Source organism: Impatiens glandulifera, chromosome 1 (genome assembly GCF_907164915.1).
Source record: "Impatiens glandulifera chromosome 1, dImpGla2.1, whole genome shotgun sequence".
Classification (NCBI taxonomy): domain Eukaryota; kingdom Viridiplantae; phylum Streptophyta; class Magnoliopsida; order Ericales; family Balsaminaceae; genus Impatiens; species Impatiens glandulifera.
Window position 1 is genome coordinate 140,437,694 of NC_061862.1, and position 72,089 is coordinate 140,509,782.

Here is a 72,089-nt window from a genome sequence, read left to right on the forward strand (position 1 = left end):
GTTTTCTTCTAGATTGATCACCTTTAAAAATGGAAAAATGGATTATGTATGTAGCCCGCAAACATAGTTAACCATTTTACCAGGCGCAGTACTTGTCGCTGACGGGCTCAAACTAGGACCTTAGGTGAGTATCCACAACTTATTGATGTTAGGCTAGATTGATCACCTTTATTCTTCCCTTCACGAGTCTTTTATTAAAAGACATCAATAAATCACTACTAATATAGAAACCAAAAAATTTGTCGATAAAAGAACTAGGGTTTGTACGCATAACCTTTAATTTAATTTCATGTTCTTCGATTTGGTTGTCGATTATTGAAATATTTTATGGGGCTAGTATATGGTTTGACAAGTTAATTACTGGCTCAATTATAAAGATATCAATCATTATATTTTGTTTCCTTTTAAATGTTTGTTATATCTGTGAATCCTTGTGACCTAGATCAATTTATCTAAAGTTTCCTTACAATAAAATTTCATAGAAATTTAATTGAATTTCCAATCTTTGCTTACATGTGAGGCTTAAGTTGATTAAAATGATTATTTACTTTACATAATTTTGTAGCTAAATTAATATAGATTATCTTCAAGATAATTTTTTCCTTGATTTTGTCATAGATCATTGACATCCTTTATGAGACTAGTATAAAGATTGAACGAGGGTAAGACAATTAAAATTATTGGTTCAATTAAAAGGATATAAATCATTTTACTTTTGTTTCCTTTTAAATGTTTGTTCTGTTTTTGTTTACTTTGATCCGGTTATCTAAAGTCTCTCTACATAGAAATTGTATAAAAACAAATTTTAAATGCTTCTTTGCTTGTTTGTGAGGCAAAAATGCATTAAATTTATTAATAGTATCATTTTATTTTATTTTATTTTATAAATTTCTTTAGATTGTCTTCAAGATTGTTTGTTACTTAATTTGGTAATAGATCATTGAAATCCTTTCCGAGACTAGTGTAAGAAACTTGAAATTATTGGTTCAATTATAAGGATATAAATTCTTCCATTTTGTTTCCTATTAAATACTTGTTCTATCCTTGTATATTTGTGCAACTAAATCTAGTTATATGAAGTCTCTCCACATAGAAATTGTATAGAAATTAACTTATTTTGAATTTGTAAATGTTTCTTTTCTTTATGTGAGGAAAGAATACATTAAGTTGATTAAATTGATCGATGACTTTATATTAAATTGTTGCTAAGTTTCTTTAGTCTATTTTTATATACTTATAATGTGAAGATTTAATTTAATTTCAATCACCCTAACCTCAACATCTTTACTCTATTTTTTTACAATTATTATGTTATTTCATTTTATTACTTTTTTTTGTATATATATATGTGTAAAACCCATCTCAGATAGCCCATTTGGTATATATATATATATATGTATATATATATATATATATATATATATATATATATATATATATATATATGTATATATATATATATATATATATATACCCCTTATTTCTTGACAAACTATAAGTTATCCAAATTATTTTTATTTAACAATTCAACCACCAAGTGAGATTGAATGGTTTTATTTAATTTAGTTATTGAAAATTAGACTATCTTGCATGCTAACTTGTTGATTTTGATTGACTAAATAGTAAATATCTGCTTATAATTTAATTAGGCTTGGCCACCAATTGTATTATTTAGTTATTTAATGATTATTTTAAGATTTATTTGTTTTCTTACCACTATTTTGGGTAGTGATGTATGCATTCTTTATGAATTTAGTAATAATCAATCTATACTTCTCATTATGATTTGATCTTATACTTTCAGGATTTGAACTTCATCTATTTCTTTAAGAAAGTAAAATGGTTCTTACAAGCAATCAAAAGGAAATATTGATGGTGAAAGAGGTTGATCGGCTAAGCGCATTGCCGGATGGTCTTATTTACCATATATTTTCATTTATTGATACAAAACATATGGTAAAAACTTGTGTGTTGTCCAAACGGTAACAGTATCTTTGGCATTCCCTAACCAATTTTCGATTCAGCGAGAAAAAATATCCCAACTACAACTTTTTTGCAAACTTTATCCGTCAAATGCTATTACGCCTTGATGGATCAAAAATCATTTCATTGAGGATTAAATTTATTGAATCTGTTCCACATAAATTTCTGAAACGTATTTTAAAGTATGTGTTGTCAAGTAATCTACAACATGTAATGATCAAGGTTGTTCCCGAGATTGTTCTCATCCCCTGCTATTTGTTGGAGCTTATTTTTAATACCCAATCATTGAAAACCCTCCATTCTCCATGTCCAAATGGATTATTCTCTTTTAATTTCCCCCTCCTTACTACACTATACCTAGAGAATCCCACATTTGATCCTCTTAGTAGATTTGCTGAACCTTTTTCTGGGTGTCCTAATTTGAAAGATCTGACTTTACACGATACTGAGATTTCTCATTTACGAGCCCTTACAATTATGGGTGACCAACTTGAAAATTTGGATATTTCAATTCTGTTATGCTCCAGGGACTTAGAAATTATAATTCAAGGGCCAAAACTCCATTCATTCAAATTTGAGGGAACCTATTTTATCAAATTTAAGACCAAAACTCCATCTATAGAAAAGGTTGATCTTTCTTGCATCCTTTATCATGATGAAAACTGGGAAGACAAGATATTGAATGTTACTGAGATGCTTCAAGAATTCCAGAATGCAAAATATTTAAAAGTTGACTCAGACATTATACAGGTATGTGTCTAACTTAAATTTTTTTTTTGACTTTTTATCACCCAAATCTTACTGCATTTGATGGTTGAAAACAATTCTTGAAATGTAAAACATTTCAAAACAAGTCCTGGAATTAATTCATATTTCTACTAATAGCACAAAAATATTGTGAAACTGTAAAAAGTCTAATGCAAAACAAGTTAGGACTTGATTATAGATATGTTAATATTGGATAAAGATAAATGAAATTTTTTCAAGCAAAATCAGATCTAAGGCCTAAATAAAGTTCAGGGAGAAAATATCAATTATCCTTAAATAAACCATCAACTACAACAAAATCAAGCAATAATATCTAAGGCCTTCTAGACAATTGAAACCCAAATATTGAATTATTATAAAATTGATTACCCAAAATTTTTAAATAGTCTAGCCTCTTATTTGGTTATTCTGCAATAACCCTAATTAGTGTTCTCATTATTTTTTACAGGTTTTGATTTTGGATGCTGTTTCCATGGAGCGACCATTTCCAGCCTTTCATTTCAGTAATTTACAGCTTTTGGAGTTGAATTTTTCTACAGGATTTCATGGGATAATTTATTATATTATCAAGGTTCTGAAGGATTCTCCCATTTCACATCTTTTACGGAAGAACATGTGGAAGGTAACACTCTTCCTATCAATTTGTTGTTGTTGTTATAATTTCTTCATCTTGTCTACAAAAGTTGAAATTCGGTATCTGCTTCCATTGTTTTATTTACTATTCAGCCTCCTTAAAGGAGTGTTTTAAAAAAATAAAGTATAACTCAACATATTTTCCTTACTTATTTGAGGGTGGAAATTGTGTTGATGTTTATGTTGTTCAAACCATATGTACAATGTTGCTAAAATAAATAAATCTAATTGGATGGTGTAATTTATATTCTTGAAATGTAATAAATATGGTTTTCTGGAATTATATTTTCATTTGGAACTATTCAAATGCAGAAGATAATAAAGTCAAGAGGAAAACGAATGAAAACTCATTATATCGACCATCATCCTCATAGACTAAAAGTGGTATCAAAAGGCATACAACATATCCAGGTTAAATTCAATTATCAACTTGAGTTAGGATGGAACTCTATGTTCAAAACATTCTAAACAATGTTGTAAGAGAACTCCTCGCATAGGAAGGGAATCCCATGAGTTCAAAATATGTTTAAGGGTTGTATAAGGACCAACTAATTATGTTTGTTGAAATTATTTGTATTTCATGTTAACTTATGTTGAACTTTTGTATGTCCTATCAAAATCTGATATTTTCCTACATTATGCCTCCTTTTTTAACAATGATTTAATTTCTTTACTATATTTGTATATGAGATGGTGATTTGTTGGATTGAGGTGGGTTCATCTAGTTCATTGGGATTGAACTTTTTTTATGTTATATACATCATATAATTAAATACTCAAGCTATTTAGAAAAAGATTAAAGAATATCTAGTTCATTTAAAATGATTAATAAATCTTGTGCACTTTTTGTAGTCTTTGCTTTCGCACTGGGGTTGAGGAAATTTTCTCAATTCTATTTTCTTCAAACTACTCTATGAATTATTTTATGAAAAAAAATAATTTATATAAAAATACTTAAAAGGACAGGATGAGATGGAAAGCAGAAATGGCTATGTTATCTTTTAATCCAAAGCTAAACACTAACTGGCACATTTTGGAAATTATGGTGTGAAAATTAGATACTTTGTTGATCAGGTGGAGGTGGAGGTGGAGGTGGAGGTGGAGGTGGAGGTGGAGGTGGAGGTGGAGGTGGAGGTGGAGGTGGAGGTGGAGGTGGAGGTGGAGGTGGAGGTGGAGGTGGAGGTGGAGGTGGAGGTGGAGGTGGAGGTGGAGGTGGAGGTGGAGGTGGAAGTGGAGGTGAAAATGGATCATCAAAGTTAGAGATCCTCTAGCGTTCGAGAGTCGTCTTCTTCATGCGCAACAGATCCCTCTTTTCTCGGAAAATTTGAAAAGGTAATAAATTTTGATGGTGCCACCAAATCGACCCCGAAATACTCCACATGACCCGGCAATATGAGGAGCTTAAATATGTGAGCCATTACATAATTGTGAGCCACATAAATTGAATTTTTCTCTACAAGTTTGGGATTTCGATAAGGGACTCTAAAATTATCTAGGTTGTACTTTTAATTGGTTCAAAATATCTTACTATTAGTCTATTTATATACTCTTTAATAGTTTAGAATAGATATACACTACAAGAACCCCTTAAACAAAATGTGACATTATTAAGGTCATAGCTCCAAAGTTTTCACTCTTTTTGTTTGAGTGCATTAAAAGCTAGAAGTTGACCTAGGAGTTCTTACTAAGAATCCCTAGAAGAACGGTAAGTGTGCGCGATAAAAAAATCGCCAAGTTTGAGCTTTTGGAAGCTTATACCATTTATATATGTTTTTTGTTTTAATTTTGTGAGAGAAATTAATTTTATTTTATATCCCAAATTTAAGCGTTAAAAGAAAGACTTTATATATAACCCTATAACTTTTCTTCCCATCGAATCTGTGAGAGATTATAATTTTAATGGGAAGTTACCATAGATCTATTTAGATGACCGGGACAATATGAGGAGCTTAAATATGTGAGCCGTTTGTGGAAGTGTGAGCCACATAAATTGAATTTTGCTCCATAAGTTTTGGCTTTCAAAAAGGGAATCCAAAATTATCAAGGTTATTCTTTTAATTGGTTCAAAATATCTTACTATTAGTCCATTTATATACTCTAGAATAGTTTAGAATACAGATACACCGCAAGAACCCATGAACAAAAATTGACATTCTTAAGTTCATAGCTCCTAAGTTTTCACTATTTTTAATAAAGATACACTGCAAGAACCCCTTGAACAAAAATCGACATTGTGTATTTCATAGCTTCATTGTTTTCACTCTTTTTTGTTCGAGTGCATTAACTATAAGCTTGAAGTTGGCTTAGGAGTTCGAGCGTCAATTATATAAAAAGCCACAAAATGGCAAAGGAGTTACATGAGTTCAAAGGAAATCGAAGTAAAACAAATTAAATGATGAACAATAAAAGGAAAAAATGAGAGATAACAAATGACAAATGATAATTAAACTGCAATGAAATTAGTGGTGAGAGTGACTTTCTCGTAAACAATGTTTCAGTTTTGATAGATTAATCAATTCTTCTCACATGTGGGAATATGCCTCTACGTTTGAATGAGAAAGTTGTCATCGATGATAATATTGTTCCATATTGTGTCTGAATTGTTGCGGACTCCTGAGAAGACTCTAGCGTTCCTCTCCATCCAAATGTGATAAATAATGTTGGCGAAGAAACTCTTGAAGGTATTGGAGCAGAAGTCATTACCCTTGGTCTTTTTTATGGAGAGTTCCTTGATGTCGGTCCATTCATTTGGGAAGCTGAGGAGACTCATTGATACAGAGAATATGCGCCAAAGCAAGGAGGCGAAAGGGAAGTTCCTAAGGAAGTGTTCAAAGCTCTCCTCATTTCTCAAGAAAATGAGGCAATTAGGATCCGGGATGCTCATGTTATTTTTGATCCAATCACGGTTATAGACTCTCTCGCAGAAGGCGAGCCATAAAATGAATTGGTGTATTGGAATCACTTTGGTAGACCACGCTAAGTGGGACCATGGGACAAGGTTCCTATGATCACGAACAAAATCCCAAGCAGACCTTGAGTCGAACTTGCCATTGTTTTTGACACTCCAAATACGAGCATCCTCATGGTTATTCAGTTGATAGGATGAGAGTGCGTCAAGAATTCTCGCACCTTCTGGAATAGTCCTAAGAAGGTCGTTCCAATCTGCGCTCTTAACTTGTAGAATTGTGGTCAATTGACATATCCGCTTGATTTGAGTGATGGTAAAGAAACATTTATGAATTATGGGTCTATTTTCGAACTATGGGTCATGCCAGAACAGAGTACCGTTACTGTTTTTAATTTGAATGTTGATTATCTTGCCTGCGCAGTGTCTAAGCTTCAAAATCTTTTTAAGGGACCACGTCATCTCCATTCTGATCTTGGCATGTCTAGATGTTGATTTCTTTTTTGATGAACCTCGAGGGTACTCATCTGACCCATAGCTGTTCCTAATGTTATGGTTTATCTTAAGTCTACCAATTTTAAAATTTTAGGTGAGTGTTTATACAAAATAAAATATTTATACATAATTCAGTAATGTGTTTAGATTTTAGAGTTTAGGCAAACTCTTCGAGAAATTTTAGGTGAGTGTAAATGTAAACATAAGATGATATAAAAGGAATAAATAAGCCTAATATTAAGGATTAAAAATGCTATAAAAAATAATAAAATACTTATAAATTGTAATATAGAGAGAAAAAATAGTGTATTATTATATTATATATAATATGGAGTGAGAAAAAATAATATATTATTATATAATATGGAGAGAGAAAAAAATAATATATTATTATTTATAATTTGGAGAGAGAGAAAATTAACCTATTATATAAAATAAATATAAAAATATGATATTATACATATTTTAATTTTTGGTGATTTCGGTGTAGGATTTACTGTGATGAAATCGGATTACTATGGTGATTGATTGAGGACTTGTCGTTGGGCCTACGCTTTCTTCAATTCAAAGTTGACTGTATAGCTGCTATAAAGGAATACAATCCGTTGTTATTTTCATTCCAAGATGTAAACTATATATACAAGATTATAATATTGAAATCCACTCATATAGGGATCTCCAATATATTAAACTGATTATATTTATTATATTGAGATCGACCAATTTTGGGATCTCCAATATATTAAATTCATTACATTACATTTATTACACCTCGCAATCGAACCAGGTGGGCGATGTATGCTAAGATTGGATCGAAATTCTTCAAAAATAACTCTCAAAAGTCCCTTCGTGAAGATATCCACAAGTTGAAAGAAAGACGGGACACGAAGAACTCGAACCTGACCGCGTGAGACCTTCTCACGAACAAAGTGAATGTCCATCTTAATGTGCTTAGTCCGCTGGTGCTGAACGGAATTACTGAAGAAGTAGATTGTACTCATATTATCACAGTAAACTAGAGTAGCGGTGAGAACCGGGCAATGATGTTCTATGAGTAAATGTTGTAGCCAACATGTTTCCAAAACCACATTCGCTACCTCCCGATACTTCGCTATGACAATAAAACAGAACAAAGTGGTTTGACGCTTAACTGACCAAGAGATTAGATTATCTCCCAAGAAGACACAATAGCTAGACGTCGAACGCCATATATTCAGGAACCCACCCCAGTCAGCATCAGTGTAATCCAAAAGGGATGTAACAAAGGATGGAGAGAAATGAAGGCCAAAATCAACAATTATCTGAATATATCCAATAATTCTCTTTAAAGCCGCCATGTGTACCTCCCGAGGATTATTCATGAAGAGACAAACATGTTGCATCGCATACGTTATATCAAGACTAGAAAACGTCAAATATTGCGGTATAAAGAAGAATCTGACACAAGAGAATAGACTAAAGCCCCATGTTTCGCTGTGGTATCAACCAACGTAGTCGATGACTAACAAGATGACATACACGCACGGTCTATAATCTTAGATGCATACTTTCGTTGAGAGAGGAACATACCATTTGCATGAGGCCTTACCATTTCGTTGAGAGAGGAACATACCATTTGCATGAGGCCTTACCAAAACGCCCAAAAATAATACAAAGGACCCAAATTGTTCATAGAAAATTCTACACTCAAGCTGTAGATGAAGAATCTGTGTAGAGAGTCAGAGGATATCAACAATATTATATTATCAACATATAATAATAAGTGTGTCATGTGCTCACCCTAGAGAAGCACATACAATAAGTGATATAAAATAGTCCGGGATAAACCAATTGTGGATACAATATCCGATCGTGTAATCGGTCATGAAGGTTATGAAATTTTAGTCTTTACTTCGCTCCCAAGTTCCAATTTCGAGGAGCATGTTTCAAACCATACAATAATTTTTTCAATCGATAGACATGTTGAGGAAATGAGGAATCTCTTAACCCAAGAGGCTGATGCATGTATAGAACATCATCAAAAATACCATGGAGAAATCATTATTTACATCAAGTTTGAAGACAAGACTCAAACTCTCCCCACAATCAACACCAACCTATTGAGTTTTTCTATCACCTACAAGACGGGCTTTATGCCTCTGAATAGAGCCATCAACACGGTCTTTATGAGTAAATACCCATAAAGAACGAATAATATTAACATCACTTGGACGGGGAACCAACTCCCACGTCTTTCTAGCATGGATAACTTCTAGTTCATATCCTATAAGGAAGCTACATAGTTAAGTGGTAAAAGTATGTTTGGGCCGAAACACCTCGTTGACTTTGAGTGACTAGTCGAAGAGAAAAGGGGGAGGGGGAGGAGGATGGTTTAGAGATGAAAGTGTATACTGATGATGAATCACATATGGTGATGGAGGATCGTCAAAAAAGTCATATGAGAGTAGATGGGACTGAATTTTAAAAAAAGGAAAACGAGACTCATCAAAGATGATGTGACGATAAATAATGATTTTATCATTTGATATATCAAAACATTTATAGCCCTGGTGATTCGGTCGATATCCAAGAAAGACACATGGGGTAGAACGTGGAAGAAATTTATGAATCATCGTGGATGAAAATAGAGGGTAACACAAACACCCAAACATACGTAAATGGTCATACATTTTTCTCTCTTCTCTCTTCCATTGTGCCCTAGCCTAATGGTCCATTTTCTACTATTTTCTCTTTAATCACTCTTCTATGTTCATCTTCTATTTATCTTCTCTTCAATCACTTTTCTTTTTCAATGAAGAGTAACAACAAGGATTCTACCCGACCCTTTTCGTTTCCAATATCAAGAATCATGTCTCTATTGTTCTTGAGTTGGAAAACGTTCAATACACGAAATGGGCTCAATTATTCAAGATCCATGTCCGTTCTCATCGAGTCCTTCTTCACATCATCCCGTTGGAACTTGTTCTACCGTTGCCATCGACGAATGAAGAGAAAGATACGTGCCTAACTCTTGATGTCATTGTCCTTTATTTGATATATGCCATAATCTCACATGATCTTGGAACTAGACTCTACCGTCGAGCAAGCCTAGACACAGATACGTGATATTTTTCAAGATAACTGTGATTCTCGTGCAATTTCCTTCGAGAAAGATTTTTCCACCAGCATCATGGCAGATTTTCCTAGGGTATTGACTTATTGTCAACGTCTCAAAGTCTCGACCAATTAGTTGAAGGGCATCGGTAGCCTAGTCTCGAACGACTGCCTTGTATTGTAGTTGGTCGCGGGCCTAGTGGAGGCATACAATAGGGTGGAAATGTTACTCTGACAGAGTGATCATTTGCCTTAGTTCTACCAAGCGCAATCCATGTTGATTTTGGAGGAATCTGGCTTGGAGAAATGGGTGGCTTTTGGTTCAGCACCGGCGTCGGGTGTTGCTCTTGTCTCTGACGCGTCTGGGACAAATGGGTCACAATGTATATCATTGTGGGGATCTCGGCAGAAACCAAATAAGAAGGGCTCATGTAATGGGGGTCGATAGGGGCAGTCACAATACCAAGTCCAAAGCCATCCTCCTTCTCCTGGCCTCAACAAAGCACCAAGTCCAAAGTCAACCTCCTTTTCCCTGGCCTCAATAATGGGCTGGTCATTCAGGCCGACCATTATTGTCTTGACAATGGCCATGGACTTCTCCTCCATTCCCGTATCCAACGGCTCAAAGGAAGAGAACTCCTTCCATCTCTCGTCTGTTGACGCCACAATAGTAGTCAGCTATCTTTGGCCCGCGTTCGTAATCATAAATGGCTCAGTCTCTACCAACTCCGATGGACATTGAAGCGGCTATGTATACCATTGTTATTACATCCCCTAATCCGATATGATACATGGACACTAGTGCGACGTCCCACATGATATCTAAATAATGTACTCTCTCGTTTTATTTCAATTCAAGCATTAAACATGATATTCTTGTAAGTAATGGTAATACGATTCCATTTTTGGGTATTGGGCATACCACTATTTCTTCTTCGAATCATAAACTTACCTTGAATTATGTTTTCCCTTCTCATACTCTTGTTAAAATTTTAGTTTATGTTTATAAATTTACTATGGATAATTCTGTGTCTGTTGAGTTTGATCCTTTTAGGTTTTCTGTTAAGTATTTTTAGCCGGGGATGTCTAATGAGATGTGATTCTCGGGGAGATCTATATCCTGTCACAACTGGGAGTCAAGTGTCATCTTCTGCTTTTGCTGCTTTGTTGCCATCCTTGTGGCATAGTCACCTAGGTTATCTCAACAACTCTAGTTTTGAATCTGTTAGATTAAATACATTAATTCACTGTAATAAACAACATGTTTCTCATATTTGTCCTTCGTGTTCAATGGGAAAATATGTTCGTTTTCCGTTTTAGGTTTCTACTTCGATTTCTTTGTTACAATTTGACATTATTCATAGTGATGTATGTACCTCTCATGTGTTAAGTTCTATGGGCCATAAATATTTTGTTTCTCGATGACTTTTCATCTTTTTTGTGGACTTTCCCTTTATCTCATAAATCCCAAGTGTTTAATGCTTTCTTGCAATTCCAGACACTTGTAAAACCCAATTTGAGAGGGATATAAAATATTTTCAATGTGATAATGGGAGGGAATTCGATAATTATTCATTTAGGGAATTTGTGTCCACGCATGGGATGACCTTTCGCTTCTCATTTCCTCACACTTCGTCTTAGAACAACAAGGATGAGAGACAGTTTCGTACTATGAATAATGTGATTCATACATTACTCACTCATACTTAGATACCTACCTCATTTTGGCATCATGCTCTCCAAATGGCCACATACATCCTAATTATTCTTCAGCGAAAAAACATGGCATACGTTACTCCTTTACAACATTTGTACCGCTCTGATATCATAAAGGAATACAATAAGTTGTTCTTTTGATTTCAAGATGTAAACTATATATAAAAGATATAGGGATCTCCTAATACATTAATTTAATTATATTTATTATATTGATATCCACTAATATAGGGATCTCCATATATTAAATTGATTACATTACGTTTAATAGACTTTAATGAAATTTTTGTGTGGAGGTGGTCATTTTGCTTTTTATTGTTTGTGAGATGGTGTCTTTAATCAAAAGTTGGAAATTTAAGAAAATATTAATTTCATTGTATTCGCAGCCTTCTCATTCGTCGATTATCTAGAGAAGAGGAAAGGCGCATATAAAGACGATGGACTGGATGTTGTGTTAGAGATTCACGTCTAGCATTCCCGTGGATCATTCGACTTTGGAAATCTGTATTATGTTGTGGTGGGTGTTTCGCATATCACTTTTTCCTGGGCCTGGTCTTGGGTTCCACACTTGGGTCCGGTCCTTGCATTTATTGACTCGAATTTTTTTTCTTGGGAAAACGACTTAGCGTCATTTCATTAAAAATTTTCAAAAATGAAAAAAAAACCCAAGAGTTTAAGAGATCATTCTAGAGACACCTAGAATAATATTGAAGTCGTATCATTTTGAATAAAACAAAAAAACGTAAATAAACTATCTGATTACAATGTTTTCATTTCTAATGAATTTAGTAAACGGTAAATTCCAATTCCTGCTAATATTCCAATTTTGCTCTGTACTTGGAACTTTTCTCCATGTTCACGCAATTGCACCACAATCCGAGACAATGTCTCTCCACAATTCTTCAATACTTCTACGGGTTCTTTCATAGACTCTCGCATTACATTCCTGCAAAATGTTGTAAACTACTGCTCCAAAACCGCACTTGAATACGTTTGTTGTGAATCTGTTTCCTTTAGCTTTGATTAATGTTGCTTCTTTGATTTCTTTCCATTCCTTCGGGAAACTGATCAGCTCTAGACTTCTAGAAAATCTGTCCCAATTTTCCAATGCTATACTTTAGCTCCCAAACAAGTGATCGATGGTTTCTTCATTTTCATTGCATATAAGACAACTCACGTCCGGGATGTTCATATACTTACTGATACGGTACGATTGTTGAGTGTTTTCCAGAATGCAAGCCATAGAATAAACTGGTGTCGAGGAATAATCTTGGTTGACCATACGAGAGAAGCTTCATTCTACTTTCTGCGCTTTTTCTCGGATTACCTCCCAAATTCTCTTTTAGAACAACTTCTCATTGTCTTCTGCATTCCATTCATGAACGTCGAGTTTGTCTCTAGTATCATTTATCCTTCTGGATTTCTTCTCAAAAGCAAGTCTTAGTCCCCATCTTTTACGTCTCTGATTATCGCCACTACGCAGTCCCTTCTCATACGTGTATTTTTAACTCCTCTTTGTGAATAATTGTTGGTTTACAAACTAGGGATCGTGCCAGAACATAGTGCATTTCCCGTCCCCTAGCCGAATTTTGTAAAGGTCTGCAATATCACTTCTCAGTTTAAGAATTTTCTTTATTGACCAGCTCATACCTTCATTGATTTTACATGTCCAGATACTAGTTTCCTTTTTCATAAATCACGTGTTTACCCATTTCATCCATAATGATTCTTGGTTGCGTTCCAATGCCCACAGATGCTTGAAGGTTAGAGCCTTATTCCACTCGACACAGTTCTTCAGGCCAATGCCTCTCTCCTCTTTCGGCTTACAGAGTGCAGTCCTTTTGATTTTCTTTCATCCTCTCCCGTTACTGCCCTAGATGAAGTTCTTCATTAGCGTGTCTAGCTCCTTCATTTACCCTTATACTCTAAACCCTACACTAATTATATAAATATATTTTCAAATAAAAAATATAAAAAATTAATAGTATTATTACTTACTATATTATTAATTAAAGATAACCTAAATCCTAAACATATATATTCTTATAAAAATTCTAAACCTAAACATACATAAATATTAAACTATTACCCTAAGCTTTGTACCTTAAATCCTAAATTATATATCCTTAAATTAATTATATAAATGTATATTCATATAAAAAAATATAAAAAGTTAATAATATTATTATTTTTAAATATTAATAACTAAAAAAAATATATATTTATATGAGAAAAGTGAAAATATTTTTTTAATAATTCAAAGAAAGAAAGAGATAGGAATGAGAGATAATAGAAAATTTCAAATTCTTAAATATTTGCCAAATTTGCTTTACCTAATTAATTATATATTTATACTATAATTTATATTTTTAATTAAATTTAAAATTTAATTAAATAATATTCAAATTTATATAATGTTTTTTAAATTTAAAATATATTCTCATACTTTTTTTTTCTTACTTATTATTATTTAATAATTATGATCATATATATATATATATATATTATAATTAATTATTAATAAAAATATTGATATATCAAAATTAATATTAATTTAATTTAAATTTAATATTTATTTTACAAATATAGTATTTATAAATTATTAACTAAATTTGTAAGTTAAAAAAATATATAAAAAAATAAATATCAATTGTTTTTTAAACGGTTGATATTGACCCATTTTATATCAATCGTTTTAAAAATGGTTGATATTGACCTTTTCTATATTAACCAAAATCGTTGATATTATTCCCTCTATATCAACAGTTTTTAAAACGGTTGATATAGATGTGGTCAATATCAATGGTTTTTAAAATAGTTGATATAAAGTGGGTCAATATCAATCTCTTTAAAATTCATTAATATTGATGAAAAATATCAATCATTTAAAAGTAGTTAATATTGACCCTTCTTATATCAACGTTTTTTTTTTGGGAAAAACGACTTAGCGTCATTTCATTAAAAATTACTAAAAATGGGAAAAAAACCACGAGTTTAAAAGATCATTCGAATGATTTTGAAGTCGTAACATTCTGAATAAAAGTTAAAAACATAAATGAATTATCTGATTACAATGCTTTCAATTCTAGTGAGTTTAAAAAACGGTAAATTCCAGTTCCTACAGATATTCCAGTTCTGCTCCGTGCTTGAAATTCTTGTCTACGTTCCCGTGAGGGCGCTGCAATCCTATACAATATCTTTCCATAACGCTTCAACGCTCCTGCGGGTTCTTTCATATATCCTTGCATTCCGTTCTTGCCAAATGTTATACACCACTGCTCCAAAACCTCACTTGAACACGCTTGTTGCAAATCTATTTCCCTTGGCTTTGAGTAGTGTTGCATCTTTGATTTCATTTCATTCGCTCGGGAAACTAATCAGCTCCAGGCTTTTATAGAATCTGTCCCAAAGCTCTGAAGCAATACAGCAGCTCCCGAATAGGTGATCTATGGTTTCTTTATTTCCTTACATAGAAGACAGTTCGTGTCCGGGATGCTCATATACTTGCTGATACGATCACGAGTGTTGAGTTTTTTCCCAGAAGGCGAGCCATAGGATGAACTGGTGTCTAGGGATATATCAACAGTTTTTAAAACAAAAGTCCAACCGTTTTTGAGTTTTACCTTCTTTTTGAAGGTTTTTGACATTCGTTTTTATTAGTCTTAGATTTTGGACAAAGGAATTAAATTCTTATTTTCCATTAATGTAGTATATCATATCGAGATTTGATCCAATATTTCTCGATAACATGACTTTCAAAGATCATTTTTAGAGTTGAAATTTAAGTTTCAATTGGTTGTACTACATCTATGTTTTAAACCAATTAGTAGGAGGCTTCATCAGTCGAGGTTCAAGCTGTTATATGATTTCCCCGTAAGGCATATTTCAATTTTTCGTGTTAGTCCTTGTATGTTCTAGACATCTTTTTGATAATCCTAATCACATTTTTGTTCGTCGGTTAAAATTCATCATTGGTTTGGGGTGTGTAGGGCGATGACTTATGGTGCTTGATCTTGAATTCATCAAGAAGTTGCAACACTTTTCTTTGGAATTTCGGTCATTATCTGAAATTAGGGCGTGAGGGACTCCGTACCTAGCGATGATATTTGTGGGGATGAATTTTTCCACATGAGATGATTTCAAGATTTTGTAAGAGGTTGTTTCAAGCCATTTGGTGAAGTAGTCAATGTCTATGAGTATAAACTTGTGTCTGTTTAAAGCATGAGAATATATTTTCCTAAAGACATCAATGCCCCATGTAGAAAAAGGCCAAGGGGAGGTCATGTTATAGAGTAGTGATGACGAGGTATGCTTTAGGTTAACATAGATTTGACATTGATGACAACTTTTTACATAACTTACACATTCTTGTTCTATGTTTTGTCAATTATATCCTAGATAGAGTATCTTCATGGCTGAAGACATTTCGTTCATGTGTGGGCCGAATGATCTTGCATGTACTTCTTCTATGATCCTTTTTTTTGGACCATCTACACAGAGAATGTTTTGAATGTCAAAAGATCGTTTATAGTTGTTTGCTATCCAAGCATAATTGGTGGAATATTAGCGCAACGCTCGTCATTCCTTTGCTCAGAAATTGGATGGATATTCTCCATATTCTATTATTTTTGGAGAGTATTATACCATGGATTAATACAGCTTTCACAAGAAGTTATTGTTTTATTTTCAAAAGCACGTCTTTGCTTTTGTCGGATCTTGAGTGGCATAATTTTAATTCTGTCGGTAATTTGAGTCATACCTACATGAGTAGTTAGGGAATCCGCAAAGAGGTTTTGACTCCTTGGAGTTTGAACAAAAGTTACTTGATCAAATTTGTTATGAAAAATATGTTGAGTTAAACTTTATCACTAACCACCCTTAATTTCCATCCAATTGGATAAATGTATATGTTTCTTGAACACTACTTTAAGGATGCTGAATATTAAATGAAACATTAGATGCATATAGCAAATTTTAACGTTTGTAGACAAGATGAAGAAATTATAACAACAACAACTAGATATGACGATTGTTGCCTTCCACATATTCATTCCTAAAAGATGTGCAATGGGAGAATCCTTGAGAAACTTGATAATAAATAAAATTACCCCATGAAATCCTGTAGAACAATTCCACTCGAAAAGCTTTAAATTACTAAAATGAATGGCTGGAAATGGTCGCTTCAAGAAAAAAGTATCCATAATCAAAACCTGTCAAAAATAATGAGACCACTAATTAGGGTTAGTGAAGCTAAACTATATAAAAGGCTAAACTATTTAACATTCATTTTTAAAACTGCAGTTAACATCGTTAGTTAAAAATACCATTTATCTTTAGTCAATACTAACTTATTTACAATGAAGTCCTAACTTGTTTTGGACTAGACTTTTTTTACCGAGTTTCAAAATATTTTGGGCTATTAGTAAAAATATGGATTAATGATTGGACTTGTTTTGAAATAGTTTATATTTCAAGAATTGTTTTCCTTTTTTAGGAGGTCTTTTAACTACCAAATTCAATAAGATTGAGTGATATAAAGACAAAAGAATAAAGTTAGACTCGTACCAGTGGAATGTCTGAGCCAAGTTTTAAATATTTTACATGCTGGAAATCTTGAAGCATCTTAGTAATTTACATGTTTATTATACATGTTGTAGATATTATGACAATACATACTTGAAAATATGTTCCAGAAATTGAGGATCCGAATAACTAATAAATTTAATCATAAATGATAAGATTTTTTATCTGTCCAGGCGTAATAGCGTTGGACTAATACAGTTTGTGAAAAAGTTGTGGTTGGGGTATTATATCTCATTATAGTCCACTCCCTCTTTCTGACTGAACCCTCTAGCAACTAACCTAGCTTTATACTTGACCCCCTCAGCTGGTGACAACCCTTCCTTCTTCTTGAACAACCATTTACAAGTGACAACCTTTCTCTCTGGTGGTCTTCTAGCTAATTCCCAAGTCTGATTCTTTTGAAGTGACGCCATCTCATCTCCCATGGCAGCAAGCCATTGGACAGACTCAGTACCTGTAACAGCTTCCTTGTAGGTGGATGGCTCATGAGGATCCACTTCCTCTGCAACCTGTAAAGCATAGTCAACCATGTCCTCATAGCCATACATTATAGGAGGTACTCCAAAATTAGCTCTTCTAGGGCGATTAAGAGCTAGATTATGATGTTCTACAGATGATGATGGAGCAACTGGAAAATTTGCCTCTGAAAGTGGTTGAGAAAAACTCTCATCTGCTTCACAACTAGCCTCAGTCTTTTCCTGCTCCACCTGTTTCTTGACACCACAATCTACCGGAATGGTGAACTTCACAGTTGGGTTAACCATGGAATTTTCATCAAAGACAACATTCCTACTCAGAATAACCCTCCTCTCAGAAGGGGACCAGATCCTATATCCTTTCACACCATCCCCATAGCCTACAAATACTCCCTTCTTTGCTCTTGGCTCCAACTTCCCCTCATTGACATGATAGTAGACCGTGCAACCAAAAGTTCTCAAATTAGAGTAATCAGCAAGCTTCCCAGACCACAGTTCATAAGGAGTTTTCAGATTTATACCTGTGTGAGGTCCACGATTAATCAGATAGCATGCTGTGTTAACTGCTTCAGCCCAAAACATTCTTGTTAACCCAGCATTTGAGAGCATACACCGAGCTCTCTCCAGTAGTGTCTGATTCATACGTTCTGCTACACCATTCTGCTGAGGTGTATTCCTAACCGTATGATGTCTGGCAATCCCCTCAGTCTTGCAAAACTCATTAAACTCAGACCAACAGAATTCCAAACCATTATCAGTTCGCAACCTCTTGACCTTCTTCCCAGTTTGATTCTCCACTAATGCCTTCCACTGCTTGAAGTTCTTGAAAGCATCACTCTTATGCTTCATTATGAATATCCAGGTCATCCTTGAATAATCATCAATCAACGACAGAAAGTACCTGTGACCCCCCAAAGACTCTACACGTGACGGCCCCCAACAATCAGAGTGGATGTAATCAAGTGTGCCTTTTGTTCTATGAATCGCTTTGGGGAACTTGCTGCGATGTAGTTTCCCAAAAACACAATGTTCACAAAACCCAAGATCCTTTATCTTATGCCCACACAGAAGATCATCTTTAGCCAAAATTTGCATCCCCTTCTCACTCATATTCCCAAGCCTCATGTGCCACAACTTCGTCATGTCTCCTTGGTCAATCTCGGAGGAAGCAACAGCAGCAGAATCAGATAGCGTAGTACCTTGTAGAAGATACAAAGTGCCCCGCTTCACACCTTTCAGAATCACACCTGAACCATTGTAAACATGTAAAGCTCCACTTTCACCTTTGAAACTAAACCCTTCTTGTCCAAAAGAATTAGAGATATGAGATTCTTCGTCATGTGTGAAACATGTCTAACTTCGTTCAGTGTACAGAATTTTCCATCATGAGTCCTAATCTTGATCGAGCCCATCCCAACCACCTTGCAGGTAGAGCTATTGGCCATAGAAATATTTCCACCATCCACCTGCTCATAGGTTGAAAACCATTCTCTCCTAGGACAAATATGGTAAGATGCTCCAGAATCCAGAACCCACACATCAGTGTAATGTGTGCGACCATCAGCAACTAAGGCAATATCCTCTTCGGAGTTTGTACCATCTTCAGCAACTGCAACAGTACCTGGTGCCTTCTCATGTTGTCTTTGTCTCTTCTTTGGACATTCATTCTTCCAATGTCCCTTCTCCTTACAGTAATTGCACACATCTGTTAGTTTCGGACCCCTACTGACTGGTTTCTTGGGGAATTTCTTTTTCCCCGGTTTACCATATACCTGATGGTTGTTTGCTACTAGCCCAACAGCCTGACTATCCGAAACAGTGCCACTGCAGCTATGTCGCAATTCTCTACTATGAAGGGCAGATCTAACTTCTTCTAGAGCCAATGAATCTTTACCACTAATGAAAGACTCCCTAATGTTTTCATATGATATTGGTAAAGAAACTAACAGAATCAAGGCAGCATCCTCATCATCTATCTTAATATCAATATTACGCAGATCTAATAATATTGCATTTAATTGATCTAGATGGTCTCTAAGAGGTGTACCTTCCTGCATACGCAGACTGAACAGACGTTGCTTCAAAAGAAACTTGTTGGTTAAGCTCTTCTTCATGTATAAAGTCTCCAGCTTAGACCACAAACCAGCAGCGGTTTCCTCCTCAGCCACCTCAGTAATGATATCGTCTGCCAGAGCCAAGAGCAATGTCGAGTGTGCCTTCTCTTCCAAAGACTCCATATCAGCAGGTGGTGGGACAGGTGCAGGCTTCATCAAGGGAGCCCATAGGCCGTGTTGTTTCAACAATGCACGAACCTTGATCTGCCACAGACTGAAGCTATTCCTCCCAGTAAACTTGTCGGCTTTCAAACTTTTACTTCCAACCATCGTTCTTGCCTGAGCAGATCTGAACAACCAAGCTCTGATACCAGTTTGTTATAACTGATGCGAGAACAATGATAATAATAATAAAAGACAGAATGAAAGCGACACCCGATTTAACGTGGTATCCAGCAAAAGTGCTGACTAATCCACGGGCAGAGCCACTGAAAATATTCCACTATAATCGTTAACACGAATTACAGATACTGATAGTGCAAGAAAAAACTAACACACAAGGCCTTTATTTATAGGGCCAGGTCAAGACATTTTTCTTACTCACTTCCTATGTGGGACAAACACCAAAAAAGAATATTTTAGGCAAAGAAACCAACAAAAACATAAAGTAAACAATAAAATAACTTCTTTTATTATTTTAAGAAATAGTTTTTCCTTAGTCTGTTTTTGTGCAAATACAAGCTACAATATAAAATTATTATATGTTACAAACTAAATTAGAAAAAAAATTCAAACAAAATCAGAAAAAAAATAAAAAAAACTCAAAGATAATTGGGTCCACGTCGATATTAAATAAATTTAGAAACAAAAGAATTGATTCGCATACAATGTAACATAAAACAAATAAGCATTTAAAAATTCAATTGAGATTCTATACAATTTCTATATAGAGATACTTCAAATAACCCGATATAGGTGCACAAATATAGAACAAACATTTAAAAGAAAAAAAAAAATTGATTGATATCGTTATAAATTGAGACAATAATTTAAAGTTTCTCATCTAAACTCAGAAAGCATTTCCATGATTCATGACTAAATCAGGAAAGAAAATTCAAAGATAGTTGGGTGCACAAATTAAATCTGGAAAGAAAATTCAAAGATAGTTGGCTGCACAAATTGGCCTTGCATCCATTTCTAATTTTTTTAAAGATATCCACTAATTTTATATGAATTTATCTGTATCATTGATTTATCTCTCTATTTCTAACTACTCCTCAATCTTGTTAAGAATTTTGACTTTCTCTGAAAACAAACTTTGCTTAACATTCTGACTCCACAATTTAATTATACCTTTTTAATAAAGCAAGTTATCTTTCATTGAGGTATGAATCTCCCTTATCACATCTTAATCCTCTTCAATGGGAAAATACATAACCACATTAAGCATATTCAATGTTCAACCAAATCTCATTTTTTTAACTATTTGATCCAAGATAGTTTATGCTCCGCAATCACCCTCCAATGGAAGACTAGTTATGTTCCTCAAGTTCACCTACTTGATGCTTAACTTGAATCTCATTTTGGCTAAGGATCTTTATGAGTTAGTGAATAAGAATCTCTTTAACCAAGTCTAGACTCCTAATTATTCGAGGTGCTTCCGGAGTTTGTTAATGTTTGATTAGTGATATTGATTACTCATCTCGTGGGAGCTATCTTGTCTGAAAACAAATTTGATTCTGAAGATTTCAGGTATGCTTTTGTGTTTTCCTAGATAACAAGTGTAGCAACCAAAGAAAACTACCTATATTATATATTCATTCTTTGCATAATATATAATGGAAGTTCAAGAATAATAATCTCCAGATCCATACACAAATCACATAGTCAAGAAGCAGAATCGGTAAATGCATGAAAGAAGACATACCACTCGATTTAGGTATTAGGAAGAAGATAGCTTCAGGAGTACCACAGCCCCGGCGACTCCAGTCTTGTCCACCGTTCGTCGTACGGCCGCCACCAATTGAAACCCTAATTGAATTGCCTTTTATATCTCCCGTATATATATATATTAAAGCGGCCACCAATTGAAACCCTAATTGAATTGCCTATTATATCTCCCGTATATATATTAAATATAAATCATTAATGTTTTCTTTTTTAACAAGTGTTTCTCTTCATATAAAAACAAAATTTGAAGTCCCCTCAAAATATTATAAAATTATTGTATATTTTTATTATAATTGTAAATATATATCATTAATATATTTTTTTAATACATGGTTTCTCTTCATCAAAAAACATAAGTTGGAATTGTTATATATATTTTTTATTTTAATTTTAATTAAAGTAAATTTTTAATATTATTGAGATCGATATGTTTTATTTTCTATATAGTAAAAAAAAATATTAAATAAACTTATAGAAACAAATAGACAAGAAAAATGTCCTACTATATAATTATAAAAACATAAATTAAACACTAAATATTTTTTTTTTATAAAAAATATGTTTTTCACTTGCTTTTATATCCACTTCCAATCTCCCTAGAGAATTTTCAAAGAGAATAAGACGTATGATGAATCAATTGTTAAGTTATTCAAAAGAATTTTTTTTTTTGGGGGGGAAACGACTTAGCGTAATTTCATTACAAATTTTCAAAGAACGGAAAAAAAACCCACGAGTTTAAGAGATCATTCTAGACAGACCTAGAATGATTTTGAAGTCGTATCATTCTAAATAAAAGAAAAAATGTAAATAAACTATCTGATTACAATGTTTTCGGAAGATAAGATTGTTCAGGTACAAGAAAGCGCTTTTCCAAAGAACTGAACTTGGAAACTAACGGAAACGCATTGTGTAGAGTCAAAGTGATAAAGTACCGGGGACGCTTAGTATAAGACTGAATTGGTAAATTGCCGGAGATATTTATCCAAAAATCGATTTTGATAAACTACCGGGTGCGCCTCTTGATAAAATACCGATATCATATGAACCGGATGCACTCCATAAAATACTGAAGTTCTATAAAATCGGAAACACTTCATTATAATACCGAAGTTCTATAAAACCGAAAATGCTTCATTATAATACCGAAGTTCTATAAAACCAGAAACGCTTCATTATAATACCGAAGTTCTATAAAACCAGAAACGCTTTATTATAATACCGAAGTTATAAAATATCGACGTGTCTCATACATAAAACCGATATGTAAAATACCGTGTTTTAAGATAAAATCGGAAGCGTCTTTTATAAAATACTGGAGTTTGATCAAATGACGAATTTGATCAACTACGGGACAACTTTTCTTTCCGATTTTCTTTAATGTGCACGAGGTTAACTTAACACAAGTAAGTTCTTATTTATACAATTATAATTAATTAGATATTTTAACTTAACACAATCTTTATGAAGAAATTTATGATAATTTATGTTCTTCGTTTATTCATTTGCATGTCTCCATTGTGTATAATGACTGAGAGAAGATGAAGGCAACCTACGTTGAAAATGATGATCATTATTGGGGTGACTTGGGAGATGCTGAAATTGAAAGAATGTTTGAAAAAATTTGGGCCTTGAAGATAGAATGTTGGCTTTTGATCCTTTTTCTCTAGCATACTTAGTGCCAAGTTCAAATTGCATCCAGTTTTTGTGGTTCGAGAAACCACAAAAAGTTGGGTCTTACTCTCATAACATTTTGTGACATAAAATATGGATGAGATGGAACTACTTATTATGGTTTGAAGAACCACCTGCTGTAAAGTTTTTAAATTGTTCTTGTGGGCTACAATTGAGAAATCTTTTGGAACAGTTTGTGAGAACCACCCGATAGTCTATGAAAACAATTTAAGCAATTTTTCACTGCTTTTCTTTTTTCCAGAATCATTCTTGATTTCTTCTACAATTGTTTAATCTTTGAGTTTAGCCTCCTTTATTTTTATCTTTTATCTTTTTGCTTCCTGGTTTCTGGTATTATTCTTTAGCTTTATCACATTTATTGTGCATGAAAGTATTTCAGAAAGAACACATTTTTGGTTTCCATTCATAAGAGATCTCCATGACATTGTGCTTTCATTTCTTATCCACAATTGCCATTTTCATTGGTAGGACACTCTTAGGATGCACTTAAATGCTAATTCTAGCAAAGGACAAATGCTCTCTTCCTTTAGTTATTGGGTACATATATAATGATTTCCCAATTGTACATGCAAAATGATTAATTACTTCAGCATTGTACATGTGGGTTGAAATGTTCCAAAGCTTGAACCAAATCTGGGTCGTTTCCTTTGGTCTGCTCTGTAGATTCATCTCTTCTGACCACTTTTTCAGCTTCATTCTATTTGATCCTATGTAAGTATGCCCTTTCTCCAGGATTTCTTTTAGATTTGAGTCATTTTTAAACGACATGAAGTAGAGGTCATGTATTTTTTGTAAAAACATTTTGATGATGAGAGCAAAGAAACCCTAAAAGATGATAATAGAAAAAACCATAATCGAGAGTGTATTCTTGAATATTCCAAGAGATCAGGATCGATGCAAAGTTAAAAGATCAATTGCACGACACATTGATTGAACGACACATCCAATGCACAACACGACGTTTGTCATTGCACGACACGACACAACACGGCACAAGGAATGAAAGGCACAACGATTGCACGACACGACACGATGATTACACGACACGCGATTGCACAACGATGAATGGCGAGTTCCAACAACGAATTCCGATGATTTCTACGGCAAGTTTCAAAGAAGATTATGATTTTTCTCTAATATCTCATCCCCATTGTATTCACCCAAATAGTTATGGTTCGATTTTCTTCCTTTGATTATTCACTACTTAACTCAATATTTTTTTTCCTATCTTTTATGTTTAAAATTTATACATAATTCTACTACAATGTATTACAAAATCTTTCCCAAATATTAAAATTGTTATAAAAAATTTAATTTTAAATATATTTATTATGTTATAAATATTAGGAGTGATAGAGTGAGGGAATTTAATGAAGGAATTTGGTGAGGGAATGACGTGGCATCACCTTCATTGGTTGGAAAGTGTAAAAGTGGAAAGAAAGAGAGAAACGAGAGAAATTATTTGATTTTTTCAGCGAATAAGATTATGCCACATCATTCCCTCACCAAATTCCCTCACCAAATTCCCTCACCTAATCATTTCTCTATAAATATTTATAATTATGTGCAAACTTATAACTCAATGTTATAGTCAGATTCATAATTTTGTAGAGAGAAATAACTTATTTTTTCAATAAAAGAGATAATTTGGGCATGTTAATCCAAATCTATCTTTAGATTTATTTGAATATGTTCAAGTTCCTCTCCCCTTCAACTAATTGAATTTATTTTTGTAAATTTTACTTAGAAAATTGTATCAACTTAGTATGGACAAAACAGTATAATAAAACCCTTTAGCTATCTTTTGGAATCAAGATATATTTATTTAAAAAAATTAAAAACTACTTAAAATTCATGAAATCTTCAAATGTTTAGTTTATTATTACATAAATAAAATAATGAAAAGACACTATAATGGAAAAAAACTTATATATTCGCCCCTTCTTATACATTTGATCATTATAAGAAATTCATATGTATATGCTTTTTTATTTTTATACCTTTTTAGCTCAATCATTTATATATGTTTGTTGAATAATATAGCAGAAAATCTTATTATAAGTGCTTTTAATATTTACTTATTAAATTGATAATTTACTTTTCATGATTTTGTTGTTAGACTTCTTTATTGTTTTTTTCTCTCTTTTTTAAGTTTTTTTTTTTTTGGGGGGGGGGGAAACGACTCAGCGTTATTTCATTAAAAATTCCCAAAAATGGAAAAAAACACGAGTTTAATAGATCATTTTAGACAGGCCTAGAATGATTTTGAAATCGTAACATTCTGAGTAAAAGCTAAAAAGCTAAAAACGTAAATGAATTATCTGACTACAATGCTTTCAATTCTAGTGAGTTTAAAAAACGGTAAATTCCAGTTCCTACAGATATTCTAGTTTTGCTCCGTGTTTGGATTTCTTGTCCACGTTCCCGCGAGGGCGCTACAATCCGATACAATATCTTTCCATAACTCTTCAATGCTCCTGCGGGTTCTGTCATATACATTTGCATTCCGCTCTTGTCAAATGTTATACACCACTGCTCCAAAGCCGCGCTTGAACACGCTTGTTGCAAATCTATTTCCCTTGGCTTTGAGTAGTGCTGCATCTTTGATTTCATTCCATTGGCTCAGGAAACTGATCAGCTCCAGGCTTTTATAGAATCTGTCCCAAAGCTCTAAAGCAATATAGCAGCTCCCGAATAGGTGATCTATGGTTTCTTCATTTCCTCTACAAAGAAGACAGTTTGTGTCCGGGATGCTCATATATTTGCTGATACGATCACGAGTGTTGAGTCTTTCCCAGAAGGCGAGCCATAGGATGAACTGGTGTCTAGGTATAATCTTCGTTGACCATACAAGAGGAGCCCATTCTACTTTCTGTGCTTTTTCCCGGGTTACCTCCTATATTTTCTTCGATACCAACTTCCCATTGTCCTCAGCTTTCCATTCATGAATATCCGGTTTGTCGTGTAGTTGTATGTTACTTATATGATCAAGTATCCTCTGTCCTTCTGGATTTTTTCTCAGGAGTGAGTCCCAATTTCCGTGTTTAATGTCTCTGTTTTCGCTTCTGAGCAGTCCCTTCTGATGCGGGTATTTTGAAACTCCTCTTTGTGGATGAAAGGCTGGTTTTCGAACCAGGAGTCGTGCCAGAATAGAGTGCCTTTCCCTTCCCCTAGCCGGATGTCATAAAGATCTGCAATATCGCTTCTTAGTTTAAGAATCTTTTTTAGAGACCTGCTCATACCTTCATGAATTTTGCAGGTCCGGATGCTGGTTTCGTATTTCATGAACCTCGTATGCACCCATTTGATCCATAGTGACCTTCTTTTTTAGGTTTTGCAATAGCTTAACTCATCTTAGCTAGCCAATTTGTTGGATATGTGAATGTAACAAATCCAAGTTACTTGACAAACAAAACATATGTGTAAGAACTCATTGGAGGGACACTACTTGATGACTTATACATTATTTTTATAAAGTCAACAATTAAATTATGTTGGAGACTTTTTATATATTTTTTGTGACGTCCTATATCGAAAAATCATAGTAAATATGAATTTCATATAAAAGTGAGGCTAGTAGACTCACTAGTGAAAATGGGGTCTAAATCGAGAGTATAATCTCTCGGTAATGACCATAAATCGCTCGGTAATGACCATAAATCTCTCGGTATAAACCTAATACTGAAAGTTTGGGTAACACTCGGCATTCGTCGGTATTGTCACTTTTGGAAAATATATTTGGGTGTTTACCGAGATATATCATAAATTTATCGGTTTAGATACCAAAGAGAAAACCCGAGAGTTATATAAAAAAAACTCTCGGTTGTTCTTGAAAGGTCAAAACCGAGAGTTTTATAGACAACTTTCGGTTTTTATCCTTCAAGAAAAATCGAGAGTTTTCTATATAACTCTCGGTTTTTCTTGAAGGAGAAAAACCGAGAGTTGTATGAACAACTCTTTAGTTTTTTATTTTCAAGAAAACCAAAAGTTTTCCAAAAATTCTCGGTTTTTTCGTTTCAAAAATAAACCCGAGAGGTATATGGAAAACATTCGTTTTTCCCTTTCATGAAAAACCGAAAACATTTCAAATAACTCTCGGTTTTTCATAAAAGTGAAAACCGAGAGTTTTCTTTATAACTATATTAAAAAAATAGAAAAATTATAATAAAAAAAAAAAGCTATATATCACTAATAAAGAGTTACATAAATAAAATTAAATTTGAAAATAATATCAACAAATCAAAACAACTCAATTGAAAATATATTCAAAACTCTTGTAAAAACCACCCATAAAAAAAAAGAACATTAATGATATATATTTTATATATATATATATATATATATATATTTATTTATAATATGAGAGAGAATTAAATAGGCAATTCAATTAGGGTTTCCATTTGTGTCGGCCGTCCGACGAACTGTGGATTAGAATGGAGCAACGCCGGGGCTGTGTTCTTCCTAATACCTAAATCGAATCGTATGTCTTCTTTCATGCATTCACCGATATCTTCTATTTTGTGATTTGTGTATGGATAACCTTTTTATATCTGCTATAACCGTTCTTGTTGGGAGTTGTATAAAGGCCCTAGGGTTGCTAATATGAACTGGAAATCGATCCGAAGGGACCTTCACCAGGAGATTATTATTCTTGAACTACCATATTCACATTATTTGTAATGTTGACAATGATATCTAGAATTTTAAAGTTGTAGTTTAAAGTGTAGGATCTTCAAATATGCAGAGTTTAGTTAATGATTTTTGTGGCTTGGAATTAATATAATAATAATAATAATAATAATATAAAATATGCTTTTAGATTGATCTCTTATATTTTAAAATTTGAAAGTTGTAGCTTCAAGTTTAAGATCCTAAAATATTAAGAGTTTACTTAATTATTGGAATGATTTTGGCTTGAAATTAAAAATAGTAATAGAAGGCCTCTAAAACAATGATTGATATGAGATATTTGTAGTTGGAGGATTAATACTTTGGAAGCCCATAATTCTTAGGTAGCTTTTGGAAATGTGCATGAAATGCTGATTTTATTTTTTTGAAAAAATGGATGTTTTGTGAGGATATTATGGTGAGTGCTCATTTTCAAAACTGTGGATCATGAAATAAAAGTAATTTTGGCTTGTTTATAAGGATACCAATCATTCTTTTTTGTTTCATTTTAAATATTTGTTCTATCTTTGTGTACCTAGATCTAGTTATAGAAGTCCATCTTCATATAAATTGTATAGAAACTCAATTGAATTTCTAAATGTGTATTTGTTTTATGTGACCTTGAATGTGAATCAAGAATGCATTAAGTTGATTAAAATGGTTATTGACTTTACATTATGTTGTTGATAAATTTCTTTCATCTGTCTCAAGATCATTCGTTTTTTGATTTAGTCATAAATCATTGAAATTCTTTTCGAGGCTAGTGTAATCTTTGTACGAGGTTAAAAAATTTGAAATTATTTATTCAATTATTAGGATATCAATCATTCTCTATAGTTTTGTTCAAATGTTTGTTTTATATTTGTTCACTTAGATCGCTTATCTAAATTCTCTCCAAATAGAAATTGTCTTGAAAATAAAGTGATTTTTTAAAAGTTCCCTTGTTTGTAAGAATGCATTCAGTTGATTAAAATGATTGCCTAAACTATTTTCATTTAACAATTCAACAACCAAGTGAGGCTTAATTATTTAGTTTGATTAATTTACCCTTTCAAATACCCACTTCAATTTATATAATTTGAAGCTTTTGGAGTTGAATTTACCAAATGGGTATAGTGGAAGGATTGATGTTATTTCCTACTTATTTAGGCATTCTCTAGCTGAAGATCTGGTTGGAAATAAATTGTGGGAGGTAACACCTTTTTCTTATTTGTTGTTGTTATTCTTCATTTTTTTAATCTGTTTATTTGAATATGATGTTTTATTACTATTTAACATCCTTAAATGGTTGTTTTAAAAAATAGTATAGGTTTATTCCCATTGGATACATATTTATGTTTCATAACAAAACAACTATCAAATCTCAGTTGATACATAATTCCTTACTATCTTAGTTTGTTAGAGTTCTAGGCTAATAACAACAAGGTCAAAATTGTACCCCACAAAACGAGTGGGGGATTTGTAATGTGAGATTCCAATAATTTTTCATTTATTATGAAACTATTATTATATATATATATATATATAATTGTCCATAAATTAAGCCTTATCAGAAAGTAGACTAAAGTCTAACGATAAACTTAAAAGTAATATGTTAATGTTTAGACATAACCACTTTATTTGAAGTAAATTTAAATCAAGTAATCTTTGAGAAAATAAATTCCCAGTTTAGCTCACGGGGTTAGAAGTGTTTAATATTTGGTTTGAACCGAATATCTAACCCAATTTGAATTCACCGAATTTGAATAAATCAATTTCAAATATTATTTTTGATTTTTGAATCGAATTATAAACCAATTCGGATTCAAATATAGTTTTCGAAATGATTTTTGAGTCGAGGTTTCAACTCGAACACCAAACTGAAAACCGAATTCATATTTATTATTTATTTTAATTATGTATTTTATTATTATATAAAATTAAATGATTATATATTTTATTATATACTAAATTAGGTCAGCCGCTAGTATTTACTAATCTCTAAGACTTTAATTCCTAAATCTGTTGAGAGGGAAGATAAAAAAAAGTGCAAGTGCAATTAATAAAAAACACAATTGTGTAGGTGTTCAATATTTGGTTTAAATCGAATATTTGACCGAGTTTGAATAAAATGAATTTAAATTTTAATATTTGGGTTTGTTTTCTAATTGGCTTACAAAAAATAAAATTCGAAAAATTTGAATTAAGGAACTCAAATAACTAAAAACCGAATCTATTAACGTCCCTAGACTGGGCTATGCCTAATTCCGTTAATAAATTATGATTTTATAGTTGAATAGATTCTAGTAAATGACTTCAAATGGGATATTTGATCTTCGGGTGAGCATTTGGGCTCATAGACGACAAATTATGGCTCGAGAGCATCTTCGAAGTTGCAGCTTTGTTTGTTGTGGTCATTTTGATAACACGAGGAAAATGGTGGCTCGTAGCTTCATCGTTCCTCAGAATATGTTGACTCTCAGATTATAATATTGAGAATTTATATTATATGATAGTAGACTTTCCTAGTTCAAATTTTTCTAAGTTTATTTAAAGTTTTTTTTAAAGAAAAAGAAAAAGAAAATATATCAATGTCAATAATAAACATCTTTTTACACCCAAATTTATTGTGATTGCGTAAATAATATTTTTCTTTAAATCGGTTCATTTTTTTTTATCTTTTTATCATCTTAATTTTATTTCTCTTCTAGATTGATCACCTTTATAAATGGATAAACGGATTATGTATGTAGCCCTTAAACACACTTAACCATTTAACTTGTCGCTGACGGGCTCAACCCAGGACCTTAGGGTGAGTATCCACCACTTATTGATGTTAGGCTAGATTGATCACGTTTATTCTGCCCTTCACGAGTCTTTTATTAAAAGACATCAATAAATCACTCCTAATAGAGAAACCAAAAAAATTGACGATAAAAGAACTAGGGTTTGTACGCATAACCTTTAGTTTAATTTCATGTTCTTCGATTTGGTTGTCGATTATTGAAATATTTTATGGGGCTAGTCTATTGTTTGACAAGTTAAAAAACTTAAAATTACCGGATCAATTATAAAGATATCAATAATTATATTTTGTTTCCTTTTAAATGTTTATTATATCTGTGAATCCGTGTGACCTAGATAATTTATCTAAAGTCTCTGTACAATAAAATTTCATAGAAATTGAATTGAATTTCCAATCATTGCTTACATGTGAGGCTTAAGTTGATTAAAATGATTATTTACTTTACATAATTTTGTAGCTAAATTTATATAGATTATCTTCAAGATCATTTTTTCCTTGATTTTGTCATAGATCATTGAAATCCTTTATGAGACTAGTATAAAGTTTGAACGAGGGTAAGACATTTGAAATTATTGGTTCAATTAAAAGGATATAAATCATTTTACTTTTGTTTCCTTTTAAATGTTTGTTCTGTTTTTGTTTACCTTGATTCGGTTATCTAAAGTCTCTCTACATAGAAATTGTATAAAAACAAATTCTACATGCTTCTGTGCTTGTTTGTGAGGCAAAAATGCATTAAATTTATTAATATTATCATTTTATTTTTTTTATAAATTTCTTTATGAATTTAGTAATAATCAATCTATTTCAGGATTTGAACTTCATCTATTAATATTATCATTTTATTTTTTAATAATCTATACTTCTCATTATGATTTGATCTTATACTTTCAGGATTTGAACTTCATCTATTTCTTTAAGAAAGTAAAATGGTTCTTACAAGCAATCAAAAGGAAATATTGATGGTGAAAGAGGTTGATCGGCTAAGCGCATTGCCGGATGGTCTTATTTATCATATATTTTCATTTATTGATACAAAACATATGGTAAAAAGTTGTGTGTTGTCCAAACGGTACCAGTATCTTTGACATTCCCTAACCAATTTTCGATTCAGCGAGAAAAAATATCCCAACTACAACTTTTTTGCAAACTTTATCCGTCAAATGCTATTATGCCTTGATGGATCAAAAATCATTTCATTGAGGATTAAATTTATTGAATCTGTTCCACATAAATTTCTGAAACGTATTTTAATGTATGTGTTGTCAAGTAATCTACAACATGTAATGATCAAGGTTGTTCCCGAGATTGTTCTCATCCCCTGCTATTTGTTGGAGCTTATTTTTAATACCCAATCATTGAAAACCCTCCATTCTCCATGTCCAAATGGATTATTCTCTTTTAATTTCCCCCTCCTTACTACACTATACCTAGAGAATCCCACATTTGATCCTCTTAGTAGATTTGCTGAACCTTTTTCTGGGTGTCCTAATTTGAAAGATCTGACTTTACACGATACTGAGATTTCTCATTTACGAGCCCTTACAATTATGGGTGACCAACTTGAAAATTTGGATATTTCAATTCTGTTATGCTCCAGGGACTTAGAAATTATAATTCAAGGGCCAAAACTCCATTCATTCAAATTTGTGGGAACCTATTTTATCAAATTTAAGACCAAAACTCCATCTATAGAAAATGTTGATCTTTCTTGCATCCTTTATCATGATGAAAACTGGGAAGACAAGATATTGAATGTTACTGAGATGCTTCAAGAATTCCAGAATGCAAAATATTTAAAAGTTGACTCAGACATTATACAGGTATGTGTCTAACTTAATTTTTTATTTTTTTTTACTTTTTATCACCTAAATCTTACTGCATTTGATGGTTGAAAACAATTCTTGAAATGTAAAACATTTAAAAACAAGTCCTGGAATTAATTCATATTTTTACTAATAGCACAAAAATATTGTGAAACTGTAAAAAGTCTAATTCAAAACAAGTTAGGACTTGATTATAGATATGTTAATATTGGATAAAGATAAATGAAATTTTTTCAAGCAAAATCAGATCTAAGGCCTAAATAAAGTTCAGGGAGAAAATATCAATTATCCTTAAATAAACCATCAACTACAACAAAATCATGCAATAATATCTAAGGCCTTCTAGACAATTGAAACCCAAATATTGAATTATTATAAAATTGATTACCAAAATTTTTAAATAGTCTAGCCTCTTATTTGGTTATTCTGCAATAACCCTAATTAGTGTTCTCATTATTTTTTACAGGTTTTGATTTTGGATGCTGTTTCCATGGAGCGACCATTTCCAGCCTTTCATTTCAGTAATTTACAGCTTTTGGAGTTGAATTTTTCTACAGGATTTCATGGGATAATTTATTATATTATCAAGGTTCTGATGGATTCTCCCATTGCACATCTTTTACGGAAGAACATGTGGAAGGTAGCACTCTTCCTATCAATTTGTTGTTGTTGTTATAATTTCTTCATCTTGTCTACAAAAGTTGAAATTCGGTATTTGATTCCGATGTTTTATTTACTATTCAGCCTCCTTAAAGGAGTGTTTAAAAAAAATAAAGTATAACTCAACATATTTTCCTTACTTATTTTGAGGGTGGAAATTGTGTTGATGTTTATGTTGTTGAAACCATATGTACAATGTTGCTAAAATAAATAAATCTAATTGGATGGTGTAATTTATATTCTTGAAATGTAATAAATATGGTTTTCTGGAATTATATTTTCATTTTGAACTATTCAAATGCAGAAGATAATAAAGTCAAGAGGAAAACGAATGAAAACTCATTATATCGACCATCATCCTCATAGACTAAAAATGGTATCCAAAGGCATACAACATATCCAGGTTAAATTCAATTATCAACTTGAGTTAGGATGGAACTCCATGTTCAAAACATTCTAAACAATGTTGTAAGAGAACTCCTCGCATAGGAATGGAATCCCATGAGTTCAAAAGATGTTAAAGGGTTGTATAAGGACCAACTAATTATGTTTGTTGAAATTATTTGTATTTCATGTTAACTTATTTTGGACTTTTGTTATGTCCTATCTAAATCTGATATGTTCCTACATTATGCCTCCTTTTTTAACAATGATTTATATATGAGATGGTGATTTCTTGGATTGAGGTGGGTTCATCTAGTTCATTGGGATTGAACTTATAATTTAATGTTATATACATCATATAATTAAATACTCAAGCTATTTAGAAAAAGATTAGAGAATATCTAGTTCACTTAAAATGATTAATAAATCTTGTGCACTTTTTGTAGTCTTTGCTCTGGGGTTGAGGAAACTTTCTCAATTCTTTCTTCTTCAAACTACTTTAAGAATTATTTTATGACAAAAAATAATTTATATAAAAATATTTAAGTGTTTTTTAATAATAATAATTGATTTTTTTTTTATTGAAAGTGTCTTATTTAATACAGAGAGAAAATGTAAGTAGTGGAAAGAGAGAAAATTATTAACTAAGATTAAATAAAAAAAATAAACATATACCAAGTCAGAGTCAGCAAGTCTAATCAGCACTGCACTGTCGTTAGTTGCCCATCATCTTTCGCTCCCTTATCATTACTCTTTTGTTATTTAGGTTTGAGTAATGATAGGGGAGCCAAAGATTTGCAGCGAACGAAATGATGTGGAAGACTTACTAAGCATGATAACTCAATATTTCAAATTTTATTTATTTCTCTCATTTCATTAATAATTTCTCTCATTTCATTAATAATTTCTCTCTCTACTCTTTTTTAATCATTTATTTTTATCTCTTTAATATTCATTAATAATTTATTTATATTATCAATTTATAAATATATGTTTATATATTTTATTATTTAACTTATTTATAAAATTTAAAATAATAATAAAGACAATAATAAATTAAATAAAAAACATCAAAATATATATTTTTAAATATATATTTAAGAGAATAAAAAATTAAATATAAAATTCTTAATTTCTTAATTTATTATTTCTCTCCTTTATTAATAATTTAATAATTTATTTATTAGTTTTTAAAATAAGTTATAATAGAAAATAAAAATTTGTCAAGATCAACTAACTCAAATCAAATATACTAATATTCAAAATCAAATATATTAATATTCAATTCTAAATAATATTTTTTATAAGAGTTAACCAATATGATAATATAAGAAGAGAGAACTAGTTAATTAATTAAATTTATAATACAATTTACAAGAAAATAAAATATAAAAAATAAATTAAAGAGAGAAAAAAAGAAAAACAACTATTAAAGAATACGTAAAAAAAATTATATATAATTTTAAAAATTATATATTTATATATATAATTTATTTTATTTATTTATTTTCCCTATTATAAGTCGTTTTAAAAACAAATAAATATATAAATTATATATAGGGAGAGGTGAGAAATAATTAATTTAATATTTAATTTTTTATTATTTTAATTAATCAAATATAATATATATTATTTTATTTAATTTGTTATTGCCCTTATTATTATTATTCTAAATTTCTTATAAATAAATAAGTTAAATAATAAAATATATTTACAAATTAACAATAAAAATAAATTATTAATAAAGATTGTAGAAGAGATAAAAAAATAAATGATTAATAAAGAGAGAGAGAAATTATTAATGAATCGAATAGAGAAGTAAATAAAATTTAAAATGTTGAGTCATCATGCTTAGTCAGCCTTCCACATCATTAGACTTGTTGACTGGATATATATATATATTTTTTTTATCTTCGTTAATAATTTTCTCTCTCTTTCCACTACTTATATTTTCTCTCTCCGTATTAAATAAATTAAATAAGACACATTCAATAAAAAAAATTAATTTTTATTATTAAAAAACACATAATAATTTAAAAAACACTTAACGATTTTTATTATTATAAATATTCTTTTTTAAATTATTGTATATATCACTATAAGTCTATAAACACGCATTTTAATTATTTATCTCTCAATAATTTATTTTCTTTTATTTATTGAAAAAATTAAAATTTATTTTTAATAATAAAAATAATTTAAATTAAAATAAATAATAAATCATCGTGTTACTTAAAATTTATATATAAGAGAATAAAAAAAATATATTTTTTAATTAAATTAATTGATTCTATTAATTTAATAATATATATTAATAAAAAAAATTATTAATAATTTTAATCAACGGATTGATTCTATTTTTTAAACTCTTAATTGTTGTTTATCTTTTTTCTCTCTTTAATAGTCTTTTTTTTTCATGTCAGTTCATCTTTGGTGATTTATTAGAAACTCAATCAATTATTGAAGCTCAATCAACTACATAATGGTCAATCAACTACAAAAGTTCACTCAACAACATTCAACTACTAGCATACTAGCACACCATGTTAGTTATTCTCTCTTAGTGGTTTTTTTTATCTATGTTGAATATTAGTTGTTTGTGATTTGAGTTGTATCTATCTTGAATATTAGTAGTTTGTGATTTGAGTTGAATCATGTTAATAGTTAAGGTGGTCCAATTTAAAATGAAGTGAAAGATAACAAAAATATGTGCGTCGCTAAATGGTCGTTGCAAGAGGATAACAACCATCAACAATCGTCGCTGAAGAAGCATCAGGAGAACCATTTGGCCTTCTTCTTGGTCGGGAATGACGGCCCCCAATAGTTGGGAGATTAACGCAAATTTTAATTTTGTGGCCCCACAAAATTAAAATAAATATAATAATTATATATTTCTATCGAAAACATATTAAATATATACTAATATTAACTAGTATAAAAAAATATTTCAAAATATATATAAAAAATATTAATATAACAAGTTGTAAACGAAACAATATACCATAATAATTTTAAATTTTTGTGGCAAAATTCCAAGTACTTTTTTTTAATTGACATCATTACGGATATCAATTTATTTTACTTCTCTTGATAGCATTGTCTTATAATTACTAAGCACTTTAAATAAATCACCACCATCAATCCATCAATGTCCATTTGTTGGTTGTGTTTTAAGAAATTTTATAATTTAGTACATATCTTCAACAATTTCTCTTCACTGATTTTTTAATTTTTCATTAAACAAAAATGTTAGATAAATCAGACCGGTTAAAAATAAGAACTTAACAAAACAAATTTCCTGTGCAGGAACGGTCAAGAATCTGAACGGTCAAAGATCCAACTGACCAAAGAATCTAACCGGTTAGAAGAAGAAGCAAAGGATGCATCCAAAACCCGAATGTCATCCGGTTAACTTGAAGCTATGAACAACCGGTAGATATCCCAAACCGAAATGCAATATCCACCCGGAAAACAGATGAAGAGATTACTTAGAGAAAGAAGCCAGAACTATCAAACTAAGTACAATCTACAAATCGGTGTAAACAGACACTTTAGGTATATGCAAAAGATGATATCAAAGGATCAGACTGTGACATTGCCATATTCATACAAATCTGATGATACTCTACAGGCTACAGAAGATTGCCTGAAGAGATCTTTCCACTCTAGGATAAGTCGGAGGCGCAACCTTCCAGGTGCAGGCAACTGTCCAACCGACAATTGCTATATTAAGTAAAAGACAAACCCAGCCGGTTTGACCTATGCCTTGGAAGCTTAAACCGCAATTAATGCCTCTGTTCAACCAATCAGATTCAAGGATTACCCTAAAGGTATCCGTTAACACTACAACAAAAAAGACTTTTGGCGACGCTTATATGCCAACGCATATTAAGCGTGGGTAAAAACTAAAAGATAAAAAAACTTTTCCCAACCTTTGTACCTATACAACCACCTTTATTTTTTAATATATATTTATAAACTTTCATAATAACCTTACAATTTAACTATTCTAATTTTTTATATTTTTATGTTTTACTTTTAAACTTTAAAAATATTTTATTTCATTATTTTATTTTTTTTTAAATTAAAATTGACTTAAAATTTTATTAACCATAAAATTTTATTATTATTTTTTATATAACATAGTTTTTTAATTTTTATAGTATTATTAATTTTGTTTTATTAAAATCGATTTTTTATTTAATAATTATTTAAATTTAATTAAATAAAAAGTAAAAAAATAATATAAACTAAAAAAAAATAATTAAACATTATATATATTTAAAAAAAAATTAACTTATATATTTTTTAAAATTAAGAATTATTCTATACGTAGAAAAGCCCAAATTCAATCCCAAATTCATTTTTGTTATTTTTTAACCTAATCAGTTCTTTCTTCACAGCAGCCAGTTCGTCTTCTCTGCAGCAGCCAATTCGTGAGTAGTCTCTCCATTCATCTCATCTCTATTTCTATGTATGTAAAATATTCATCTCAATTAAATTCTACAATTCTAGATTTGTGTTATCTGTGTTCCGATTCATCTCGAGTATGCTCATTGCCTCATTCTTCCTCGCCTTCAAGCCAAACGCAAACGAGACACTTCAACTGCTCCAATCCATGTTTGACGTGCTTCCACACGATATCACAGTCGAATGAAACGGTCGAGATTGCGTCTTCATCCGTAAGAATTGTTCCTGTTCTCCGTTATTAAATAATTATTTGATGAATATGACGTTTACAATTAGGGAAAACAGAGGATCTCTTCACGATATTAAGATCGATGCATACAAGGGTTTAGCTTTTCTTCCTAATTATACTAGGGCGGCTAGAGCTGGATCAATTGTTTCGTTAAATCTATTTTGTGGATGTTCGAGTGAGTTGCGGAACTACCCGATGGGTTACGTGATGGGAGAGAGTGATCGTATTGAATCTTTAGCAATTAGATTTGGGGTTAGTATTGAATCTGTTAATGAAATTGTTAATTCTGATTTCTGATAATGTTACTGTTGAATTCCTTTAAATTCAGGTACGTATCAATATCATCATCTTTTTGATTTCTTAATCTATTATTGCTTGATTGAAACAGAGTTTAATGTTTTTAACCTTTTTTTTTTCAAATGTTTGCAGTTCCTTTTAGCATAACTCTAGTTGTTTGATTTCTTAACTCGATCACACATTTCAAGCTAAAATAATCATTGTGTTGAACTTATGGTTCTGTAATATGCAGTCTGGGAAACTTATTATTGAAGATGATGATGACAAGGATGACGATGATGAGGATGATGATGACAAAGATGAAGATGACGTTGAAGATAAATTGTACAGATTGATTCAAATTCCAGTCTCTATTGTTCAAATACACATTTGTTTAAGACTGAGCTCTCTAGGGTTCTATATGAAATCAATATTGATGTTAATTAGCTTTCATGCTATCATATTCTGTGAACTGTGTTTGAGAGATGTCAGACATTCAAAAGAAATGATTTCCTCACAAAATTTAAAGAATACTCAATTAACTAATTTGTTTTTCAAGTACATGTAATGAAGAAGATTATGTTTGACTAAATGTGACAACATTTTGAGAAGATGGCAGGTCAAGTTGATGCAACTAGCAGATTAAAGCAAAGCAGAAGCGAGAAAAAGAGCAGGAAGGCAATGCTTAAGCTTGGAATGAAGTTCATTCCTGGTGTCAGCAGAGTAACTGTGAAGAAGAGCAAAAAAACAGATTTGGAGTTCTAAACTGCAACCCATCATCCAAAGAGTTCTTTCTGTTCATTTTTTTGGATCATGTGGGTAAAGAGATTATGTAAAAAGGTTAGATTCTATTCTATTCTAAGCTGTTCAGATCATTGGTCAGATGTGTAATATAACATTCTCATATAGATATATGCCTGTCATGGGGTTGCTGTTCCTTCATTTATTACCTGATGAGGTTAGCTTATTTTTATTTATAATCAGGTGGATTCCCATTTTTTCTAATATATTGATAATTAAGCTTTAGTGTTGTGCAGCTCTTGAAATAGAAGATAATACTACTAAAGAGAAGAGAGGAGGCTGAAAGTGAAAGCAATCATAAAAATCTGTAATTTTTCTTCTTCTTCTTATTAATTTTTGAATAATAATAATAATAAGAGAGAAGGAGAAGAAGAAGTTGTTGTCTGTTTCCTGATTCTTGAATGGATCTGGTTGGTTGGTTAAGTAGTGAGCAATGGTGACTGGAAAATGGTATAAGAAGAGGAGCTGTGTTTAATGGGAGAAATCAGGTCTGGAAATCCCTTTTTTTTATTATTCATTATTTATCATTCATTATTAAATGGCATCAATTGGTTTGTTCATCAATGGGTCAGGTTTTATTTATGCTGAAATGGCAGAAATGCCCATTTCTGACATCTATTAGTATTATTTTGATGGCTAATCAAATAGGGTCACAAGTATGATTAATGGAGCGAGGTTAATGGAGTAAATTAACGGGGAGTTAGAATAATGAATGTGGTTGTTGTTAACAGGGTTGAAGGTTGACTTTGGTATAGTGTATTCATTTATGAGCATTATAATAGTCCTTTCTATTTTTTTATGACAGGAAAGAAAAACATTGGCAACTTTTCTGGCTATGTGTGGTTGACTTGTTTTTAAATAAGAGCAAGACCTTCCGGTTTCCGTCTATGGATCGTTACTTGAAAGATGCAAGAGCTTCCGGTTCCCTCAACCTCTCCAACCGTTCACTAAGGTGATTCATCTCTCTTTACAGTTCATGATTCCTCAAGCTTTATCTCATTTTCTTCACTTGTAATCCTAATTAAGCGACTAATCGGATGGACTATCTTAGGTGTATTTGTTGGTTCTATTGTCTAGACTGTAGTTTGTTTGTTTGTTCATATACTGTTAATGTCTAGACTGTAGCTTGTATTCTTCTATGCGTGATCACTGGTGATCTAAACTGTTTATGTTTTTAAAGTCAGATGCATTTGTCTGTTTTTTTGAGATTTTTTGGAAAGAGATGTGTATTCTTCCATCTGCAGAAGGAAATAATCTTCTGCTTTAAGTACTTACAACTTATGCTTACCTTCTTACTATATCCTTACAACACTTAGTATGCCTAAGAGAAATCATTCGTTGTTAAAGATATGTTCCTAGATGAGAAATTTGTTAAATATGTTTTTTATGTCTTAGTTGTTCTTATTTTGTATCAGTGAAGTGCCAAATGAAGTATACAAAAGCATGGATGCTATTGGAGGCAGTGAGAAATGGTGGGATGTAATATTCGCATTCCTTCATTTTTAACATTCTGAATCAGCTAAGATAAATTGACATAAGATGTTACTAAAGAAAGTTAATGTTTGTAGACCGTGGAGCTACAGAAGCTTATTTTAGCGCATAATAACATTGAATCGTTGAGGGAAGATCTCAGAAACTTGCCTTTATTGTCTGTACTTAATGTTAGACACAATCCCTCCTGCCGGCTGCCATAGGCGAGTATGTATTGTTCATTTCTTTCTAGTAACTGGTTTCTTTAGATTTATTTAATTTGTATTTGTTCTTTTTTGAGGTCTTGTATTTTAATTGTCCCTCTTTTTGCTTAATCATTTTGTGTTTTGGAAATGGCATCGTCCAATTGATGATCTGTATGATTGTTTCACAGGCTTCACATGCTAAAATCATTAGATGTTTCATTTAACATGATATCCAGCATACCTGAAGAAATTGGATCGGCAACTGCTTTGGTCAAGTAGGCTCTTTACCTTGACTTTTTCTTCATTTGTTAAGAGGTGTAGTTGGCAACTCCATGTGTGCATATTTTTTTCCTGATTATTTGAGGTTGGACACATGATACTCCAATTGCTTTACCTGGATAAGATTATATTTTCATTGTACAATGAACAATCATATGATTCATTTTCTTAAAAATTTAATGATTTATCCATCTTTGTGTCAATGCTGTTAGGATATTAGCTTCGAATAAAATATGGACAGTGAGTTCAGTATGTACGTGTCACGAGAAAAAATATTAGTTATGCATCTATATAGACAGGTGCATATCATTTCTTGTTTGCATGAATTTTAATTTTGTGGTTTGTAGGTTTAAATGCTCAAATAATCAACTAAAAGATCTTCCAGGCTCCATAGGACGTTGTTCAGATTTGTCAGAGTTCAAAGGTAAGACTGCAATGGATCTTTACATTACAAGGCTTATTTAAAACAAATACAAAGATTAAACCTAGCTTTTCGAAACTCTAAAAGTTTCTGGGTTTTTTCATTTCGGAATCATAGTTTCCACTTTTTGTTCTAGTTACATATCTATAATTAATTCACATCGATATACCTTTTTTTTATTTCTTATCTTAAAAATAATATCCATTTACATAATTGCAGTGGAGGCCGAAGAGAAGATCAAGTAGATAAAAATCATCCATTTCAAATTTTTATTTCATTTTTGTTGTTCAAAACTACTTTGTTTGTTTGAGATTTTTGTGACTATGATATGATTTTATTAAATAATTTTATAAGATAATTTTGTTGGGAGAATTTATGTTAATTTTGTTATAATTAAAAATTTTGTATGAAATAATTTTTCTTAATAATTATTTAATTTAAAAATAAAAATGTTCAGGTAAAATTGTAAAAAAAATAAATATTATAATATAAAAGAATTGTTAAAAATTAAACATACTTTTAGCAACGCTTAAATTATGTTTACCGACGCTTAATTTAGCGTTGCTATAACTTACGCCCACACCGCTTCTAGCAACGCAAGAATAAGCGTCGGTAACATTTTTGGCGACGCTTTTAAGGGTTGGCAGAAGTCTTTTTAAGCGTCGCCGTAAGTCAATTTTGTTGTAGTGTAAAGAAATGTGACCGTTGACACATCTCACCTATAAAAGGAGCTGAAGAGGAATAAATTCCACACACCAATTGCACGAACCAACTTAACAAGTTCTACCATCTACAAGTTCAAAGAGTTATTAATTACAAGTTTATCTCTCTACAAGATTAAAAGTTTAAGTGTGCATTTGAAGTGAGATTACAATTTCGGTGAAAATTATACGAGTGTTTATCGAGCAGCAAATAAGTCTCGATCAGATATTGTGTTTGTGTATTCCTTAGTGAATATCCTTCTCGCGGTTTCGAGAAAAAGGGGTGACGTAGGAGGTTTATCTCCAAACATCCATAAAAACTTGTGTCTTGTTCTTTACTTTCTATCGGCTCACGTTCTAACCGACTCAATATCCTAACCGACTCACACTAACTGACTTACATCGTTCTAACCGATTCACTAAACCGTAAATCAACCTCCTAATTTCCAAACCGATACTATCCAAATTCTATCTTTATTCATCATGTGTGTGTGTGTGTGTGTTGTTTCAACCTGAAACAAACCACTTCCGCACTTGAACTCGGTTCAAGGGTTTGTGACAGTTTGTGTAGTATTGAAACTCGGTGTTAATCTTTAACCGGATTAAATACAAACCGTTGAGTGAAAGTACTAACCGGCCGGACCCCGATTCCCAATCCGCGATCTAGATCCTAACAATTGGTATCAGAGCAGTTAGTTTCAATACTCAAACAACCCGAAGCAAGCAAGCATGACTTTCGAAAATCCTCCAATGCTAGAAGGTGATGATTTTGCCAACTGGAAGATATGCATGCACTTGCACCTAATCACTATGGATGATGAGATGTCGCTCATCCTGTCTGAAGGACCGATAACAATTGATAAAGATAGGAAAGACTGGACAACTGAGGATAGGAGGAGAAGCAATCTAGATAATCACGCCAGAAGCCATATCTTCAAAGGTTTGGACATAAATACTTTCTGTAAGGTTAGAGATTGCAAAACCTCAAAGGAAGTATGGGAAACGGTGATTCAACTTCATGAGGGAAATGAAAGAACCAAGGAAAACAAGATAATGGTGGCTACCTAGAATTTTGAAAACATTAAGATGAAGCCAGGAGAAACCATGAGGGAGTACAGTGACCGATTTACAAATGTGATAAATGAGCTCTCAACTCTTGGAAAGAAGTATGATAACAAGGAAACAATCATCAAAGCTTTAAGATCTCTTCCGAGTGCATGGGACATAAAGACGATGGTGATGAGAGAATCAAACTGCCTAAGCAAGATGAAACTACACGATGTATTCGAAGATCTTAAGGCATATGAGTTTGAAATGAGATCTAGGATCGAAGATGAAGCATCAGCCTCAACCGCTACTAGGGCATTAGTCACATCCATAGAACCTGTAGCCGTTGCACCGATCAAAACCGCTGAACAATTCACTAAGGATGCTATGACAATGCTTGCACAGAAGTTTGGCAGATTCATGAAGAAAAGCCAACGGAAAAACAACAACTATAACTACGGTGATAAGTCTAATGTTAGATGTTATAATTGTAATTGTTTGGAACATTTCAGGTGGGAATGCAGAAAACCAAGACGGGATGACCGGAAACCGGATGATCAGAACCAAAGAAACAGTTATCCACAAACCGGTGAAGGAAGGGAAGTTCAGAAAGCACTGATAGTCGATGATGGAGAAAGTTTATGGGCTCACAGTGACAGCGATGATGAACTCACTTGTCTTATGGCAAACGAGGAACATGTATTTGATTCTTCTTGTGAAGAATTTACTAAAGATGAGTTATTTAATGCACTAAATGACATGTTAGTAGAGTACAAGAACCTATTAACCTTAATACCAACCCGACTCAACTTTAGAACCGAACTCATAGCAACAACCCGATCCGAACCTGAAACCGATAGTATTCAACCTGATGAAATCTTAGAAACCGAGGCAGCACCTATCCTCTGAGCCTGAACAACTCAAGGAGTTAGTTCAAGAGCTGACCGAAGAGGAAGATGCACGAACCAGGTATCGAATAGCAGCATGAAAAAGATCAAGTGAAATGGTGAATTAGTTGTTTAAATATAAAAGACATCCCAAATGCAAATTTGGTCTTGGATACAAAAACAACAAATCCGCCAACTAGAACCGTTCCAACGAGATGAAGCTAACAAAAGACAATCTTCCCTTTGTAAGATTTGTCAAGAGTACTTCAACCGACGATGAGGAACAAAGTGACTCAAAATCGGAAGAAGAAATAACCTATGTAAGTCCAACTAACTCCGAAAAATGGCTTCATCCTGAGAGAAGGAATGCCAACCGGCCAAAAGGTAAACAAACCTATCCACAACCACATAGAATAAATGAAAGGGAACCACAAAATAAGGCACTCTTAGGAAAACAGAAAGATGTCAAATCGAGCACAGGAAAACTAGTTAGAACCATAACCGGGAAAGTTGTCCGACTTATTAAAGTATGGATACCCAAGGGACTAATCAATTGTGGACCCAAGTAAATGTGGGTACCAAATAGTTATAAATATGTGTATTTTGCAGGATATGAAGAAACGGCTAGGAAATTCTGAGTGGTATCTGGACAGCGGTTGCTCCAGACACATGACTAGAAACAACAACCTTCTGACCGACATCAAAATAGAAACCGGTGCAATGATTGTCTTTGGTGACAACTCAAGAAGTAGAACTGTGGGCAAGGGTAAGATTTTCCATGGTAATTTAACAATTGACAATGTACTTCTAGTTGAAAATCTACATTTTAACCTACTAAGTATTAGTCAGATGTGTGATGCTGGATATACTGTAGAATTTCTTAGGCATGCATACATAGTTAAAATCTCTCAGGGTAGCACACTACTAACCGGAAATAGGCTAGGAAATATATACAAAGTAGATTGGAAAAATGAAGTAGAGCATCCTATTTGCATGGTAGCTAAAACCGATCAAACTTGGCTATGACATAAAAGGATAAACCATCTAAACCTCAAAACCTTAAACTATATCCGCGGTAAAAAGCTAGTTGAATGAATTCCTGATATAGTATTTAATAAGGATAAGGTGTGTTCAACATGTCAAATGGGTAAACAAACTAAAACAACCTTTAAGAGCAAAGGACACATTCAGTCTAACCGATGCTTAGATCTCCTTCACATGGATTTATTTGGACCGATTAAGGTCACTAGTATAGGTGGTATGCTTTATACTATGATTGTTATTGATGATTATTCTAGATATACATGGGTCACATTTTTGGCATCTAAACGTGAAACCGCATCAAATTTAATTACATTGCTTAAGCGTTACAAAATAAAAAATCAACACGTATAAATAGTATTAAGAGTGATAGAGGAACCGAATTTACAAATAGTACTCTAAATGCATTTTTTGATGAATCCGGCATTAGACACGAGTTGTCTAGTGCTAGAACTCCTCAATAGAACGACCTGGCTGAGAGAAGAAACCGAACTCTCAAGGAAGCCGCAAGGTCTATGATAGCCGACTCAGGTGTTGTTCAAAAATTCTGGGTTGAAGCTATCAGTACTGCATGTTATACACAAAATCGATCTTTGATTAACAAATTTCACAATAAAACACCGTACGAAGTGTACTTTGATAGAATTCCTAACATTCGGTATCTTAAAATTTTCGGTTGTAAATGTTACATTCACATCAATGACAAAAACTACTTATCTGCGTTTGATGCAAAATCCGATATTGGGATAATGCTAGGTTACTCAGCGGTTAGTAAAACATATAGAGTATATAACACTAGAACTTTAACCGTAGAAGAATCCCTTCATGTTGTATTGAATGAATCGGTTGAAAGTAACACTACATCATCCTTTGATCTACACAACAGATTGGAAAATAATAATATTCATTCTGATAGTGAAGATGAGATTCCGGTTTTCAGACGGTTTGTCCATGACCAAATGGGTGTTGTTGAAACCCAGCCGGATCAAGTTGACACACATCAGGAAGCTGACACCTCAGTTCAAACTGAGGAAATCGGTCGGTCTAACACTATTGATCAGCCTACCAATATGTCTATCCTTGATCAAACAAACGGTAATTTTGTAGACACCCCTGAACCGAATCTCAAAAGGAACACAAATCATCCTCCTGAGCTTATTATAGGTGACTCTTCAAAACCTGTCCAAACTAGGCGACAAAAACTGGAGGAATACTTCAATTCCGCTTTCATATCCCAGATTGAGCCAAAAAAGGGTGGATGAAGCATTGTCGGATCTGGATTGGATTTTGGAAATGCAAGAAGAGTTAAACCAGTTTGAGAGTAATAAAGTCTGATACCTAGTCCTTAGACCGAAAGATCAACCGGTCATAGGAACAAGATGGGTATTCAGAAATAAACTCAATGAAGACGGTTTGGTTACGAGGAACAAAGCTAGATTAGTGGCACAAGGATACAAACAGGAAGAAGGCATTATTTTGAAGAATCATTTGCTCCTGTAGCTAGAATTGAAGCCATTAGGATTTTTCTAGCCTTTGTTGCTTTCAAAAATTTCAAAGTTTTTCAAATGGATGTTAAAAGTGTATTTTTAAATGGTGACCTACGTGAAGAAGTATACGTTGAGCAACCACCTGGTTTTAAAAATGATGACCTACCTAATCATGTATATCGTCTAAATAAAGCACTGTACGGTTTAAAATCAGCTCCTAGAGCTTGGTATGATACATTAACCTCATTTCTGATACATCATGACTTCACCATAGGTTCAGTGGATAAAACCCTATTTAAATTTGAGAAAAAGGGACACATTCTACTTGTTCAAATATATGTAGATGATATCATTTTTGGATCAACCGATCCTAAGCTGTGTGATAAATTCTCAACCCTAATGACCAACAAATTTGAAATAAGTATGATGGGAGAATTGAGCTTCTTCCTAGGCCTTCAGGTTAAACAACTCGAAGGAGTAACTTTCATTAGTCATCCCAAATATACAAAGGAACTTCTAAAGAAATTTAAAATGGACACATGTTCTTCTGCCGCTACTCCAATGAGCTCATCAATCAAGCTGGATAAAGATGATGACGGTCAGGGAGTAGACCTAACCACCTATCGTGGAATTATCGGCTCACTTCTGTACCTGACAGCAAGTAGACCGGACATACTATTTGCGGTCATAGTGTGTGGAAGATTTAAGTCAACCCCAAACAATCTCACTATACAGCCGCTAAACGAATCCTGAAATATCTAAAGGGAACACCCGAAGTCAGTCTGTGGTATCCAAAGGACTCATCTTTTAACCTCACAAGTTACTCTGACGCAGACTATGCAGGATGTAAGGTTGATAGAAAAAGTACCAGCGGAACATGTTAATTCTTAGGTGATCGGCTTGTTTCATGGCACAACAAAAAGAAAACGTCGGTTGCTACGTCAACCGCAGAGGCTGAATATCTGGCAGCCGGAAGTTGTTGTTCACAACTCCTATGGATTCAACAGCAACTTAAGGACTTTGGTGTCATCGCCGAAGAGTCTCTTATTTTCTGTGATAACACAAGTGCTATATCAATCACATACAATCCGGTTTTACACTCTAGAACCAAGCACATCGACATAAGGCATCATTTCATCCGGGAACATGTCATGTAGAAGCATATCCGGATGGAATATGTAGCAACAGATCAACAAATAGCCGATATCTTCACAAAGCCCTGCAGGAAGCTAAGTTTTCTTTCTTCAGAAACATCCTCGGCTTAACCGATATTAATCAACTCATTTCTTAAACCTCTAACCTCTAAAAGGAAAAATCGGTTCGGATAGACAAAACCGGCAGTTCTTCCTAAAATGTCGGAAACTGAATTTACCATCATATTTATTGAAGAACCGCTTTGTCTATCAGTTACAGTAAACCGACCAATTACTTAGTACCTACACTAATTAACTGCATCGGGACCAATAGCTGAAAACCAACCGATTTGAATATAATATATTCTGGAATATTTGACTTCCTAATAAAATTGGAACAATTGTTTGTGTTTGGATGTATATGTTCTGAAAAGATGCATTTTCAAAACAAAGCAGTCATGCCTCAAAAGACGTGAAGATATGATATCTCTCACCGTCCAGGCCTATGACTCACACCGTTAGGCTGTAAACATACCTAATTCATGCAAGATGTTTTATCCTATAGTTAATAAACTAAATTACCTGCTACCCACTGGATAATACTATTCACCTATATCATCCTTCAACTAATATATAAGTTAGATGAACATCAAACAAATATCCACAATATCAACCTATCATCTCACTAAGACAAAAATGTCTCAGTTCCAAAACATTCTTCAAGTTGATTTTGACTCAACACAAAGGACACAACACTATGAGATCTTCAAAATGATTAAGTCTCTGGAAAGTATCGGTCTGCGGCCTTTCCTAGATGACAAACATGTCATCTTTCACGAAACCGATACCGAATTCTTCCATAATGCTAGAGTCTTCCGTGGTACTCCATTCTTCGACATTCTTATCCAATCAAGGGTAAGAGGAACGGTGTTTGACTTCTCCGAGCGAGATTTCGCTCGGTGCTTCGACCTTCCGAAGAAAGGTCTTACTGACCTAAATGTCTCGGCTGAACTGAAAGCCGAAATATCTTTAAATTTTTCCCGCTCCAACTTTCCAGTCGATGATCACGGAACACGGTCATCATTGAGGGTTGAATATCATCTCCTCAACGACATCATCGGTAGGGCCATCCTAGGAAAGGATGTCACCAACACCTACTGCACCACAGTCTTCAACATCATGACCGCCATCACAACCGATACTCTAGTCAATTGGTCTAGGCTGCTGTTTGACATCCTGATCTGGATGATCACCACCCGTCATACCGGCTTTATTCCCCAAATCAGCTCTCTACTTATCGAACTCGGGGTTCCGCTTTGTCCAGGCGAAGGGCTGAACCAATCCCAGGTCTTGAACAGGGATTCCGCTGATTATTTCAGAAAGAACACATTTTTGGTTTCCATTCATAAGAGATCTCCATGACATTGTACTTTCATTTCTTATCCACAATTGCCATTTTCATTGGCAGGACACTCTTAGGATGCACTTAAATGCTAATTCTAGCAAAGGACAAATGCTCTCTTCCTTTAGTTATTGGGTACATATATAATGATTTCCCAATTGTACATGCAAAATGATTAATTACTTCAGCGTTGTACATGTGGGTTGAAATGTTCCAGAGCTTGAACCAAATCTGGGTCGTTTCCTTTGGTCTGCTCTGTAGATTCATCTCTTCTGACCACTTTTTCAGCTTCATTCTATTTGATCCTATGTAAGTATGCCCTTTCTCCAGGATTTCTTTTAGATTTGAGTCATTTTTAAACGACATGAAGTAGAGGTCATGTATTTTTTGTAAAAACATTTTGATGATGAGAGCAAAGAAACCCTAAAAGATGATAATAGAAAAAACCATAATCGAGAGTGTATTCTTGAATATTCCAAGAGATCAGGATCGATGCAAAGTTAAAAGATCAATTGCACGACACATTCATTGAACGACACATCCAATGCACAACACGACGTTTGTCATTGCACGACACGACACAACACGACACAAGGAATGAAAGGCACAACGATTGCACGACACGACACGATGATTACACGACACGCGATTGCAAAACGATGAATGGCGAGTTCCAACAACGAATTCCGATGATTTCTACGGCAAGTTTCAAAGAAGATTATGATTTTTCTCTAATATCTCATCCCCATTGTATTCACCCAAATAGTTATGGTTCGATTTCCTTCCTTTGATTATTCACTACTTAACTCAATATTTTTTTTCCTATCTTTTATGTTTAAAATTTATACATAATTCTACTACAATGTATTACAAAATCTTTCCCAAATATTAAAATTGTTATAAAAAATTTAATTTTAAATATATTTATTATGTTATAAATATTTATAATTATGTGCAAACTTATAACTCAATGTTATAGTCAGATTCATAATTTTGTAGAGAGAAATAACATATTTTTTCAATAAAAGAGATAATTTGGGCATGTTAATCCAAATCTATCTTTAGATTTATTTGAATATGTTCAAGTTCCTCTCCCCTTCAACTAATTGAATTTATTTTTGTAAATTTTACTTAGAAAATTGTATCAACTTAGTATGGACAAAACAGTATAATAAAACCCTTTAGCTATCTTTTGGAATCAAGATATATTTATTTAAAAAAATTAAAAACTACTTAAAATTCATGAAATCTTCAAATGTTTAGTTTATTATTACATAAATAAAATAATGAAAAGACACTATAATGGAAAAAAACTTATATATTCGCCCCTTCTTATACATTTGATCATTATAAGAAATTCATATGTATAAGCTTTTTTATTTTTATACCTTTTTAGCTCAATCATTTATATATGTTTGTTGAATAATATAGCAGAAAATCTTATTATAAGTGCTTTTAATATTTACTTATTAAATTGATAATTTACTTTTCATAATTTTGTTGTTAGACTTCTTTATTGTTTTTTTCTCTCTTTTTTAAGTTTTTTTTTTCGGGGGGGGGGGGGAAACGACTCAGCGTTATTTCATTAAAAATTCCCAAAAATGGAAAAAAACACGAGTTTAATAGATCATTTTAGACAGGCCTAGAATGATTTTGAAATCGTAACATTCTGAGTAAAAGCTAAAAAGCTAAAAACGTAAATGAATTATCTGATTACAATGCTTTCAATTCTAGTGAGTTTAAAAAACGGTAAATTCCAGTTCCTACAGATATTCTAGTTTTGCTCCGTGTTTGGATTTCTTGTCCACGTTCCCGCGAGGGCGCTACAATCCGATACAATATCTTTCCATAACTCTTCAATGCTCCTGCGGGTTCTGTCATATACATTTGCATTCCGCTCTTGTCAAATGTTATACACCACTGCTCCAAAGCCGCGCTTGAACACGCTTGTTGCAAATCTATTTCCTTTGGCTTTGAGTAGTGCTGCATCTTTGATTTCATTCCATTCGCTCAGGAAACTGATCAGCTCCAGGCTTTTATAGAATCTGTCCCAAAGCTCTAAAGCAATATAGCAGCTCCCGAATAGGTGATCTATGGTTTCTTCATTTCCTCTACAAAGAAGACAGTTTGTGTCCGTGATGCTCATATATTTGCTGATACGATCACGAGTGTTGAGTCTTTCCCAGAAGGCGAGCCATAGGATGAACTGGTGTCTAGGTATAATCTTCGTTGACCATACAAGAGGAGCCCATTCTACTTTCTGTGCTTTTTCCCGGGTTACCTCCTATATTTTCTTCGATACCAACTTCCCATTGTCCTCAACATTCCATTCATGAATATCCGGTTTGTCGTGTAGTTGTATGTTACTTATATGATCAAGTATTCTCTGTCCTTCTGGATTTTTTCTCAAGAGTGAGTCCCAATTTCCGTGTTTAATGTCTCTGTTTTTCGCTTCTGAGCAGTCCCTTCTGATGCGGGTATTTTGAAACTCCTCTTTGTGGATGAAAGGCTGGTTTTCGAACCAGGAGTCGTGCCAGAATAGAGTGCCTTTCCCTTCCCCTAGCCGGATGTCATAAAGATCTGCAATATCGCTTCTTAGTTTAAGAATCTTTTTTAGAGACCTGCTCATACCTTCATGAATTTTGCAGGTCCGGATGCTGGTTTCGTATTTCATAAACCTCGTATGCACCCATTTGATCCATAGTGACCCTCTTTTTTAGGTTTTGCAATAGCTTAACTCATCTTAGCTAGCCAATTTGTTGGATATGTGAATGTAACAAATCCAAGTTACTTGACAAACAAAACATATGTGTAAGAACTCATTGGAGGGACACTACAAAACTTGATGACTTATACATTATTTTTATAAAGTCAACAATTAAATTATGTTGGAGACTTTTTATATATTTTTTGTGACGTCCTATATGGAAAAATCATAGTAAATATGAATTTCATATAAAAGTGAGGCTAGTAGACTCACCGGTGAAAATGGGGTCTAAATCGAGAGTATAATATCTCGGTAATGACCATAAATCTCTCGGTATAAACCTAATACTGAAAGTTTGGGTAACACTCGGCATTCGTCGGTATTGTCACTTTCGGAAAATATATTTGGGTGTTTACCGAGATATATCATAAATTTATCGGTTTAGATACCAAAGAGAAAACCCGAGAGTTATATAAAAAAACTCTCGGTTGTTCTTGAAAGGTCAAAACCGAGAGTTTTATAGACAACTTTCGGTTTTTATCCTTCAAGAAAAATCGAGAGTTTTCTATATAACTCTCGGTTTTTCTTGAAGGAGAAAAACCGAGAGTTGTATGAACAACTCTTTAGTTTTTTATTTTCAAGAAAACCAAAAGTTTTCCAAAAACTCTCGGTTTTTTCGTTTAAAATAAACCCGAGAGGTATATGGAAAACATTCGTTTTTCCCTTTCAAGAAAAACCGAAAACATTTCAAATAACTCTCGGTTTTTCATAAAAGTGAAAACCGAGAGTTTTCTTTATAACTATATTAAAAAAATAGAAAAATTATAATAAAAAAAAAGCTATATATCACTAATAAAGAGTTACATAAATAAAATTAAATTTGAAAATAATATCAACAAATCAAAACAACTCAATTGAAAATATATTCAAAACTCTTGTAAAAACCACCCCATAAAAAAAAAGAACATTAATATATATTATATATATATATATATATTTATAATATGAGAGAGAATTAAATAGGCAATTCAATTAGGGTTTCCATTTGTGTCGGCCGTCCGACGAACTGTGGATTAGAATGGAGCAACGCCGGGGCTGTGTTCTTCCTAATACCTAAATCGAATCGTATGTCTTCTTTCATGCATTCACCGATATCTTCTATTTTGTGATTTGTGTATGGATAACCTTTTTTATATCTGCTATAACCGTTCTTGTTGGGAGTTGTATAAAGGCCCTAGGGTTGCTAATATGAACTGGAAATCGATCCGAAGGGACCTTCACCAGGAGATTATTATTCTTGAACTACCATATTCACATTATTTGTAATGTTGACAATGATATCTAGAATTTGAAAGTTGTAGTTTAAAGTGTAGGATCTTCAAATATGCAGAGTTTAGTTAATGATTTTTGTGGCTTGGAATTAATATAATAATAATAATAATAATAATAATAATAATATAAAATATGCTTTTAGATTGATCTCTTATATTTTAAAATTTGAAAGTTGTAGCTTCAAGTTTAAGATCCTAAAATATTAAGAGTTTACTTAATTATTGGAATGATTTTGGCTTGAAATTAAAAATAGTAATAGAAGGCCTCTAAAACAATGATTGATATGAGATATTTGTAGTTGGAGGATTAATACTTTGGAAGCCCATAATTCTTAGGTAGCTTTTGGAAATGTGCATGAAATGCTGATTTTATTTTTTTGAAAAAATGGATGTTTTGTGAGGATATTATGGTGAGTGCTCATTTTCAAAACTGTGGATCATGAAATAAAAGTAATTTTGGCTTGTTTATAAGGATACCAATCATTCTTTTTTGTTTCATTTTAAATATTTGTTCTATCTTTGTGTACCTAGATCTAGTTATAGAAGTCCATCTTCATATAAATTGTATAGAAACTCAATTAAATTTCTAAATGTGTATTTGTTTTATGTGACCTTGAATGTGAATCAAGAATGCATTAAGTTGATTAAAATGGTTATTGACTTTACATTATGTTGTTGATAAATTTCTTTCATCTGTCTCAAGATCATTCGTTTTTTGATTTAGTCATAAATCATTGAAATTCTTTTCGAGGCTAGTGTAATCTTTGTACGAGGTTAAAAAATTTGAAATTATTTATTCAATTATTAGGATATCAATCATTCTCTATAGTTTTGTTCAAATGTTTGTTTTATATTTGTTCACTTAGATCGCTTATCTAAATTCTCTCCAAATAGAAATTGTCTTGAAAATAAAGTGATTTTTTAAAAGTTCCCTTGTTTGTAAGAATGCATTCAGTTGATTAAAATGATTGCCTAAACTATTTTCATTTAACAATTCAACAACCAAGTGAGGCTTAATTATTTAGTTTGATTAATTACCCTTTCAAATACCCACTTCAATTTATATAATTTGAAGCTTTTGGAGTTGAATTTACCAAATGGGTATAGTGGAAGGATTGATGTTATTTCCTACTTATTTAGGCATTCTCTAGCTGAAGATCTGGTTGGAAATAAATTGTGGGAGGTAACACCTTTTTCCTATTTGTTGTTGTTATTCTTCATTTTTTTAATCTGTTTATTTGAATATGATGTTTTATTACTATTTAACATCCTTAAATGGTTGTTTTAAAAAATAGTATAGGTTTATTCCCATTGGATACATATTTATGTTTCATAACAAAACAACTATCAAATCTCAGTTGATACATAATTCCTTACTATCTTAGTTTGATAGAGTTCTAGGCTAATAACAACAAGGTCAAAATTGTACCCCACAAAACGAGTGGGGGATTTGTAATGTGAGATTCCAATAATTTTTCATTTATTATGAAACTATTATGATATATATATATATATATAATTGTCCATAAATTAAGCCTTATCAGAAAGTAGACTAAAGTCTAACGATAAACTTAAAAGTAATATGTTAATGTTTAGACATAACCACTTTATTTGAAGTAAACTTAAATCAAGTAATCTTTGAGAAAATAAATTCCCAGTTTAGCTCATGGGGTTAGAAGTGTTTAATATTTGGTTTGAACCGAATATCTGACCCAATTTGAATTCACCGAATTTGAATAAATCAATTTCAAATATTATTTTTGATTTTTGAATCGAATTATAAACCAATTCGGATTCAAATATAGTTTTCGAAATGATTTTTGAGTCGAGGTTTCAACTCGAACACCAAACTGAAAACCGAATTCATATTTATTATTTATTTTAATTATGTATTTTATTATTATATAAAATTAAATGATTATATATTTTATTATATACTAAATTAGGTCCGCCGCTAGTATTTACTAATCTCTAAGACTTTAATTCCTAAATCTGTTGAGAGGGAAGATAAAAAAAAGTGCAAGTGCAATTAATAAAAAACACAATTGTGTAGGTGTTCAATATTTGGTTTAAATCGAATATTTGACCGAGTTTGAATAAAATGAATTCAAATTTTAATATTTGGGTTTGTTTTCTAATTGGCTTACAAAAAATAAAATTCGAAAAATTTGAATTAAGGAACTCAAATAACTAAAAACCGAATCTATTAACGTCCCTAGACTGGGCTATGCCTAATTCCGTTAATAAATTATGATTTTATAGTTGAATAGATTCTAGTAAATGACTTCAAATGGGATATTTGATCTTCGGGTGAGCATTTGGGCTCATAGACGACAAATTATGGCTCGAGAGCTTCTTCGAAGTTGCAGCTTTGTTTGTTGTGGTCATTTTGATAACACGAGGAAAATGGTGGCTCGTAGCTTCATCGTTCCTCAGAATATGTTGACTCTCAGATTATAATATTGAGAATTTATATTATATGATAGTAGACTTTCCTAGTTCAAATGTTTCTAAGTTTATTTAAAGTTTTTTTTAAAGAAAAAGAAAAAGAAAATATATCAATGTCAATAATAAACATCTTTTTACACCCAAATTTATTGTGATTGCGTAAATAATATTTTTCTTTAAATCGGTTCATTTTTTTTTATCTTTTTATCATCTTAATTTTATTTCTCTTCTAGATTGATCACCTTTATAAATGGATAAACGGATTATGTATGTAGCCCTTAAACACACTTAACCATTTAACTTGTCGCTGACGGGCTCAACCCAGGACCTTAGGGTGAGTATCCACCACTTATTGATGTTAGGCTAGATTGATCACGTTTATACTGCCCTTCACGAGTCTTTTATTAAAAGACATCAATAAATCACTCCTAATAGAGAAACCAAAAAAATTGACGATAAAAGAACTAGGGTTTGTACGCATAACCTTTAGTTTAATTTCATGTTCTTCGATTTGGTTGTCGATTATTGAAATATTTTATGGGGCTAGTCTATTGTTTGACAAGTTAAAAAACTTAAAATTACCGGATCAATTATAAAGATATCAATTATTATATTTTGTTTCCTTTTAAATGTTTATTATATCTGTGAATCCGTGTGACCTAGATAATTTATCTAAAGTCTCTGTACAATAAAATTTCATAGAAATTGAATTGAATTTCCAATCATTGCTTACATGTGAGGCTTAAGTTGATTAAAATGATTATTTACTTTACATAATTTTGTAGCTAAATTTATATAGATTATCTTCAAGATCATTTTTTCCTTGATTTTGTCATAGATCATTGAAATCCTTTATGAGACTAGTATAAAGTTTGAACGAGGGTAAGACATTTGAAATTATTGGTTCAATTAAAAAGATATAAATCATTTTACTTTTGTTTCCTTTTAAATGTTTGTTCTGTTTTTATTTACCTTGATTCGGTTATCTAAAGTCTCTCTACATAGAAATTGTATAAAAACAAATTCTACATGCTTCTGTCCTTGTTTGTGAGGCAAAAATGCATTAAATTTATTAATATTATCATTTTATTTTATTAATTTCTTTATGAATTTAGTAATAATCAATCTATTTCAGGATTTGAACTTCATCTATTAATATTATCATTTTATTTTTTAATAATCTATACTTCTCATTATGATTTGATCTTATACTTTCAGGATTTGAACTTCATCTATTTCTTTAAGAAAGTAAAATGGTTCTTACAAGCAATCAAAAGGAAATATTGATGGTGAAAGAGGTTGATCGGCTAAGCGCATTGCCGGATGGTCTTATTTATCATATATTTTCATTTATTGATACAAAACATATGGTAAAAAGTTGTGTGTTGTCCAAACGGTACCAGTATCTTTGACATTCCCTAACCAATTTTCGATTCAGCGAGAAAAAATATCCCAACTACAACTTTTTTGCAAACTTTATCCGTCAAATGCTATTACGCCTTGATGGATCAAAAATCATTTCATTGAGGATTAAATTTATTGAATCTGTTCCACATAAATTTCTGAAACGTATTTTAAAGTATGTGTTGTCAAGTAATCTACAACATGTAATGATCAAGGTTGTTCCCGAGATTGTTCTCATCCCCTGCTATTTGTTGGAGCTTATTTTTAATACCCAATCATTGAAAACCCTCCATTCTCCATGTCCAAATGGATTATTCTCTTTTAATTTCCCCCTCCTTACTACACTATACCTAGAGAATCCCACATTTGATCCTCTTAGTAGATTTGCTGAACCTTTTTCTGGGTGTCCTAATTTGAAAGATCTGACTTTACACGATACTGAGATTTCTCATTTACGAGCCCTTACAATTATGGGTGACCAACTTGAAAATTTGGATATTTCAATTCTGTTATGCTCCAGGGACTTAGAAATTATAATTCAAGGGCCAAAACTCCATTCATTCAAATTTGAGGGAACCTATTTTATCAAATTTAAGACCAAAACTCCATCTATAGAAAATGTTGATCTTTCTTGCATCCTTTATCATGATGAAAACTGGGAAGACAAGATATTGAATGTTACTGAGATGCTTCAAGAATTCCAGAATGCAAATTATTTAAAAGTTGACTCAGACATTATACAGGTATGTGTCTAACTTAATTTTTTATTTTTTTTTTACTTTTTATCACCCAAATCTTATTGCATTTGATGGTTGAAAACAATTCTTGAAATGTAAAACATTTAAAAACAAGTCCTGGAATTAATTCATATTTTTACTAATAGCACAAAAATATTGTGAAACTGTAAAAAGTCTAATTCAAAACAAGTTAGGACTTGATTATAGATATGTTAATATTGGATAAAGATAAATGAAATTTTTTCAAGCAAAATCAGATCTAAGGCCTAAATAAAGTTCAGGGAGAAAATATCAATTATCCTTAAATAAACCATCAACTACAACAAAATCATGCAATAATATCTAAGGCCTTCTAGACAATTGAAACCCAAATATTGAATTATTATAAAATTGATTACCCAAAATTTTTAAATAGTCTAGCCTCTTATTTGGTTATTCTGCAATAACCCTAATTAGTGTTCTCATTATTTTTTACAGGTTTTGATTTTGGATGCTGTTTCCATGGAGCGACCATTTCCAGCCTTTCATTTCAGTAATTTACAGCTTTTGGAGTTGAATTTTTCTACAGGATTTCATGGGATAATTTATTATATTATCAAGGTTCTGAAGGATTCTCCCATTTCACATCTTTTACGGAAGAACATGTGGAAGGTAACACTCTTCCTATCAATTTGTTGTTGTTGTTATAATTTCTTCATCTTGTCTACAAAAGTTGAAATTCGGTATCTGCTTCCGATGTTTTATTTACTATTCAGCCTCCTTAAAGGAGTGTTTTAAAAAAATAAAGTATAACTCAACATATTTTCCTTACTTATTTGAGGGTGGAAATTGTGTTGATGTTTATGTTGTTCAAACCATATGTACAATGTTGCTAAAATAAATAAATCTAATTGGATGGTGTAATTTATATTCTTGAAATGTAATAAATATGGTTTTCTGGAATTATATTTTCATTTGGAACTATTCAAATGCAGAAGATAATAAAGTCAAGAGGAAAACGAATGAAAACTCATTATATCGACCATCATCCTCATAGACTAAAAGTGGTATCAAAAGGCATACAACATATCCAGGTTAAATTCAATTATCAACTTGAGTTAGGATGGAACTCTATGTTCAAAACATTCTAAACAATGTTGTAAGAGAACTCCTCGCATAGGAAGGGAATCCCATGAGTTCAAAATATGTTTAAGGGTTGTATAAGGACCAACTAATTATGTTTGTTGAAATTATTTGTATTTCATGTTAACTTATGTTGAACTTTTGTATGTCCTATCAAAATCTGATATTTTCCTACATTATGCCTCCTTTTTAACAATGATTTAATTTCTTTACTATATTTGTATATGAGATGGTGATTTGTTGGATTGAGGTGGGTTCATCTAGTTCATTGGGATTGAACTTTTTTTATGTTATATACATCATATAATTAAATACTCAAGCTATTTAGAAAAAGATTAGAGAATATCTAGTTCATTTAAAATGATTAATAAATCTTGTGCACTTTTTGTAGTCTTTGCTTTTGGACTGGGGTTGAGGAAATTTTCTCAATTCTTTTTTCTTCAAACTACTCTATGAATTATTTTATGACAAAAAATAATTTATATAAAAATACTTAAAAGGACAGGATGAGATGGAAAGCAGAAATGGCTATGTTATCTTTTAATCCAAAGCTAAACACTAACTGGCACATTTTGGAAATTATGGTGTGAAAACTAGATACTTTGTTGATCAGGTGGAGGTGGAGGTGGAGGTGGAGGTGGAGGTGGAGGTGGAGGTGGAGGTGGAGGTGGAGGTGGAGGTGGAGGTGAAAATGGATCATCAAAGTTAGAGATCCTCTAGCGTCCAAGAGTCGTCTTCTTCATGCGCAACAGATCCCTCTTTTCTTGGAAAATTTGAAAAGGTAATAAATTTTGATGGTGCCACCAAATCGACCCCGAAATATTCCACATGACCGGGCAATATGAGGAGCTTAAATATGTGAGACATTAGATAATTGTGAGCCACATAAATTGAATTTTTCTCCACAAGTTTGGGATTTCGATAAGGGACTCTAAAATTATCTAGGTTGTACTTTTAATTGGTTCAAAATATCTTACTATTAGTCTATTTATATACTCTTTAATAGTTTAGAATAGATATATACTACAAGAACCCCTTAAACAAAATGTGACATTATTAAGGTCATAGCTCCAAAGTTTTCACTCTTTTTGTTTGAGTGCATTAAAAGCTAGAAGTTGACCTAAGAGTTCTTACTAAGAATCCCTAGAAGAACGGTAAGTGTGCGCGATAAAAAAATCGCCAAGTTTGAGCTTTTGGAAGCTTATACCATTTATATATGTTTTTTGTTTTAATTTTGTGAGAGAAATTAATTTTATTTTATATCCCAAATTTAAGCGTTAAAAGAAAGACTTTATATATAACCCTATAACTTTTCTTCCCATCGAATCTGTGAGAGATTATAATTTTAATGGGAAGTTACCATAGATCTATTTAGATGACCGGGACAATATGAGGAGCTTAATATGTGAGCCGTTTGTGGAAGTGTGAGCCACATAAATTGAATTTTGCTCCATAAGTTTTGGCTTTCAAAAAGGGAATCCAAAATTATCAAGGTTATTCTTTTAATTGGTTCAAAATATCTTACTATTAGTCCATTTATATACTCTAGAATAGTTTAGAATACAGATACACCGCAAGAACCCATGAACAAAAATTGACATTCTTAAGTTCATAGCTCCTAAGTTTTTCACTATTTTTAATAAAGATACACTGCAAGAACCCCTTGAACAAAAATCGACATTGTGTATTTCATAGCTTCATTGTTTTCACTCTTTTTGTTCGAGTGCATTAACTATAAGCTTGAAGTTGGCTTAGGAGTTCGAGCGTCAATTATATAAAAAGCCACAAAACGGCAAAGGAGTTACATGAGTTCAAAGGAAATCGAAGTAAAACAAATTAAATGATGAACAATAAAAGGAAAAAATGAGAGATAACAAATGACAAATGATAATTAAACTGCAATGAAATTAGTGGTGAGAGTGACTTTCTCGTAAACAATGTTTCAGTTTTGATAGATTAATCAATTCTTCTCACATGTGGGAATATGCCTCTACGTTTGAATGAGAAAGTTGTCATCGATGATAATATTGTTCCATACTGTGTCTGAATTGTTGCGGACTCCTGAGAAGACTCTAGCGTTCCTCTCCATCCAAATGTGATAAATAATGTTGGCGAAGAAACTCTTGAAGGTATTGGAGCAGAAGTCATTACCCTTGGTCTTTTTTATGGAGAGTTCCTTGATGTCGGTCCATTCATTTGGGAAGCTGAGGAGACTCATTGATATAGAGAATATGCGCCAAAGCAAGGAGGCGAAAGGGAAGTTCCTAAGGAAGTGTTCAAAGCTCTCCTCATTTCTCAAGAAAATGAGGCAATTAGGATCCGGGATGCTCATGTTATTTTTGATCCAATCACGGTTATAGACTCTCTCGCAGAAGGCGAGCCATAAAATGAATTGGTGTATTGGAATCACTTTGGTAGACCACGCTAAGTGGGACCATGGGACAAGGTTCCTATGATCACGAACAAAATCCCAAGAAGACCTTGAGTCGAACTTGCCATTGTTTTTGACACTCCAAATACAAGCATCCTCATGGTTATTCAGTTGATAGGATGAGAGTGCGTCAAGAATTCTCGCACCTTCTGGAATAGTCCTAAGAAGGTCGTTCCAATCTGCGCTCTTAACTTGTAGAATTGTGGTCAATTGACATATCCGCTTGATTTGAGTGATGGTAAAGAAACATTTATGAATTATGGGTCTATTTTCGAACTATGGGTCATGCCAGAACAGAGTACCGTTACTGTTTTTAATTTGAATGTTGATTATCTTGCCTGCGCAGTGTCTAAGCTTCAAAATCTTTTTAAGGGACCACGTCAACTCCATTCTGATCTTGGCATGTCTAGATGTTGATTTCTTTTTTGATGAACCTCGAGGGTACTCATCTGACCCATAGCTGTTCCTAATGTTATGGTTTATCTTAAGTCTACCAATTTTAAAATTTTAGGTGAGTGTTTATACAAAATAAAATATTTATACATAATTCAGTAATGTGTTTAGATTTTAGAGTTTAGGCAAACTCTTCGAGAAATTTTAGGTGAGTGTAAATGTAAACATAAAGATGATATAAAAGGAATAAATAAGCCTAATATTAAGGATTAAAAATGCTATAAAAAATAATAAAATACTTATAAATTGTAATATAGAGAGAAAAAATAGTGTATTATTATATTATATATAATATGGAGTGAGAAAAAATAATATATTATTATATAATATGGAGAGAGAAAAAAATAATATATTATTATTTATAATTTGGAGAGATAGAAAATTAACCTATTATATAAAATAAATATAAAAATATGATATTATACATATTTTAATTTTTGGTGATTTCGGTGTAGGATTTACTGTGATGAAATCGGATTACTATGGTGATTGATTGAGGACTTGTCGTTGGGCCTACGCTTTCTTCAATTCAAAGTTGACTGTATAGCTGCTATAAAGGAATACAATCCGTTGTTATTTTCATTCCAAGGTGTAAACTATATATACAAGATTATAATATCGAAATCCACTCATATAGGGATCTCCAATATATTAAACTGATTATATTTATTATATTGAGATCGACCAATTTTGGGATCTCCAATATATTAAATTCATTACATTACATTTATTACACCTCGCAATCGAACCAGGTGGGCGATGTATGCTAAGATTGGATCGAAATTCTTCAAAAATAACTCTCAAAAGTCTCTTCGTGAAGATATCCACAAGTTGAAAGAAAGACGGGACACGAAGAACTCGAACCTGACCGCGTGAGACCTTCTCACGAACAAAGTGAATGTCCATCTTAATGTGCTTAGTCCGCTGGTGCTGAACGGAATTACTGAAGAAGTAGATTGTACTCATATTATCACAGTAAACTAGAGTAGCGGTGAGAACCGGGCAATGATGTTCTATGAGTAAATGTTGTAGCCAACATGTTTCCAAAACCACATTCGCGACCTCCCGATACTTCGCTATGACAATAAAACAGAACAAACTGGTTTGACGCTTGACTGACCAAGAGATTAGATTATCTCCCAAGAAGACACAATAGCTAGACGTCGAACGCCATATATTCAGGAACCCACCCCAGTCAGCATCAGTGTAATCCAAAAGGGATGTAGCAAAGGATGGAGAGAAATGAAGGCCAAAATCAACAATTATCTGAATATATCCAATAATTCTCTTTAAAATCGCCATGTGTACCTCCCGAGGATTATTCATGAAGAGACAAACATGTTGCATCGCATACGTTATATCAAGACTAGAAAACGTCAAATATTGCGCTATAAAGAAGAATCTGACACAAGAGAATAGACTAAAGCCCCATGTTTCGCTGTGGTATCAACCAACGTAGTCGATGACTAACAAGATGACATACACGCACGGTCTATAATCTTAGATGCATACTTTCGTTGAGAGAGGAACATACCATTTGCATGAGGCCTTACCATTTCGTTGAGAGAGGAACATACCATTTGCATGAGGCCTTACCAAAACGCCCAAAAATAATACAAAGGACCAATTGTTCATAGAAAATTCTACACTCAAGCTGTAGATGAAGAATCTGTGTAGAGAGTCAGAGGATATCAACAATATTATATTATCAACATATAATAATAAGTGTGTCATGTGCTCACCCTAGAGAAGCACATACAATAAGTGATATAAAATAGTCCAGGATAAACCAATTGTGGATACAATATCCGATCGTGTAATCGGTCATGAAGGTTATGAAATTTTAGTCTTTACTTCGCTCCCAAGTTCCAATTTCGAGGAGCATGTTTCAAACCATACAATAATATTTTCAATCGATAGACATGTTGAGGAAATGAGGAATCTCTTAACCCAAGAGGCTGATGCATGTATAGAACATCATCAAAAATACGATGGAGAAATCATTATTTACATCAAGTTTGAAGACAAGACTCAAACTCTCCCCACAATCAACACCAACCTATTGAGTTTTTCTATCACCTACAAGACGAGCTTTATGCCTCTGAATAGAGCCATCAACACGGTCTTTATGAGTAAATACCCATAAAGAACGAATAATATTAACATCACTTGGACGGGGAACCAACTCCCACGTCTTTCTAGCATGGATAACTTCTAGTTCATATCCTATAAGGAAGCTACATAGTTAAGTGGTAAAAGTATGTTTGGGCCGAAACACCTCGTTGACTTTGAGTGACTAGTCGAAGAGAAAAGGGCGAGGGGGAGGAGGATGGTTTAGAGATGAAAGTGTATACTGATGATGAATCACATATGGTGATGGAGGATCGTCAAAAAAGTCATATGAGAGTAGATGGGACTGAATTTTAAAAAAAGGAAAACGAGACTCATCAAAGATGATGTGACGATAAATAATGATTTTATCATTTGATATATCAAAACATTTATAGCCCTGGTGATTCGGTCGATATCCAAGAAAGACACATGGGGTAGAACGTGGAAGAAATTTATGAATCATCGTGGATGAAAATAGAGGGTAACACAAACACCCAAACATACGTAAATGGTCATACATTTTTCTCTCTTCTCTCTTCCATTGTGCCCTAGCCTAATGGTCCATTTTCTACTATTTTCTCTTTAATCACTCTTCTATGTTCATCTTCTATTTATCTTCTCTTCAATCACTTTTCTTTTTCAATGAAGAGTAACAACAAGGATTCTACCCGACCCTTTTCGTTTCCAATATCAAGAATCATGTCTCTATTGTTCTTGAGTTGGAAAACGTTCAATACACGAAATGGGCTCAATTATTCAAGATCCATGTCCGTTCTCATCGAGTCCTTCTTCACATCATCCCGTTGGAACTTGTTCTACCGTTGCCATCGACGAATGAAGAGAAAGATACGTGCCTAACTCTTGATGTCATTGTCCTTTATTTGATATATGCCATAATCTCACATGATCTTGGAACTAGACTCTACCGTCGAGCAAGCCTAGACACAGATACGTGATATTTTTCAAGATAACTGTGATTCTCGTGCAATTTCCTTCGAGAAAGATTTTTCCACCAGCATCATGGCAGATTTTCCTAGGGTATTGACTTATTGTCAACGTCTCAAAGTCTCGACCAATTAGTTGAAGGGCATCGGTAGCCTAGTCTCGAACGACTGCCTTGTATTGTAGTTGGTCGCGGGCCTAGTGGAGGCATACAATAGGGTGAAAATGTTACTCTGACAGAGTGATCATTTGCCTTAGTTCTACCAAGCGCAATCCATGTTGATTTTGGAGGAATCTGGCTTGGAGAAGTGGGTGGCTTTTGGTTCAGCACCGGCGTCGGGTGTTGCTCTTGTCTCTGACGCGTCTGGGACAAATGGGTCACAATGTATATCATTGTGGGGATCTCGGCAGAAACCAAATAAGAAGGGCTCATGTAATGGGGGTCGATAGGGGCAGTCACAATACCAAGTCCAAAGCCATCCTCCTTCTCCTGGCCTCAACAAAGCACCAGTCCAAAGTCAACCTCCTTTTCCCTGGCCTCAATAATGGGCTGGTCATTCAGGCCGACCATTATTGTCTTGACAATGGCCATGGACTTCTCCTCCATTCCCGTATCCAACGGCTCAAAGGAAGAGAACTCCTTCCATCTCTCGTCTGTTGACGCCACAATAGTAGTCAGCTATCTTTGGCCCGCGTTCGTAATCATAAATGGCTCAGTCTCTACCAACTCCAATGGACATTGAAGCGACTATGTATACCATTGTTATTACATCCCCTAATCCGATATGATACATGGACACTAGTGCGACGTCTCACATGATATCTCAATAATGTACTCTCTCGTTTTATTTCAATTCAAGCATTAAACATGATATTCTTGTAAGTAATGGTAATACGATTCCATTTTTGGGTATTGGGCATACCACTATTTCTTCTTCGAATCATAAACTTACCTTGAATTATGTTTTCCCTTCTCATACTCTTGTTAAAATTTTAGTTTATGTTTATAAATTTACTATGGATAATTCTGTGTCTGTTGAGTTTGATCCTTTTAGGTTTTCTGTTAAGTATTTTTAGCCGGGGATGTCTAATGAGATGTGATTCTCGGGGAGATCTATATCCTGTCACAACTGGGAGTCAAGTGTCATCTTCTGCTTTTGCTGCTTTGTTGCCATCCTTGTGGCATAGTCACCTAGGTTATCTCAACAACTCTAGTTTTGAATCTGTTAGATTAAATCAATTAATTCACTGTAATAAACAACATGTTTCTCATATTTGTCCTTCGTGTTCAATGGGAAAACATGTTCGTTTTCCGTTTTAGGTTTCTACTTCGATTTCTTTGTTACAATTTGACATTATTCATAGTGATGTATGTACCTCTCATGTGTTAAGTTCTATGGGCCATAAATATTTTGTTTCTCGATGACTTTTCATCTTTTTTGTGGACTTTCCCTTTATCTCATAAATCCCAAGTGTTTAATGCTTTCTTGCAATTCCAGACACTTGTAAAACCCAATTTGAGAGGGATATAAAATATTTTCAATGTGATAATGGGAGGGAATTCGATAATTATTCATTTAGGGAATTTGTGTCCACGCATGGGATGACCTTTCGCTTCTCATTTCCTCACACTTCGTCTTAGAACAACAAGGATGAGAGACAGTTTCGTACTATGAATAATGTGATTCATACATTACTCACTCATACTTAGATACCTACCTCATTTTGGCATCATGCTCTCCAAATGGCCACATACATCCTAATTATTCTTCAGCGAAAAAACATGGCATACGTTACTCCTTTACAACATTTGTACCGCTCTGATATCATAAAGGAATACAATAAGTTGTTCTTTTGATTTCAAGATGTAAACTATATATAAAAGATATAGGGATCTCCTAATACATTAATTTAATTATATTTATTCTATTGATATCCACTAATATAGGGATCTCCATATATTAAATTGATTACATTACGTTTAATAGACTTTAATGAAATTTTTGTGTGGAGGTGGTCATTTTGCTTTTTATTGTTTGTGAGATGGTGTCTTTAATCAAAAGTTGGAAATTTAAGAAAATATTAATTTCATTGTATTCGCAGCCTTCTCATTCGTCAATTATCTAGAGAAGAGGAAAGGCGCATATAAAGACGATGGACTGGATGTTGTGTTAGAGATTCACGTCTAGCATTCCCGTGGATCATTCGACTTTGGAAATCTGTATTATGTTGTGGTGGGTGTTTCGCATATCACTTTTTCCTGGGCCTGGTCTTGGGTTCCACACTTGGGTCCGGTCCTTGCATTTATTGACTCGAATTTTTTTTCTTGGGAAAACGACTTAGCGTCATTTCATTAAAAATTTTCAAAAATGAAAAAAAACCCAAGAGTTTAAGAGATCATTCTAGAGACACCTAGAATAATATTGAAGTCGTATCATTTTGAATAAAACAAAAAAACGTAAATAAACTATCTGATTACAATGTTTTCATTTCTAATCAATTTAGTAAACGGTAAATTCCAATTCCTGCTAATATTCCAATTTTGCTCTGTACTTGGAACTTTTCTCCATGTTCACGCAATTGCACCACAATCCGAGACAATGTCTCTCCACAATTCGTCAATACTTCTACGGGTTTTTTCATAGACTCTCGCATTACATTCCTGCAAAATGTTGTAAACTACTGCTCCAAAACCGCACTTGAATACGTTTGTTGTGAATCTGTTTCCTTTAGCTTTGATTAATGTTGCTTCTTTGATTTCTTTCCATTCCTTCGGGAAACTGATCAGCTCTAGACTTCTAGAAAATCTGTCCCAATTTTCCAATGCTATACTTTAGCTCCCAAACAAGTGATCGATGGTTTCTTCATTTTCATTGCATATAAGACAACTCACGTCCGGGATGTTCATATACTTACTGATACGGTACGATTGTTGAGTGTTTTCCAGAATGCAAGCCATAGAATAAACTGGTGTCGAGGAATAATCTTGGTTGACCATACGAGAGAAGCTTCATTCTACTTTCTGCGCTTTTCTCGGATTACCTCCCAAATTCTCTTTTAGAACAACTTCTCATTGTCTTCTGCATTCCATTCATGAACGTCGAGTTTGTCTCTAGTATCATTTATCCTTCTGGATTTCTTCTCAAAAGCAAGTCTTAGTCCCCATCTTTTACGTCTCTGATTATCGCCACTACGCAGTCCCTTCTCATACGTGTATTTTTAACTCCTCTTTGTGAATAATTGTTGGTTTACAAACTAAGGATCGTGCCAGAACATAGTGCATTTCCCGTCCCCTAGCCGAATTTTGTAAAGGTCTGCAATATCACTTCTCAGTTTAAGAATTTTCTTTATTGACCAGCTCATACCTTCATTGATTTTACATGTCCAGATACTAGTTTCCTTTTTCATAAATCACGTGTTTACCCATTTCATCCATAATGATTCTTGGTTGCGTTCCAATGCCCACAGATGCTTGAAGGTTAGAGCCTTATTCCACTCGACACAGTTCTTCAGGCCAATGCCTCTCTCCTCTTTCGGCTTACAGAGTGCAGTCCTTTTGATTTTCTTTCATCCTCTCCCGTTACTGCCCTAGATGAAGTTCTTCATTAGCGTGTCTAGCTCCTTCATTTACCCTTATACTCTAAACCCTACACTAATTATATAAATATATTTTCAAATAAAAAATATAAAAAATTAATAGTATTATTACTTACTATATTATTAATTAAAGATAACCTAAATCCTAAACATATATATTCTTATAAAAATTCTAAACCTAAACATACATAAATATTAAACTATTACCCTAAGCTTTGTACCTTAAATCCTAAATTATATACCCTTAAATTAATTATATAAATGTATATTCATATAAAAAAATATAAAAAGTTAATAATATTATTATTTTTAAATATTAATAACTAAAAAAAAATATATATTTATATGAGAAAAGTGAAAATATTTTTTTAATAATTCAAAGAAAGAAAGAGATAGGAATGAGAGATAATAGAAAATTTCAAATTCTTAAATATTTGCCAAATTTGCTCTACCTAATTAATTATATATTTATTTTATATAATTTATATTTTTAATTAAATTTAAAATTTAATTAAATAATATTCAAATTTATATAATGTTTTTTAAATTTAAAATATATTCTCATACATTTTTTTTTTCTTACTTATTATTATTTAATAATTATGATCACATATATATATATATTATAATTAATTATTAATAAAAATATTGATATATCAAAATTAATATTAATTTAATTTAAATTTAATATTTATTTTACAAATATAGTATTTATAAATTATTAACTAAATTTGTAAGTTAAAAAAATATATAAAAAAAATAAATATCAATTATTTTTTAAACGGTTGATATTGACCCATTTTATATCAATCGTTTTAAAAATGGTTGATATTGACCTTTTCTATATTAACCAAAATCGTTCATATTATTCCCTCTATATCAACAGTTGTTAAAACGGTTGATATAGATGTGGTCAATATCAATGGTTTTTAAAATAGTTGATATAAAGTGGGTCAATATCAATCTCTTTAAAATTCATTAATATTGATGAAAAATATCAATCATTTAAAAGTAGTTAATATTGACCCTTCTTATATCAACGTTTTTTTTTGGGAAAAACGACTTAGCGTCATTTCATTAAAAATTACTAAAAATGGGAAAAAAACCACGAGTTTAAAAGATCATTCGAATGATTTTGAAGTCGTAACATTCTGAATAAAAGATAAAAACATAAATTAATTATCTGATTACAATGCTTTCAATTCTAGTGAGTTTAAAAAACGGTAAATTCTAGTTCCTACAGATATTCCAGTTCTGCTCCGTGCTTGAAATTCTTGTCTACGTTCCCGTGAGGGCGCTGCAATCCTATACAATATCTTTCCATAACGCTTCAACGCTCCTGCGGGTTCTTTCATATATCATTGCATTCCGTTCTTGCCAAATGTTATACACCACTGCTCCAAAACCTCACTTGAACACGCTTGTTGCAAATCTATTTCCCTTGGCTTTGAGTAGTGTTGCATCTTTGATTTCATTTCATTCGCTCGGGAAACTAATCAGCTCCAGGCTTTTATAGAATCTGTCCCAAAGCTCTGAAGCAATACAGCAGCTCCCGAATAGGTGATCTATGGTTTCTTTATTTCCTTACATAGAAGACAGTTCGTGTCCGGGATGCTCATATACTTGCTGATACGATCACGAGTGTTGAGTTTTTCCCAGAAGGCGAGCCATAGGATGAACTGGTGTCTAGGGATATATCAACAGTTTTTAAAACAAAAGTCCAACCGTTTTTGAGTTTTACCTTCTTTTTGAAGGTTTTTGACATTCGTTTTTATTAGTCTTAGATTTTGGACAAAGGAATTAAATTCTTATTTTCCATTAATGTAGTATATCATATCGAGATTTGATCCAATATTTCTCGATAACATGACTTTTAAAGATCATTTTTAGAGTTGAAATTTAAGTTTCAATTGGTTGTACTACATCTATGTTGTAAACCAATTAGTAGGAGGCTTCATCAGTCGAGGTTCAAGCGGTTATATGATTTCCCCGTAAGGCATATTTCAATTTTTCGTGTTAGTCCTTGTATGTTCTAGACATCTTTTTGATAATCCTAATCACATTTTTGTTCGTCGGTTAAAATTCATCATTGGTTTGGGGTGTGTAGGGCGATGACTTATGGTGCTTGATCTTGAATTCATCAAGAAGTTGCAACACTTTTCTTTGGAATTTCGGTCATTATCTGAAATTAGGGCGTGAGGGACTCCGTACCTAGCGATGATATTTGTGGGGATGAATTTTTCCACATGAGATGATTTCAAGATTTTGTAAGAGGTTGTTTCAAGACATTTGGTGAAGTAGTCAATTTCTATGAGTATAAACTTGTGTCTGTTTAAAGCATGAGAATATATTTTCCTAAAGACATCAATGCCCCATGTAGAAAAAGGCCAAGGGGAGGTCATGTTATAGAGTAGTGATGACGAGGTATGCTTTAGGTTAACATAGATTTGACATTGATGACAACTTTTTACATAACTTACACATTCTTGTTCTATGTTTTGTCAATTATATCCTAGATAGAGTATCTTCATGGCTGAAGACATTTCGTTCATGTGTGGGCCGAATGATCTTGCATGTACTTCTTCTATGATCCTTTTTTTTGGACCATCTACACAGAGAATGTTTTGAATGTCAAAAGATCGTTTATAGTTGTTTGCTATCCAAGCATAATTGGTGGAATATTAGCGCAACGCTCGTCATTCCTTTGCTCAGAAATTGGATGGATATTCTCCATATTCTATTTATTTTTGGAGAGTATTATACCATGGATTAATACAGCTTTCACAAGAAGTTATTGTTTTATTTTCAAAAGCACGTCTTTGCTTTTGTCGGATCTTGAGTGGCATAATTTTAATTCTGTCGGTAATTTGAGTCATACCTACATGAGTAGTTAGGGAATCTGCAAAGAGGTTTTGACTCCTTGGAGTTTGAACAAAAGTTACTTGATCAAATTTGTTATGAAAAATATGTTGAGTTAAACTTTATCACTAACCACCTTTAATTTCCATCCAATTGGATAAATGTATATGTTTCTTGAACACTACTTTAAGGATGCTGAATATTAAATGAAACATTAGATGCATATAGCAAATTTTAACGTTTGTAGACAAGATGAAGAAATTATAACAACAACAACTAGATATGACGATTGTTGCCTTCCACATATTCATTCCTAAAAGATGTGCAATGGGAGAATCCTTGAGAAACTTGATAATAAATAAAATTACCCCATGAAATCCTGTAGAACAATTCCACTCGAGAAGCTTTAAATTACTAAAATGAAT

The 72,089-nt window shown here is 32.6% G+C and overlaps 2 long non-coding RNA genes across 3 annotated transcripts; both read left to right on the plus strand.

Annotated features, from left to right (window-relative positions):
- The first annotated feature begins 38,017 nt into the window (after positions 1-38,017).
- Positions 38,018-40,342, plus strand: LOC124941998. 2 transcript variants are annotated; one of them, XR_007099653.1, is made up of 5 exons: positions 38,018-38,107; positions 38,187-38,353; positions 38,900-39,486; positions 39,684-39,935; positions 40,253-40,342. It is a non-coding gene; the product is annotated as an uncharacterized LOC124941998 (long non-coding RNA). The 2 variants fall into 2 exon arrangements; XR_007099652.1 differs by lacking the exon at positions 40,253-40,342 and having other exon boundaries at positions 39,684-39,936.
- A 669-nt stretch (positions 40,343-41,011) lies between these two features.
- LOC124942018 lies at positions 41,012-42,079 on the plus strand. The gene is made up of 4 exons (XR_007099654.1): positions 41,012-41,145; positions 41,312-41,398; positions 41,750-41,826; positions 42,043-42,079. It is a non-coding gene; the product is annotated as an uncharacterized LOC124942018 (long non-coding RNA).
- Positions 42,080-72,089: the final 30,010 nt, after the last annotated feature.